At 40.2% G+C, this 72,089-nt stretch overlaps 1 protein-coding gene across 1 annotated transcript; it reads right to left on the bottom strand.

Moving 5' to 3' along the window:
* Window positions 1-37,497: 37,497 nt before the first annotated feature.
* Window positions 37,498-71,789, bottom strand: LOC126215139 (60S ribosome subunit biogenesis protein NIP7 homolog). Its single transcript, XM_049941801.1, has 4 exons — window positions 71,641-71,789; window positions 71,167-71,392; window positions 70,885-71,025; window positions 37,498-37,673 (listed from the first exon to the last, which is right to left on the bottom strand). The coding sequence occupies exons 1-4, from the start codon at window positions 71,694-71,696 to the stop codon at window positions 37,554-37,556; spliced, it is 543 nt and encodes a 180-aa protein (XP_049797758.1). The 5' UTR covers window positions 71,697-71,789; the 3' UTR covers window positions 37,498-37,553.
* Window positions 71,790-72,089: the final 300 nt, after the last annotated feature.

Here is a 72,089-nt window from a genome sequence, read left to right as displayed (position 1 = left end):
GACGCTCTACTGTAACTCGTCAACTGAAGAGGCCGACAGATGCATTCACAGTGTGAACAGGTCTGCCCTCTGACGTTGAAACTGAAGGCTCCAGTTGACTACATAGTAGTGTAAAGGTGGTCACTGTACATTTAGAACTGAAAATATTCACAGTTCAAAACTGATCGTGAGAAACGTGCTTCTGAAATTAAAAAGTAGTAAAAATTTACTTAACTACGGGTGAAGATAAAGGTAAATGTTGACTGGAAGGAGGATAGATGATGCCTGCCTGCAGATTTGAGCTATGAGTAGTACTTTACTTATCTGACACTTGTAAGTGCACACTAAATGGCCAGAATGAAAGAACTGACAAACTGAACTAGTATTAGACAAGTATGAACAAGCAGAAAAAGGAACACTAACGAAGAAAAAAGAAAAAAAAAAGAGAGAGGACATAATAACAGATCATAAAATTGCATTAAGATTTGTTATGTAGGACATCCACAGCTGAGAGATATGAAAATTAATTTAGAGAGATCTGCTTCAATTGTACCAGGCAGTTATAATTAAACTTTTCCTATTTAACATGTTATAACATGAAAAATAATTACTGTATGAGTACGAGGGGCATTTGAAAAGTCCTTGCAAAGTCCAAGAGATGGCACCACCGGCGCATATCGAGCTCATGTTCAGTTAGTAGCATCTTTGGAAAGAATGCACACCAAGTTTCAGCCATATTGGTCTATTTCTTTGTGGTTGGCATTCGTGTGAATCAAGGAAGTCAAGTGATTGTCAAAAAATGGATGAAAAAGAATTTCCTGTGGTGATTAAACATTACTTCATAAAAGGCAAAATGCCTCAGGAGACTAAAGAGAAGCTTGATAAACATTACAGTGACTTTGCGCCTTCGATTAGAACAGTTTATAAGTGGTTTCAAAATTTTCGGAGTGGCCATATGGGTGCAAGTGATGCTGAACGTTCTAGATGCCCTGTGGAGGTTACGACTCCAGAAATCATTGATAAAATTGATGATATGGTGATGGATGACAGAAGAGTTAAGTTGCATGAGATTGCTAGTGCTGTGGGCATCTCGAATGAACAGGTAAATAATATTTTGGATAAACATTTGGACATGAGAAAGTTATCCGCAACATGGGTTCCACAATTGCTCACACTTGACCAAAAATGGAATCGTGTGAAGTGTTGCAAGGATAGTTTGCAGCTGTTCAGTGTCTTTACGTCACTGTGGATGAAACATGGATACATTACTATACTCCTGACACCAAAGAACTATCTAAACAATGGGTGACCAAGAGAGAATCTGCACCAAAAAAGGCGAAGACCATTCCTTCGGCCGGAAAGGTTATGGTGATTGTCTTTTTGGATTCGCAAGGCATAATCCTCATCAACTATCTGGAAAAGGGTAAAACTATTACAGGTGCATATTATTCATCGTTATTGGACTGTTTGAAAACTGAGCTGCAGGAAAAACGCCAGCAATTGGACCACAAAAAAGTCCTTTTCCATCACAACAATGCACCAGCACACACCTCAGCAGTTGTGGTCACAAAATTAATGGAAATAGGATTCCAACTCATTTCACATCCCCCCTATTCTCCAGACTTGGCTCTCTCTGACTTCTGTTTGTTCCCCAATTTGAAGAAATGGCTGGCGAGACAAAGATTTTATTCAAATGAGGTGGTGATTGCAGCAACTAATAGCTATTTGGCAGACTTGGACAATTCCTATAATTTGGAAGGGATCAACAAATTACAACAGCGTTGGACGAAGTTTATAAGTCAAAAAGAGACTAAGTCGAAAAATAAAAAAGGTTTACCCCAAACATGTAAGTAGTTTTTATTTTTGAACAGACTTTTCAAACGCCCCTCATACCAAACATGGTAGCATTAATGTCCAGGATATGGGGTGCATGATTTCCATGTGTCAGAGCGCCTCCGTCCAGTTCCAACTATGGCCACCAGGTGCTGTGATCATTCATCGTGACTCATAGTCTCACACACCTGACCAGTTGCAGTGCGCTTGTTGACATGTCAACATGAGCTTGGACAAAAGGAACAGGGCATTATTGGTGAAGCTCTGTTATCAAAACAACAGTAATACTGCAGCTCCACTTCAAGAACATCACCAGCTGAAAGGATTATGTGAAGGTCCTCTTTCTCCACTTGCTGTGCAGAGCATGATGAAAAAGTTTGAATCAACTGGAGAACTGGGCGTCGCTCTGGGAAGAAGCCAATGACTGGTTGCACCACAGGAGGTTGATGAAATCGCTGCTGCTATGGCAAACAACGCTGCACGCAATTTCCAATGAACAGAATGTGCGTGTGGTGTGTCACGACAGTTGAACATATCATGGTCCGCTGTACGGAAGGTGCTTCGAACCATTCTCAAATGGTATCCATATCGTACAGCAGTTTGCACTACAAGATGCACAAGGACATGCTGATTTCACTCTCCTTTTCTTGCAAGGATTGAAGTTGATGAGGGCTGACCATGGACCACCCTATGGACAGACGAAGCTCATTTATCCCTGATGTGTGAGGCAAACACACAGAATTACTGAGTGTGGGGATCTTCACCTCCAGTCACTGTGCATGAAGTTCCTCTGTATGGTGAATGGTGTGGCTTCATGGCTACACTCATCATTGACCCATTCTTTTTTGAATAGGTTGATGCTCCAGGACCAAAGATGTGCAGTGTGACTGGCCAGCATTATTGTGATATACACTACTGGCCATTAAAACTGCTACAACACGAAGATGACGTGCTATAGATGCAAAATTTAACCAACAGGAAGAAGATGCTGTGATATGCAAATGATTAGCTTTTCAGAGCATTCACACAAGGTTGGCGACACCTAAAACGTGCTAACATGAGGAAAGCTTCCAACTAATTTCTCATATACAAACAGCAGTTGACCAGCACTGCCTGGTGAAATGTTGTTGTGATGCCTCGTGTAAGGAGGAGAAATGCGTACCATCACATTTCCGACTTTGATAAAGGTCGGATTGTAGCCTATTGCGATTGCGGTTTATTGTATCGTGACGTTGCTGCTCGCGTTGGTCGAGATCCAATGACTGTTAGCAGAATATGGAGTCGGTGGGTTCAGGAGGGTAATATGGAATGCTGTGCTGGATACCAATGGCGTCGTATCACTAGCAGTCGAGATGACAGGCACCTTATCCGGATGGCTGTAACGGATCGTGCAGCCACGTCTCGATCCCTGAGTCAAAAGATGGGGTCGTTTGCAAGACAACAACCATCTACATGAACAGTTCGATGACATTTGCAGCAGCATGGACTATCAGCTTGGAGACCATGGCTGCGGTTACCATTGATGCTGAATCACAGACAGGAGTGCCTGCGATGGTGTACTCAACGATGAACCTGGGTGCACAAATGGCAAAACTTCATGTTTGCGGATGAATCCAGGTTCTGTCTACAGCATCATGATGGTTGCATCCGTGTTTGGCGACATTGCATTGAACGCACATTGGAAGCGTGTATTCATCATTGCCATACAGGCGTATCACCCAGCGTGATGGTATGGGGTGCCATTGGTTACACATATCGGTCACCTCTTGTTCACAGTGATGGCACATTGAACAGTGGACGTTACATTTCAGATGTGTTACGACCCATGGCTCTACCCTTCATTCGATCCCTGCAAAACCCTACATTTCAGCAGGATAATGCACAACTGCACGTTGCAGGTCCTGTACGGGCATTTCTGGATACAGAAAACTCTACTGCTGCCCTGGCCAGCACATTCTCCAGATCTCAAATTGAAAACGTCTGGTCAATGGTGGCCAAGCAACTGGCTTGTCACAATACGCCAGTCACTACCCTTGATGAACTGAGGTATAGTGTTGAAGCTGCATGGACAGCTGTACCTGTACACGCCATCCAAGCTCTGTTTGACTCAATGCCCAGGCGTATCAAGGCCATTATTGTGGCCAGAGGTGGTTATTCTGGTTATTGATTTCTCAGGATCTATGCACCCAAATAGCATGCAAATGTAACCACGTGTCAGTTCTAGTATAATATACACTCCTGGAAATTGAAATAAGAACACCATGAATTCATTGTCCCAGGAAGGGGAAACTTTATTGACACATTCCTGGGGTCAGATACATCACATGATCACACTGACAGAACCAGAATGTCGGCACTAGTACAGTGTATATCCACCTTTCGCAGCAAGGCAGGCTGCTATTCTCCCATGGAGACGATCGTAGAGATGCTGGATGTAGTCCTGTGGAACGGCTTGCCATGCCATTTCCACCTGGCGCCTCAGTTGGACCAGCATTCGTGCTGGACGTGCAGACCGCGTGAGACGACGCTTCATCCAGTCCCAAACATGCTCAATGGGGGACAGATCCGGAGATCTTGCTGGCCAGGGTAGTTGACTTACACCTTCTAGAGCACGTTGGGTGGCACCGGATACATGCGGACGTGCATTGTCCTGTTGGAACAGCAAGTTCCCTTGCCGGTCTAGGAATGGTAGAACGATGGGTTCGATGACGGTTTGGATGTACCGTGCACTATTCAGTGTCCCCTCGACGATCACCAGTGGTGTACGGCCAGTGTAGGAGATCGCTCCCCACACCATGATGCCGGGTGTTGGCCCTGTGTGCCTCAGTCGTATGCAGTCCTGATTGTGGCGCTCACCTGCACGGCGCCAAACACGCATACGACCATCATTGGCACCAAGGCAGAAGCGACTCTCATCGCTGAAGACGACACGTCTCCATTCGTCCCTCCATTCACGCCTGTCGCGACACCACTGGAGGCGGGCTGCACGATGTTGAGGCGTGAGCGGAAGACGGCCTAACGGTGTGCGGGACCGTAGCCCAGCTTCATGGAGACGGTTGTGAATGGTCCTCGCCGATACCCCAGGAGCAACAGTGTCCCTAATTTGCTGGGAAGTGGCGGTGCGGTCCCCTACGGCACTGTGTAGGATCCTACGGTCTTGGCGTGCATCCGTGCGTTGCTGCGGTCCGGTCCCAGGTCGACGGGCACGTGCACCTTCCACCGACCACTGGCGACAACATCGATGTACTGTGGAGACCTCACGCCCCACGTGTTGAGCAATACGGCGGTACGTCCACCCGGCCTCCCGCATGCCCACTATACGCCCTCGCTCAAAGTCCGTCAACTGCACATACGGTTCACGTCCACGCTGTTGCGGCATGCTACCAGTGTTAAAGACTGCGATGGAGCTCCGTATGCCACGGCAAACTGGCTGACACTGACGGCGGCGGTGCACAAATGCTGCGCAGCTAGCGCCATTCGACGGCCAACACCGCGGTTCCTGGTGTGTCCGCTGTGCCGTGCGTGTGATCATTGCTTGTACAGCCCTCTCGCAGTGTCCGGAGCAAGTATGGTGGGTCTGACACACCGGTGTCAATGTGTTCTTTTTTCCATTTCCAGGAGTGTATTTGTCCAATGAATACCCATTTATCATCTGCATTTCTTCTTGGTGTAGCAATTTTAATGGCCAGTTGTGTACTTCACCAGTGTGTCATATCCACCCCACAGGAGAGAGACGCATTGAACTCAACAGTTTTCATGCAAGATGGTGCCCCACCGTCCATTGCTCGTGAAGTTCAGCTGCTTCTCTGAAACACATTTGGAAATGATTGACTTATCAGCCGATCATTTCCAAATGCTTGCCCGGCACGATCACCCGATCTCACTCCCTGTAATTTCTGGTTGTGAGGCTACCTGTAAGGACATGATTTACTAGGGGAACATTCACACATGCGCTGTTCTGAAGTGCAGTATATCAAGAGAGGTAGCCAGTATACCTACGGACACGCTTCGCTCTGCTGTGCAGAATGCAATCCTGTGCCTTCAGACTCTTCTGAACACTGATGGGTGCCATACTGAGCTCCTTTCGTAGCAGTAATGGTACCGGTATGTAGTGGTATGATGTATCATAGCACGACATTAAAAGTGTTTCAATTGAATTGATTCTGCACTATTTCTCTTCCCCATGTCCTTGACATTAATGCTACCAAATTAGGTCCTTGTATAGTAATTAGTTTCCATGTTATAACATATTAAAGAGGGAAAGTTTTATTATAACCACCCGTATTAGTATTAATTAAACCTTGACAGGTTTTGAGATTTTAAAATTCCATCTTCAGATGTATAAAATTGTAGTACCTGCTAATATATAACATGCAGTCAGTCCTGTCAGTGCAGGAATTTGCCGGCCGCGGTGGTCTCGCGGTTCTAGGCGCGCAGTCCGGAACCGTGCGACTGCTACGGTCGCAGGTTCGAATCCTGCCTCGGGCATGGATGTGTGTGATGTCCTTAGGTTAGTTAGGTTTAAGTAGTTCTAAGTTCTAGGGGACTGATGACCACAGCAGTTGAGTCCCATAGTGCTCAGAGCCATTTGAACCATTTTTTAGTGCAGGAATTCCGATCATTACATGTTGGCTGGAGAACTGCACAGTAGGAACATTCCTACTGTGCGTCTCTCCAGCAGCTGACATTTTCCGCAACGTGCAGTGATTGGAACTCTTGCACTGACTGGCCCGACCGCTGTTGTATGTTAGCAAGTGTTACAGGTTTATACAACTGAAGGTGTAATTTTAAAGTCTTGAAACTGGTTGTGGTTTAAATAAATATTAGTACAACTGAAGCAGATCTCTCTAAATTAATTATTACTAGAGCAGAAAACACTTTGAAAAGTCTTTGTTGTGGAAATAGTTTGTTTACCTAAAATTTATGCAGATATTTTTTTTATATTTTACTTTTTTATATTACTCTCTCAAATGTATCCAAATGGCATCCATTAGGAATTTAATGACACAAGCATCTTTTTTTCTCTGAATTATTAAAATGAGTTTTTCCCTAGGACGTATGATTCTTCTGCATAATAATCAGCTGTTGTTTGATGTTTGTTCCTAGGTGGAGTCTTCCTCTGCAGAAATTTACAGAGCACTTACACAGAGCTCAATGCCGCAAGTGAGCAGAGGATCTGAATGAATGTCTCATGTGGTGGTCAATTTTGGAAACAATTGCTGTACTTGGTGTTACTGATGACCAAGTGTTTATCCTCAAGAACTTCTTCATAGAGAAGAAAGTATCTTAGATGTTGCTTAATCACAAGTAATGGCCATACAGGACAATTGTGGCATCTGTTAAGCAACTGGAAAAAATGTTTCTTGTTTGCTTGAGCTCAGCTTGTGAAAGGCTGTTATGTGCCCACCATTTCATTTCATAATGTTAGGAGCATTTTGTTCTTAGGAATTTGTTGCTACTGAGCCTGGTGTGATTAGTAGTTGGGTGAAAAAAAAACAAGGGGGGAAAAAAAGAATGGAAAACTGCGTAGCAATATGTTATCTTACGAGAATCGTAGTCTATACATGTACAATAGACATAGTTGTTTTGTTTTGAGGGATGCACTGATTTCATGATGTGGATTTGTACTTTACATCTATCAGAGTCTGTGAATGCTTGGCAAAACATGCAGGCAGGAACATTTTCTAATCCTCCTTTATATTTTCTGTATGTGTAGCTAATGAATATTGGCTACTAAAGTATGCAACATCTTGTGTTTCTTTCTCACATCCATTCGGGAGTGTGTATTCTGTGCTAAAGTGAAGTTATGCATGTTAACAGTAACTCTCAGTTTCTTTCTTTTGGATTACTTTTCTTTTGTTTCTTTTTAACTCTGCAACTTACTTAAATATTTGTGGGTATGTAGTTTTGGGTGCCTTTCCATGATACAGCACATACTGAAATCATGATCTGTACTATTTTAATCATATTGTAAGTTATCAACTTTCCATAATCATTGCATTTGTTTAAAGCAGCTCCCATGATTACTTCACAGGCAAGTAGTATAGTACAGGACTGGGAATCTTAAGACAGTTAAACTGCAACTAAAATTTTGTTCTGAACTGCAATTTAAAGAGAGAAAGAAATCTGAAGTTCAGTGCATCTTAATTTTCATGTATAGTCTGCGAAATTCAGTTTTTGAGGGTTTATCCATTAGCAAAAAACTTAGATGATAGTGATATTGTCTCTTAAAACTATAGAGCATGATTTTATAAGCATGGAGGGTTCTGTTTAAATTAAAAAAGTTGTTGGGTATTTGCAAAAAATGGCCAATATGTACTCTGATATAGAACCACTAATTCACAAAAATTAAATTATGGGATAAACAATTGCATAAAGCAAAAGAAATCTTTTTATGGGATATGATATTGTGCTTATATGTTTGCAAGATTGTGTGCAGAAAGGTGGTAAAGGGATGATGATGTGTTTTGGATGCAGATCTTGTGATTGGGATTACTTCTACTTCTGGCAATTGAAGAAGTTTTATGACACCTTATTTTATACAATACATTTAATCTTTGTGTAGCTATACAAATAAGGAATCACTTAATGACAATTTCATAGCTGGACTCTTGTACACTCATTTTGCCTTATCCACAGTTTGAGCATCTTTTCAAAGACTAGATTTACCAAGATTTTGGAGCACATCTACAAGATAACTTTTGCCTTCTGTACCTTTTGTTTTCTGCCCCATACACAGTTTTCAGGAAGATGTAAGCATAAGTGAACTACCACAGTGTTTGTTTCATAAAGTATATCCACCAGTCACTGACAGTACAAAACAGATCTCCACAGGCACTTAATCAGAAAAGCCTGTTGAAGTCCAGTGAAGTTCTCCCAACATAATATATTACTTCACGTACTACATTAATTTTTGTAACATGATTTTTATGCTGTGTAAGCTTAGCATGTTTTTAATTTTGATTGAACTAGAATAGTGCAGTGTCATATCAGATTAACAGAATGGAACAAGTCATATTTCATTTTCTTATATCCATTGACCCCTCTTCTTTGGCTCATACCAATATAATGTACATGTTTGTGCAATAAGTTATGGTTGTGTGCAGAATTAAGTTGCTTATGTAGTACATGCTCGCAGCAGTATATGTAGACATCCAATTCTTATGGAGGAAAGGAACCCTTCCATTGAAATAATTTTTCCATTGTGACAAACAATAATTATCAAAAAGAAAGAATTGGGAGGTGATCAGCAAGAAGTCAGGCACTGAGGTGATATAATGGTATTAGTAAAATGCACTATAATTTGGGATTTCGAAAGAGAGAGAGAAAGGGGTTCTGTGCCTCAAAAACAGAATTTTATACAAACACTTTAAACATAATTACAGTTATGAGCTAGTATAGCACATCATTCGATATTTAGTAATGATAACCTGTAGCTAAGTAATAGCAAGAAGATGGTTGCAGTAGCCATGTCATGTGGATTTTGCTTCATCTTGAGTTAGAGGTTCCTATATGTTTTCCTCCACGACATCCTTCTCAGATTTCAGAAGGATAAAAAACACTAGAGAAATATGCTACCTTCTCATCATTTGAAGGAACTATTATCCAGATATTCCTGATCTTTGGGTTGATTTATGTTCTTAACACAGCCCAACATTGCAAAAGATTACATTTTTGGGTGTCTGTTTGCAAACACTTTGTAGTGATGGCATGTAAAGATAGAGAACTGTTTTTATAAATGTCTATCTCACTTTGTTGACTAATAATCTGGGTAGCAGATGGTACTTCACTTTGACCATTTCTGTTTTCTTTCATTTCACTGCCAAAAAGATTACGGAGTGAGGATAACTGTGACCAAGAGAACAAAAACCATTAAATAGATATCTGTGTAGGTGTGTGGCATGAACCTCTTATTCAGTATTTCAAAAAATGTTAATAAAAATTACTAAATTGTTACATTTCTCCTTGTTTTGCATTTTTTTGTGTTATTGATATGCAATGAATTTGTTGGATTTGGCTGTTTGGGGAAGGAGACCAGACAGCGAGGGTGTCGGTCTCATCGGATTGGGGAAGGATGGGGAAGGAAGTCAGCCGTGCCCTTTCAAAGGAACCATCCAGGCATTTGCCTGAAGTGATTTAGAGAAATCACGGAAAACTTAAATCAGGATGGCCAGATGTGCAATTGAACCATCGTCCTCCCGAACGCGAGTCCAGTGTGCTAGCCACTGCACAATGAATTTGTCAAACGGTGGAAGTTGTAAGTCTGATCAGCACTTTGTGATGCTGTACCAATAATTTAGACTACTTTCAATGGTATTTAACTATATTTCATGTGTGTGTGAATTTATGCAGCTTTGCTATAAATACTTTTTTTTCAATGGGGACAGTGCTGATTTAGTGAAGACTGAGCGATGTGGAAAGTGCACACACATTCCTAACAAACCACATTAGTTAACCAGTCACCATGCAAACATATCTTGTAACAAATTTGTCTTATCATTTTTGTCTGAAATAAGACACAGTTGTCAATCTGGGTTGTTTTATCAGATCAGGATACCATTTTGTCTCTTTTTTGTTGTAGGGTTGAGTTACTAAAATGTCATAGCATGTTGTCCTGCAATAGTTGAATATGTGGCTGTGTCATAGCTATTTTGGACTGCTGCAGAGGAATAATATAGATACAAGTGTGTGAAGAGATTCTTTTATTGTTAAGTATGACTTCATGCTGTAAAGCGTAGAATAAAACATACTTCTTTCGAGACATATGTATTTATTCTTAACGTGTTTTATTACATATCCTTTAGCTTTTGGTACCACTTACTCATTTAACAGATGCAAATGTTCTGTAAACATTTACAGTTACAAATACAAAAGCACAAATTAACTGTGAACTGTCATGTTAATAAATATTCAAATCATATTTATCCAGTCTATTCTTCGAAAATGAGGCATCTTTGTTATGTTACATTGTTACTTTTAAAAGTCCCTTTCTCAGGTTTCTTCCATTTTGTGTTGTCAACTGCCAATTATGTCATCAGCTTGTGGCATAGTTGTGGGATAAAGCACTTCTGCAAATTTAAATTTCATTTTTGAATTTTATGTGGTTGTTTTTAACACTTGGGGGAGCTTGACCATGGTGAAAATTACTGCTGATTTCTTAACTTCTACAGAGGTGATTACAATTTTGTTTCCTCCTCCACTTATGTAAGCCAGAAAGGACAGAAGCATCAAATTAACTATAGATTGGACTGTCATAAAATTCATAATGGTTCATGTTTACACTACGGCTAGAGTGATGAACAATAGCGTTCTTTCAGTTTCAGTTTGTGTGAGTGAAAGATGTTTTCCATAAGAGCGTTTTACTTTGCTTTCCATTTTTGACATCAGTATTGTCAATACTGTGAGGAGTAATCTTTGTCACCTATGTGTAAGTGTTATCTGCCAAGATGTGGGTGTAGCTGGTGAACTTACTTGTTCTAAATTCTTGTGGTGTCTGAAGAAAGCTTGTGCTGTTTGAAATACTTTAAATAAAAGGATGTCAGATTTGTCTTCAAACTTTTGTGTTCCTAATTTTCCTAATGTTACTGTTTACGTAGACTGCCACATAACATGCATACTTAATTAAATTACAAATACAAATGTTTTATTCCACCATTCAACATATTTACATGCAATTTGTGTCATCATTGTTAACACAATAATAATAATAATAATAATAATAATAAAACCTGTGGAGAGCCGGGAAAAGAATAGGCCTCCGGTATGTTCTGCCAGTCGTAAAAGACGACGAAAAGAACAAACCACTAATAGGGCTAACCCCCCTTTTAGTGTCATTAGTTGGTTCAGGACAGAACTAATGAAGCCTCGGACAAGCGCTGTCATGGTCGGGGACGACGCTTGAACCCTATGCCCGTCCACAATGATAACGACACTGCTTGCCACACGGAAAATGATTTAAATCCAAATAGAGGTGTTTTGCAGGATATGCTTCCCGCAACCACTCTAGAAGGAAAACAAAGACAGAGGATGAGATGGTCAGATGAAGTTAACCGACACCTCATGTTCTGTTATTACCAAGCAACAAACATAGGAACAAACACAACTGGATACAGATCACAAGTATGCACAATATTTATTACCGGATACCCAGAATTAAAATTTTTAACAGAACAACGACTAGCTGATCAGATCTGTGTAATAATAAAAAATTACAGGATATCCCAGTCAGAATTAGAAAACATCAAACAACAAGTACAACAAATACTAGAACAAAATAATGTGCAATCAGAAGAAGAAGAAAATACAGTAATGGACTCAAACATCTCACAGCAAACAAACAAAGAACAACACGTATCAATTAAACAATCAGAGGAAAATGAAATCTTAAGACAGCCACCAGAACAAGCACAAATAGAACATGAAGTGACACACATGTTAGATATAGAAGAAAAATTTCAGCTGACATATATAGAATACAAAGACACAAATACAGATATTAGACCATTCTTGCATAGAGCACCAAATAACCCACAAGTCGAAACAACAATAACAACTATCAACACAATCATACACAACAAAATAAATGAAAATACAACTACGGAAGAGTTACATCTACTGATATATATATAGGAGCACTCACTACACTAAATATACACACTAGGCAGAGATCAGAACCAACCAAGACACAGAAGAAACCCACAAAACCAGCATGGCAACACAGGCTACAGATCAGAATAGAAAAACTGAGAAAAGACATCGGACAGCTAAAACAATTTATAAGAAATGAAATATCAGACAGAAAACAAAAAGGTTAGGTAAAATCTCAGAACAAGAAGCGATAGAGCAGTTAGATGAAAAGAAGCAGAAATTACAAGCATTGGCCAAACGACTTAGCAAAAAAAAAAAAAAAAAAAAAAAAAAAAAAAAAAAGGGAAGGAAGCAAAACCAAACATTCAACACAAACCAAAAGAAATGTTACCAGACAATAGATAACACACACATTAAAATAGACAATCCACCAAACATAACAGACATGGAACACTTCTGAAGCAACATTTGGTCAAACCCGGTACAACATAACAGGCATGCACGGTGGATACAAGCAGAAACAGACTCATACAAGATGATACCACAAATGCCTGAAGTGATAATTTTGCAACATGAAGTCACCCGAGCAACTAATTCTAAGCACAATTGGAAAGCCCCTGGAAAAGATAAAATAGCAAATTTCTGGCTAAAGAAGTTCACCTCAACACATTCACATCTAACTATTATTTAACATGAATATAATAGAGGGAAACATTCCACGTAGGCAAAATATATCTAAAAACAAAGATGATGTGACTTACCAAATGAAAGTGCTGGTAGGTCGACAGACACACAAACAAACACAAACATACACACAAAATTCTAGCTTTCGCAACCAACGGCTGCTTCGTCAGGAAAGAGGGAAGGAGAAGGAAAGATGAAAGGATGTGGGTTTTAAGGGAGGGGGTAAGGAGTCATTCCAATCCCGGGAGCGGAAAGACTTACCTTGGGGGAAAGAAAGGACAGGTATACACTCGCACACACACATATCCATCCGCACATACACAGACACAAGCAGACATGTCACACACACATATCCATCCGCACATACACAGACACAAGCAGACAGACATGTCTGCTTGTGTCTGTGTATGTGCGGATGGATATGTGTGTGTGCGAGTGTATACCTGTCCTTTTTTCTCCCAAGGTAAGTCTTTCCGCTCCCGGAATTGGAATGACCCCTTACCCTCTCCCTTAAAACCCACATCCTTTCATCTTTCCTTCTCCTTCCCTCTTTCCTGACGAAGCAGCCGTTGGTTGCGAAAGCTAGAATTTTGTGTGTATGTTTGTGTTTGTTTGTGTGTCTGTCGACCTACCAGCACTTTCATTTGGTAAGTCACATCATCTTTGTTTTTAGATATAAATTATTTAACAGTTACATTGCAGACCCATACACATTCCCTGATACACTTACACATGGAATAACTTATCTGAAACTTAAAGATCAAGCAGACACAGCAAACCCAGCTAAATATCGCCCCATAACATGCCTACCAACAATATACAAAATATTAACTTCAGTCATTACACAGAAATTAATGACACATACAACACAGAACAAAATTATCAATGAAGAACAAAAAGTCTGTTGCAAAGGAGCACAAGGATATAAAGAGCAACTGATAATAGATGCAGAGGTGACATATCAAGCTAAAACTAAACAAAGGTCGCTACACTACACATACATTGATTACCAAAAAGCTTTTGATAGTGTACCCCACTCGTGGTTACTACAGAGATTGGAAATATACAAAGTAGATCCTAAATTGATACAGTTCCTAAACATATTAATGAAAAATTGGAAAACCACACTTAATATCCAAACAAATTCAAATAATATCACATCACAGCCAATACAGATTAAGCGTGGAATATACCAAGGAGACTCATTAAGTCCTTTCTGGTTCTGCCTTGCTCTGAACCCACTATCCAACATGCTAAATAATACAAATTATGGATACAATATTACTGGAACATACCCACACAAAATCACACATTTGCTATACTTGGATGATCTAAAACTACTGGCAGCAACAAATCAACAACTCAACCAATCACTAAAGATAACAGAAGTATTCAGCAATGATATAAATATGGCTTTTGGAACAGACAAATGTAAGAAAAATAGCATAGTCAAGGGAAAACACACTAAACAAGAAGATTACATATTGGATAACCACAGCAACTGCATAGAAGTGATGGAAAAAACAGAGGCCTATAAATATCTAGGATACAGACAAAAAATAGGAACAGATAATACAAATATTAAAGAAGAACTAAAAGAAAAATATAGACAAAGACTAACAAAAATACTGAAAACAGAATTGACAGCAAGAAACAAGACAAAAGCTACAAATACTTATGCTATACCAATATTGACCTACTCATTTGGAGTAGTGAATGGAGTAACACAGACCTAGAAGCACACAATACACTTATACGATCACAATGCCACAAATATAGAATACATCACATACATTCAGCAACAGAAAGATTCACATTAAGCAGAAAGGAAGGAGGAAGGGGATTTATCGACATAAAAAACCTACATTATGGACAGGTAGACAATTTAAGAAAATTCTTTATAGAACGAGCAGAAACTAGCAAAATACACAAAGTAATCACTCGTATAAATACATCGGCTGCACCACTACAATTTCATAACCACCTCTACAACCCTTTAGATCACATAACATCAACAGATACGAAGAAAGTAAATTGGAAAAAAAAAACACTACATGGCAAGCACCAGTATCATCTAACACAGCCACACATCGATCAAGACGCATCCAACACATGGCTAAGAAAATGCAATATATACAGTGAGACGGAAGGATTCATGATTGCAATACAGGATCAAACAATAAACACCAGATATTACAGCAAGCATATTATTAAAGATCCCAATACCACAACAGATAAATGCAGACTTTGCAAACAACAAATAGAAACAGTAGATCACATCACAAGCGGATGCACAATACTAGCAAATACAGAATACCCCAGAAGACATGACAATGTAGCAAAAATAATACATCAAAAACTTACCATACAACATAAACTAATAAAACAACACGTTCCCACATACAAGTATGCTCCACAAAATGTACTGGAGAATGATGAATACAAATTATACTGGAACAGAACCATTATAACAGATAAAGCAACGCCACATAACAAACCTGACATCATACTCATGAATAAAAAGAAGAAATTAACACAACTAATCGAAATATCCATACCCAATACATCAAATATACAGAAGAAAACAGGAGAAAAAATTGAAAAATACATCCAACTGGCTGAGGAAGTCAAGGACATGTGGCATCAGGATAAAGTTGACATTATACCAATTATACTATCAACTACAGGAGTCATACCACACAATATCCACCAGTACATCAATGCAATACAGCTACATCCAAACTTATATCTACAACTACAGAAATCTGTAATTATTGATACTTGGTCAATTACCCGAAAGTTCCTAAATGCAATGTAACATATACCGTACAGTTAAAAGGAAGTCACACTTGATCAAGATCCGCGTCACTTTCCATTTTTAACCAGACATAATGTCTGAGAAAGAAAAGAAATAATAATAATATAAACTTTCAGATGACAAATGTTAACTATACAATATAATACATATTTGTGCAAATGTCAATAACAACAAGAAGTTTCCTAACAGATCAATTACTAGATAAATGAACTACATAGTTCAGTAAATAACAAATAAATAATCAAACAGATAATTAACAATAAGTACATGAAACAGTAATAAAGTAGTTGCACAGTGTGGCATATCTATAGTTTGCAGTTAATTTATAGTTCATTCCCATGTGGAAAGTGAGTCATTTGTCACATACTGAAGGAACTTTAGAGCAGAGTAAATTACTTTACTTTTCATCCACCTCAAAAGACTAGTTTTAAATTTATTTACTGGCACTGTGTAGGCATTTTCAGGTAATTTGTTGAAGTAGACAGGGCCAAGATATTTGTAACTGTTATGTGTCTTTGCAAGCCTAGCATATGGCATATTAATTATATGTCCACTTCTTATGTTATGGTCATGAACTGTTCTCCTTAAGTCAGAATTACTCAGATTCTCTTTTATGAAGACAACGCAGTTGTAAATATACAGGCCACACGTTGTCATTGATTCATATGGGCTAGGTCCTGCTATGCACCTTATGGCTTTGCCATTTAAACACTGATTTTGACCCTACGGAATTGTCCCATAAAAGTATTCCATAACTCAGTTGTGAATGGAAGAATCCAAATTATGCATATAACAGAAGTTCTTTACTGACATTGCTGCTCAGCTTGTACAGCTGATATATGACCTGTGCCAATTTGCCACATATCTTCCCTGTGTGGGTTTCCCAGCTGAGCTTTTGATCCATATCAAATCCTAATAATTTTACTATTTTGTTATTGTGACTAGGAGCATTCAGATTGAATAGAATAGCTTCAGTTTTATTATCATTCTTCTGCAATATATTTGCCGCAAACCAAGTAGTGCACCTCTCCATTGCCACTGCCATGCTGTGTTGAACATTTTCAAGACCAAACTCACCTATAGTGGATTGATGTGTGGAGCTCAGAAACATATAACAGGCAACAGCATTCATACTTCTGAGCACAGAAACACACACACACACACACACACACACACACACACACAAGGTGTACATAAAGTCTGGTAACACTTTTATTTATTTATTACACAAGAATCAAACACTGTACAGAAACCATACATATGTCATTTTGAAGAGAAACCCTGAAAGTTTCTTTTCCTGTTTACCGCCACAGCATAGTTTGGTAATTTGTCGATAGTCAGCGCTAGTCACAAACATGCAAGTTCAGGTGCAGAGCAAGCTGTTTCATGAAATGGCCTCCCCAATCACCGGATCTCACTCCGTGTAACTTTTTTATGTGGGGACACATTAAATATCTGTGTATGTACCGCCTCTACCACGTGATTTAGCAGAGCTCCGGGAGAGAATAAGGGAAGTGACTGCCACAGTCGACAATGCCATGATGTTGGGTTGGGTATGGCAAGAATTTGATTACCGTATTGAAGTCTGCCAGGTCACTCATGGTTTGCATATCAAATGTTTGTAAAAAAAACTTTCAGAGTTTCTCTTCAAAATGTGATATGTATGACATCTGCACAATGTTTATTTCTTGTGCATTAAATAATTGAAAGTGTGCTTGAACTTAATGTACACCCTGTGTGCGTTTGTTTGTTTGTTTGTGTGTGTGTGTGTGTGTGTGTGTGTGTGTGTGTGTGTGTGTGTGTGTGTAAGGAGGTTGTGTAAGGGCTTCTGCGGTGTACTCAAAACCACCTTGGCAACATGTGATTGCACCCACATTACCAAGGTTGTTTCCAGTATACTGCAGAAGTTTCACACCCTGCATACAATACGGACCTCTCTCCATGCAATATCCATAGTTTAAGGGCCCTGAAGAAAGAAATTCATAGAGGCTGATTTGCTTCAGACAAAGAGGCGCCCGTTTAGGTACAGTCATGACTCTGTAGGCATTCGCAAGCAATTTTCTATGAAAGCATTGACCGTCTTGCCTCACACAGACAAAAATGTATGAATAGTTACGGCAATTACTTTTGAAATAATAAACAGATTACTTACTTTTTTCCATCTCTCATTTTCATTTGCCTGCCCCTTATAATAAATGTGAGTTTACTTCTTTTGTTATTTTTGTCACTTAAAATTGGATTTTACATTTGCCTGATACTGATACATGGAAAAGGTCTTTATGTGCAAAGAAACAAAGAACAGAAGGGGAGGTACAAGCTCTGCTTGGAACAAAGTTGTGCATGGGAGTGAAACATAAGATATATGAAAGACAGAAATGAAGTATGTTACAGGATACTTGTGAAGCAACAAATGAAAATTTCTTGCTGCAAACTGACAAGAAAAAAAAAAGCCCAATAAAGAATCTGATGACTTGGTGAGAGGAGGAGGGCGAGGGAGGGGGGGGGGAGAGGTGGGGGGGGGGGGAGATTGGACAGGTGCTGTAAACCATAGTTGAAGGATGATGGAGAGAGTGAATTTCAGGAGAGGGGGGTGAGTATATCAGGCATATAGCTGATAATACAGGATGCAGCAGTTGAGTGAGGAGGATAATTGGCATGTGACATCAGGCCAACCTTAGGTTTGCTGACTGAAACAGTATTGTCACGTAAAGAATATTGCACAAAACGCACATAACATAATTGGTCTCAGCCCATGTACAGACTGAGCCCTATCACTATTGCAGCAAATATACAAATGTGTTTCTTTTGTATGCTTATGGGAGTATGTCTTACCATCTCTCTACACACCTGGCATCTAAAACTAGTTTCCTGTACTTCAGAAGAAGTTTTTCTTTGTTGCGAAATATAGCTTTTAACTGTTGTGAAATGTTTTATGTACCTTTCAGGCATCATGGGAAGTATAAAGACAACCAAATAAAATCATTTTAAAGGCCAGTGGGAAGCATGGTTACCACAAAAGCAATTTCTTCACGAGGCATGTGTGGTATACTTATCACAGAATTAATATTTCGTTTTGTGGACTGCAGGATCATACTTACCACCAACTCCATTGTTTCACTAAGCTCATGGGAATATGTTTTATCACCATTATAGGTTCTCGAAGGACCACTGGATATGCCTGACATGTTGTTGTATGCTGTACCAGGTGTATAAAAGCTGCAACAATAATCAGGTGCTATGTGTCATAAGATCACTACTTTCGTCACCTGTGAAGTCGGAACACATTGCTTCGTTTCTATAATATACACTATTATTACTTGTGTATCAGATCATTTCCTTATTGTGTGATAAACAAAGTTTCTAGGATTGTATTTGATATTACGGGAAGTAAAATAAAAGCACAAAAATTGTTATTTTTTATGTGTAATGGCAACTTGAAACAGCTCGCAAAAGGGCAGTACTTACCACCACAGTTTTTAGTCATAAATAATAAAACATTGCATATAATTAGTCTGATCATGCTACATTTTGTGGTTTCAACAGCACTAAGTGCTGATGACACATAGTTCCATTCATACAGTGCATTGTTTTGTGATATTGCAGTTTTGTTCTTACCATCCAAAGGATGAAAACAAGATCACCCCCAGAATAAAGCTGGCAGTTGTGTTGAAATCTTGTAATTGAATAGAGAGTCAGCTGTTTGGTGAGGATGTTGATGGTGGAAATGATCCATTTACTGGTGACATTGATGCAGATCTTGATTACATGCCGGGGAATACTTCACATACTGAAAATACTGGAAGTGTGGCTGATCATAATATTGCCACCAGTCAATCAAATGGCTTAGGTCCAACACTGATTAAAATTCTGATACCCTCATGTACCTGCCAGTGATCTAGTTTTAGATTTTATTGCTTTTTTATTTTATTACTAATAAAGGGTTAACTTATATTGAATTCCAATATTTTTTTGTTAGTTAACATACAAACAGTGGGAATTTCCTTTTTATTTTAAAACAATGCCACAACTGTTGCAAATGCAGCATGTTTCTGTTTATATACTTCCTATGTCTATCAATTACTTCTTAGTGTCTGTTCACTCTGGTTTTGCAGGAAATGGTTCATACAATAATACTTCAAGTAAATAAAATGTAAAGACAAACGATCTATTTTTAGATCACTTGGAGGAAACTGTATTGTCTGCTGACACAGCTATAATATAAGCAATATGAAAATAGCATTCAGCTCTATTAGTGGAGTTGATGAGTGAAGTTTACATTACTGAGTGTACCGCAATAAAATATAGAAAATGCAAGCAAACTATAATGTAGTGTATAAAGGCATTACAGTGGATGAAGTTTCAGACATTATAAATAATGATAATTTTGAAGGACTGATTGATGAAGACAATGAACATGTTGACATCGTTGTTGTTTCTTCAGATATTGATGGCTTTGACAGATCGATAGGAGGAAGGTGATGGCGCAACAGATACTGTGAATGTTCTGTATGTTCCTGGGTTGGTGATGGGTCATTTTCACTGTACTGAAAATACGTATTTGGGGACTGTGGATAATGAAGCAATTGGTGCTGAAGATAGAGTATACTCAAGAAAACAGAAAAAACTTTGTAGCTAACTGCCAACTTACAATAAAATGAAGCTAGTATATGCTGCAACTCGTGAAAGTGACATTTCAGCTGATGCAGCTCTAGAAGGAATGAAAAACAAAATACAGGATCTCATGCATTTGAAGTTTGAGAAAATATCTTGAATTTCAATAATGCATTTGATTATATTGTGAGAGAATCAGTGCTATATGCAAGTTGCTTTAAAAATGTATACGACTTCTCGTTTGATGCTGAAAACCTTTTGTCAGGGTATCACAGATTTCCACCAGAAACACATTATTGGTCTGAAGATGATGACTTAGGACTGGAAATCATCAAGAAAGCAATGTTGCAAAATAGATATAAGAAGACAAAATCTCTAATTCACTTCAGTGATAATGATCAAGCTTAAGACAGCAAACATGATAGATGGTTCAAGGTTAGGCCACTAATTACAAAGATGAATGAGTCCTTCCGGCAGTTTGGTATATTTCCGGAAAACTTGAAAATCAATGAAGTGATTGTAATTCAATTCAATTCATTGCTCGTAACATGTAATTTCACATGCATGTGCGTGTTCAACTAAGCATAAAGTTTTTACAATTACAGTTTTCTCAGTTTACATTATTTCATATTATATTGTAATTCATGATAAATTCAAGTTATAAAAACATTTTTGGATGAGCCACTACTTGACTCACTTTTTAAAAGTATCTCCTGTCAATATCTTAACTTTATTTGGTAATAAGTTATTAAAAACAGCTCCTTTGACGTAGGGGCTTTTCGCTGTTAATGTTAATCTTCTGTTAACCATATGAAAATCTTTTCTATGCCTTTTTCATACTTGTGAATATCAGTGTTTCTTGTTGTGATCTTATTTCACTAGCATTATAGTTTCTAGTACATACATGGCATAAACTGTGAGAATATTGTGCGTAATGAATTGGGGTTTGCAAGAAGTTTCTGGTTTTACTTTTGCTCTTTAATCTTCTGTTAACCATATGAGAATCTTTCCTATGCTTACACTTCAGCTCTCTGAGACTGCAGACGTGTGTGCAAGTTGTGTTTGTGTGAGTGAGTGTGTGCGTGTGTGTATGTATGTGTGTCTACTGCTGACAAAGGTCTTAATGGCTGAAAGCTATGATTGTGTGAATCTTTTTATTGTGCCTATCACGACTCAGCATCTCCGCTATATGGTGAGTAGCAACTTTCCCTCTCTGGTATTGTTACATTCCGTCCTGGATTTCCCATTGTTTGATATTTTGAATAATAATTTGAAAATATTTGGTAAAAGAACTAATTGTGTATAAAATTCTGTATGCATAAGATCAATATAAAATCTCTGAGCTGAGACTGTTTGTATTACCTCTATTCTTCTTGAGGTTATCAGTTGTTAAATAGCTGTCCACAATTAGTAGTTGGTCTGTTATGGCACAAGTATAGTCGGGGACATGCACGGATTCACTGCAGGTGATACAGTCAATCGGTGTTGTAAAGTACTTTTCAACATTTACAATACTGCTTTGAGCGACTAGTTAGACAACCAGCATACAATGTAAATATTTTAGACCTTGTAGTTACAAACAGGCCTGACCTTATCTGTAGTGTCAATACATAGACAGGGATTAGTGATCCGGTGTTGTAAAAGCGATGATGGTTACTAAAGTTCATAAACACATCAAGAAGACTAGGAGAGTATTTATGCCAGAAAAAGCAGGTAAACAGTTGTTACCACCCCTCTTAGACAATGACTGGACACCGTTTGTTTCCAATACGCCAGAAATAGAGGAATTATGCCCAAAGTTTAAACTGACTGAAAATAGTGCTCTGGAGACTTATGTGCCAAGTAAGTGGATTAAGGATGGAAAAGACACTCAGTGGTTTAATAATCAAATTCAGAAAATACTGAGGAAACAGAGATTGTTTCACCCTCGATTTAAAAAAGAGCGCACAAGTGTCAACAGGCACGAGTTAGTAGAAATTTGTTTGTGAGGAGATCAATGCACAAAGCGTACAACAATGTCCACCATCATACTTGTACATCGTGCTGAGAACCTGAAAAAAATTGTGTCATATGTAAAATCCCTAAAAGGATCAAAGGCTTTTATCCAATCACGCATCAACCAGTCTGGAGTGGCAACAGAAGACAGCAAAGGAGTGCTGAAGTTTCAAATTTCACTTTTAAGAAATCATTCATGCCGGAGGATCGTACAAATATGTCATTCTACTGTTGCAAAGACTACCACACAGAGGACATAGAAACACATACGCCTGGTGTAAAGAAGCAACTGAGAGAGGTGAAAACAAATAAGGCACCAGGTTCAGTTGGAATTCCATTTCTGTTTTGCATAGAGTACTCTGCAGCCCTTTACTTAGCTTGCATTTATCGCAAATCTCTCAATCAGTGGAATGTACTGTGCGACTGGAATAAAGTGCAGGTGACTCCTGTATATGTTGTTGTTGTTGTGGTCTTCAGTCCTGAGACTGGTTTGATGCAGCTCTCCATGCTACTCTATCCTGTGCAAGCTTCTTCATCTCCCAGTACCTACTGCAACCTACATCCTTCTGAATCTGCTTAGTGTATTGGTCTCCCTCTACGATTTTTACCTTCCACGCTGCCCTCCAATGCTAAAGTTGTGATCCCTTGATGCCTCAAAACATGTCCTACCAACCGATCCCTTCTTTTAGTCAAGTTGTGCCACAAACTTCTCTTCTCCCCAATCCTATTCAATACCTCCTCATTAGTTACGTGATCTACCCACCTTATCTTCAGCATTCTTCTGTAGCACCACACTCCTGTATATAAAAAAGGTAAAAGAACAGACCTGCACAATTACAGACCAATATCCTTACCACCAGTTTGCAGCAGAATTCTTGAACACATTCTGAAGTCTAGTACAATAAATTTCCTTGAGACAGAAAAGCTTCTGGATACCAATGAACACAGATTTAGACGGCATCACTCATCTGAAACTCAGTTTGTTCTTTTGTCACACGATATCCTACAAATTGTGAATGGAGGGCGACAGGCAGATTCTACACTATGTGATCAAAAGTATCAGGACACTCCCAAAAACATACATTTTTCATATTAGGTGCATTGTGCTGCCACCTACTGCTACGTACTCCATATCAGCGACCTCACTTGTCGTTAGATATCGTGAGAGAGCAGAATGGGGCGTTCCATGGAACTCACGGACATCGAATGTGGTCAGGTGTTTGGGTGTCACTTGTGTCATATATCTGTATGCAGGATTTCCACACTCCTAAACATCCCTAGGTCCACTGTTTCCGATGTTTAGGCAGGAGGTGAGAAAACTTGGATTTCACGGTAAAGCGGCTGCTCGTAAGCCACACATCACGCCGGTAAATGCCAAACGACGCCTCGCTTGGTGCAAGGAGCATAAACATTGGACAATTGAGCGGTGGTCAAATGTGTCGAGTGACGAATCGAGGTACACAATGTGGCGATCTGATGGCAGGGTGTGGGTATGGCGAATGCCTAGTGAATGTCATATGCCAGCTTATGTAGTGCCAACAGTAATATTCGGAGGTGGTGGTGTTATGGTGTGGTCGTGTTTTTTATGGAGGAGACTTGCACCCCTTGTTGTTTTGCATGGCACTATCACAGTACAGGCCAACATTGCACCTTCTTCCTTCCCACTGTTGAAGAGCAATTCGGGGACGGTGACTGAATCTTTCAACACGATCGAGAACCCGTTCATAATGCACGGCCTGTGGCGAAGTGGTTACACGACAATAACATCCTTGTAACGGTTTGGCCTGCACAGAGTCCTGACCTGAATCCTACAGAACACCTTTGGGATGTTTTGGAACGCCGACATCGTGCCAGGCCCCACCGATTGATATCGCTACCTCTCCTCAGCGCAGCACTCCGTGAAAAATGGGCTGCCATTCCCCAAGAAACCTTCCAGCACCTGACTGAATGCACGACTGCGAGAGTGGGAGCTGTTATCGAGGCTAACGGTGGGCCAACACCGTACTGAATTCCAGCTTTAGCGATGGAGAGTGCCAGGAACTTGTAAGTAATTTTCAGCCAGGTGTCTTGATACTTTTGATCACATAGTGTATATTCCTGGACTTCTGGGAAGCATTTGACATGGCACCCCACTTCAGACTGTTGACAATGGTCCAAGGATACGGATTAGGTTCCCAGATATGTGAGAGGCTCAAAGAGTTTTTAAGTAATAGAGTCCAGTACTTCATCAGGAGTGCATCGGAGAAGTGTGATAGAGCCAATATTATTCTCTATACACGTAAATGGTCTGCTGGACAGGGTGAACAGCAATTTATGGATCTTTGCTGAATGGCTGTGAAAGGAAACATGACAAACAGAATTTCTAGTGGGTGTGATGAATGGCATCTTTCTCTAAATATAGAAAAATGTAAGTTATTGAAGATAAGCATGAAAAACAGTCCTGTAACATTTGAATACAGCATTAGCAATGTGCTGTTTGACACAGTCACATCTATTAAATATCTTGGCATAATGTTGAAAAGCACAATGAAATCGAATGAGAATATCAGATTGGTACTAGGAAAGGTGAATACTTGACTTTTGTTTTATTGACAATGTTGACTGGAATACTCTCTTTCAAATTCTAAAGGTGGCAGGGGTAAAATACAGGGAGTGAAAGGCTATTTACAATTTGTACAGAAACCAGATTGCAGTTATAAGAGTCGAGGGACATGAAAGGGAAGCAGTGGTTGGGAAGGGAGTAAGACAGGGTTGTAGCCCCTCCCCGATGTTATTCAATCTGTATATTGAGCAAGCAATAAAGGAAACAAAAGAAAAATTCGGAGTAGGTATTAAAATCCATGGAGAAGAAATAAAAACTTTGAGGTTCGCCGATGACATTGTAATTCTGTCAGAGACAGCAAAGGACTTGGAAGAGCAGTTGAACGGAATGGATGGTGTCTTGAAGGGAGGATATAAGATGAACATCAACAAAAGCAAAATGAGGATAATGGAATGTAGTCGAATTAAATCGGGTGATGCTGAGGGGATTAGATGAGGAAATGAGACACTTAAAGTAGTAAAGGAGTTTTGCTATTTGGGGAGCAAAATAACTGATGATGGTCGAAGTAGAGAGGATATAAAATGTAGACTGGCAATGGCAAGGAAAGCATTTCTGAAGAAGAGAAATTTGTTAACATCGAGTATAGATTTAAGTGTCAGGAAGTCATTTCTGAAAGTATTTGTATGGAGTGTAGCCATGTATGGAAGTGAAACATGGACGGTAAATAGTTTGGACAAGAAGAGAATAGAAGCTTTCGAAATGTGGTGCTACAGAAGAATGCTGAAGATTAGATGGGTAGATCACATAACTAATGAGGAGGTACTGAATAGGATTGGGGAGAAGAGGAGTTTGTGGCACAACTTGACCAGAAGAAGGGATCGGTTGGTAGGACATGTTCTGAGGCATCAAAGGATCACCAATTTAGTATTGGAGGGCAGCGTGAAGGGTAAAAATCGTAGGGGGAGACCAAGAGATGAATACACTAAGCAGATTCAGAAGGATGTAGGTTGCAGTAGGTACTGGGAGATGAAGAAGCTTGCACAGGATAGAGTAGCATGGAGAGCTGCATCAAACCAGTCTCAGGACTGAAGACCGCAACAACAACATTGGTTAAGTGTAGCTCAACTACAAAGGATGTTGTTGTTGTTGTTGTTGTTGTTGTTGATGATGATGATGACGATGATGTTTGGTTTGTGGGGTGCTCAACTGCGCGGTTATCAGCACCCGTACAAATTTCCAACCTTTGCTCAGTCCAATCTCACCACTTTCATGAATGATGATGAAATGATGAGGACAACACAAAGACCCAGTCATCTCGAGGCAGGTGAAAACCCCTGATCCTGCCGGGAAATGAACCCGGGACCCCGTTCTCGGGAAGCGAGAATGCGACCGTGAGACAACTACAAAGAAGGCAGTGTCTAGAACACTAGTGTAGCCCATTCTTGGATACTGCTTTATTTGTGAGTGAAACAGGTAAGGAAATGACGAAGTGTTACATGTTGCCCTCTGCCATGCACCGTACAGTGGTTTGTGGAGATGTATGTAGATGTACATGTAGTTGTTGTTACAGAGTTGGTGTGAGTAGCAATTATTGAGAAGCTGATACACAGTTATGTTCAAATGAATAGATTGTACAGAATTGAAACTGATTTGTGAGATTACAGTAAAATATGAGATGAAGACAATAAAAGAAATGATGGTGAAATTGAATAATGCAGTGTCCAAATTGTTACACTGAAACAGGGTTCCACAAGTATACCCAAGTGAAATTCCCTGACGTTTCCCTAATTTCCAGACAAGTTTCAGCATTTTTCCGCGACAAATTTTGAGATCTCAAGGGTAAGTAAAGATGAAAGTTAAGATTCCGGCTTTGCAGCTATGGTACAAGAAATGATAGTGCCAAATGAGGAAATATCTAAATAAAACTTGCAAGCAGACAGCGTTTCCTAACGTGAGCAAAAATCTTAAGTACTAACACCAACATCTTTTGTAATGAACTATTTTTAGATGGAGACCATCAGTGATCATTAAGACCATTGATGTTATTTTATTTCTATAAAACAAAACACATTTAGTGACAAAAATATGCATTTCCTTGGAGTCACAAGTTGTTGTTGTTGTGGTCTTCAGTCCTGAGATTGGTTTGATGCAGCTCTCCATGCTACTCTATCCTATGCAAGCTTCTTCATCTCCCAGTACCTACTGCAGCCTACATCCTTCTGAATCTGCTTAGTGTATTCATCTCTTGGTCTCCCTCTACGATTTTTACCCTCCAATACTAAATTGGTGATCCCTTGATGTCTCAGAATATGTCCTACCAACCGATCCCTTCTTCTAGTCAAGTTGTGCCACAAATTTCTCTTCTCCCCAATTCTATTCAATATCTCCTCATTAGTTATGTGATCTACCCACCTTATCTTCAGCATTCTTCTGTAGCACCACATTTCGAAAGCTTCTATTCTCTTCTTGTCAAAACTATTTATCGTCCGCGTTTAACTTCCATACATGGCTACACTCCATACAAAAACTTTCAGAAACGAATTCCTGACATTTAAATCTATACTCGATGTTAACAAATTTCTCTTCTTCAGAAACGCTTTCCTTGCCATTGCCAGTCTACATTTTATATCCTCTCTACTTTGACCATCATCAGTTATTTTGCTCCCCAAATAGCAAAACTCCTTCACTACTTTAAGTGTCTCATTTCCTAATCTAATTCCCTCAGCATCACCCGACTTAATTTGACTACATTGCATTATCCTAGTTTTGCTTTTGTTGATGTTCATCTTATATCCTCCTTTCAAGACTGTCCATTCCCTTCAACTGCTCTTCCAAGTCCTTTGCTGTCTCTGACAGAATTACAATGTCATCGGCGAACCTCAAAGTTTTTATTTCTTCTCCATGAATTTTAATACCTACTCCGAATTTTTCTTTTGTTTCCTTTACTGCTTGCTCAATATACAGATTGAATAACATCGGGGAGAGGCTATAACCCTGTCTCACTCCTTTCCCAACCACTGCTTCCCTTTCATGCCCCTCGACTCTTATAACTGCCATCTGCTTTCTGTACAAATTGTAAATAGCCTTTCGCTCCCTATATTTTACCTCTGCAACCTTCAGAATTTGAAAGAGAGTATTCCAATCAACATTGTCAAAAGCTTTCTCTAAGTCTACAAATGCTAGAAATGTAGGTTTGCCTTTCCTTGATCTTTCTTCTAATATAAGTCGTAGGGTCAGTATTGCCTCACGTGTTCCAACATTTCAACGGAATCGAAACTGATCTTCCCCGAGGTCGGCTTCTATCAGTTTTTCCATTCACTGATTTCAGAAACAACCTCAGAAAAAAATAGGCGTCTTGAAAGAAGTGTATAAGGCAGGCAAGAGTTGTGTAAGCCAACAATATAGGTGACTGCTGATAAAATGTTGCTTCTACTACATTCATTATTGTCAATTGTTACCCACTGTGTTACACCTATTATTTTACACGTATTACGTGATTGTTCTTTCGAGAAATATTTGTGTACGTAGCGTACAAACCGCCAGCGACTGCCACAATTTTCTTCTTTTACTGTCCAAACTTTCTAATATATAAAATACTTTCAAAATGATACAGTGTACTAGAATAAATAAATGTCTCTAAACACCATACCTTGCAACATACTTGTGGTGAGACAGTAGCAATTTCTGAAATACATCGCCCATGGCCTCTGGCCTGCCGCGGAGCACTGCAGTCCTGGGTCCACAGATAAATCGAGAAAATCCTCTGCATTACACCACACACAAAGAGACATCGCCAGCAGGCAGGTCGGTGAGATTAGATCTGACGGGCAGGGCTCGAACATTAGCGGGAAACGAAGGGTTTCGGATCAGCAGTCCCAATCCGTTAGAGATACCCACAGAAATGGCACGCGGTTTTGACCTGTCACAAAAATCAGCTAGTGTGGCCAGCTATTCAGAAGCCACAGGCAGCATATTGATGAAATGGGACCGTAGTCATCAATCCATGCAACAGATAACTTGTACAAATACTTGTTGTTGTTGTTTTTGGGGGAAGAGACCAAGCAGCGAGGTCATCGGTCTCATCGGATTAGGAAAGGATGAGGAAGGAAGTCGGCCGTGCCCTTTCAGAGGAACCATCCCAGCATTTGCCTGGAGTGATTTAGGGAAATCACGGAAAACCTAAATCAGGATGGCCGGACGCGGGATTGAACCGTCGTCCTCCCGAATGCGAGTCCAGTGTGCTAACCACTGCGCCACCTCGCTCGGTGTACAAATACTCTGAGAATCAATAATAAAGAGAATAATTAGCAATTCACCATAAAGGTGATCTCTGAGCCACAGGCACGTAGAAAAGATAATCAGACTCTCACAACTAAATTCTCAGCCATAGCCTTTGTCAGAAAACGGGAGCACACACACACGTTCGCACAATCACTCAAATAAGACTCGTCCACACAGGACCGCCATCTCCGGCTGCTGCGTCTACAGGCTCTGAGAATCAGATCCGAACGACCCACTCTTCGTGCCTCCCTGCCTCTCTTCTGCAGCTGCCAGGCTAGTGGCAACAAGTGCTGGCACCACTGACTGCAAGCTGGGGGGAGTGTTAGGGAGAGGAGAAGCAGTAGTAATGACTGAGTACGGAAGCGACGCACGTACTCAGCTGCACTCGACCGGTGACGATGCATGGCATTTCAGTAAGCAAAGTATTTCATCTACTGAGATAAAAATGAGGGTTTTCCAGAGTTTGTTCCAAATTTCCCTGATATTTCCCTGACCCGTTTGAAATTCCTCGATTTCCGAAACCTGTGGCAACCCTGTTAAAATAACCTAACCAGTGCTCCAATATTGGATATAATGCAGCGAAAATTACTTATAACTGAAGCATGGGATACCACCTGTCTGCTTTTAGCCGTGACGTCACCCACATGTCGAACTCCAAAAAAAAATGGTATCTGACTCTTTGGTCGACTTAGCTCAAATGAAGCAGGCGATACCGAGAAACACCCAAACGTACAGAAGAATGTGGTATCGAACACTTCAGTTTACATCACCTCGAATGAAGCTCAGTTTGTTAGTTTTCTGTTCATCTCCCTCCTCCAACTTAACTTACAAGTTGCAACGAAAGACAGGACACACTAAAACTTCGCACAACCGACAAGAATGGAACAGCAAGTGCAAACGAGTAAAGAACAACAAAATAAAGATGGCAATGAAACGCAAAGGATCATGGGAGTGAGACCGTAGAGACATCTATCGGTACCTCGGCGTTTGAGCGTACGCATATCCGTTTAGCACTACCGTCTTCCACTATTAGCGGGCGAGGGCACTACACGCTTGTCGAACTGGCTGCCAGCGATTCAGTTGTCGAGAACGGTTGCCGCAGCTTCGAAATGCTTGAAACAGTCAATGACGTCGCTTTTCCCACCAAAAACTGCACTGGTATCATTTGTATTGCAATTAGCAACACAAAAAAATGAAATAAAAAATTTACGTCCGTGAAATAAATCTTTGGCACCCTTCCAAGTTCTCAACATTGTAAAAAACTTACTTTGTCGACGAAAAAGTTTTGGGGTAACCATTTCCCAGCATTCCCCCAGAAAAACAGCACTGAACCTAACCGTACCCCACAGACATAATTGTTTTCAGCGAGCCAGATTATCGATCAGGACCTCTAACTTCCTTCTCACTTAAAATGACTGCACTGACCTACTGCTACTCTATTTACAAAAAGTGCACATGAATAATTGATGGTTTTTAGAAGTAACAGGGAGCGGTTCATACATGATAACATGGATTTTCAATTTAAAGGGCATGTCTGAGAATTTCTTGTAAATAATATGATTGTTTTTCAATAGTTACATAACGGTGATAGGCAACGAAAACTTCTGCTTTGTTAAACTTTGCATGTGAAACAAAAACAGTTGCTTAACAATAAAATAAAGTGATACAGAAAGTTGCTATACATGTAACAGTATAGATGAAGCCTAGATATCAACAGACAGAGAAATCCAAGCACTTTCAAATCTGTCTTTGATTATGGAGTTAATGATTACCGGAATTACGAGTTTTCACAGACACACAGTTACCAGGTTTTCATTTCCTACCATTGATATGCAGGTTTATTAAATTAAGTACAATCACAATAATCCAAGTGTCTCCAAGGATTTCGACAGACAACTGAGCCCCACAAGCAGAAACTTATTTTGTGTATGAATACAGGATCCACAAAGGCATTAAAAACTCATATTCTTGGTAACAAAAGTGCTGTTGACCACTCTACTGGTCTGTATCTTGTCAGATTACAACCGACGCAATTGATATTTCATTGTGGTGTTCAGAACTCTTCAAACTGTAACACAGTTCTTCGACAACAATACAATGACCTGTCCACTAAACAGACTTTCATCATTTTACTGAAAGAAGTGTAATTGAATTGCATGTCCACTTTACTAAAATACAAATTTTTGGTTAGGTGATTAACATGAAGATGACCTCTTGCCTTCTTTTCAGGGCTATAATGGTCTCCGGATTTGGCTGTACATAGAAAGATACAATTTCCAGGTTTGTTAAGTTGGTGGTTTACCAGCTACCAAATGAAATAATTTCTTCATTAAATCTTCTGTATTCATAAATTTGTAGATGACTGTTTCCCAAAACATGTCTCACAAAAGAATCAACAAGACTCTGCTTTCAGCAACTACAAATGATTACTCCTTACAACAGTTTTTTAACCCTCCTTCTTATAATTCTTCCCACAACTTAGTACAATCACAGATATACAAGCAAACGTTTGAAATTCTTTTTTAAATAAATTGTTATTTTAATATTTATGTAAAAGACTTTACAAAATTACTATATTTTTAATGTTTTAATTAATTCAATTACACAACTGTTAAAATGTGTGTTCAATGCAATGATAATTCACAAGAAACTATAAAGACTAATGATTTTATACAAAGATATTATTTAAATTTATGTTAAAGATTAATACCTGCTGGTACTGAAGATTTCATAATTACATCACAAACTGCCGAAGCAAATTTTGCTGCAGTGTGGGATGTCTCATGAAATAGCATCACCACTTCTCTGATGCGGCTGCAGATTTCGCCCGCTATAAAATTGTGTCAGTGTTGGGAACACCTTACTTCACACTTAGGACTTAAAAAGTGTATTGAATTATGAAATGTCCTCACCCAAAGGCAAGGTTGTAATGTTTGCTAGTGATGCAAGTTGGCAAACTAATCTTGTTTTAAATATTTAGGACTGAGAAACACCTTTTGAGAGGAACATGGATCAAAATTTTGTGTTTCCTGCCTCAGAAAGAAACAAGTTACAGTACTTAACCCCAGGGACACAATCTGATACAAGTCCTTAGCCAGATTTCAACAACTCAGAAGCTGCAATAACAAACAATTGAGAATAAGTATTTGAGCATACTTTCCACCTGTAGATCAACTGGGAAAATGCAGAACAACTTAGTATGTCACACCACAAATACACTATGTGATCAAAAGTATCTGGACACCCCAAAAAACATACATTTTTCATATTAGGTGCATTCTGCTGCCACCTTCTGCCAGGTGCTCCATATCAGCAATCTCAATAGTCATTAGACACCGTGGGAGAGCAGAATGGGGTGCCCCACGAAACTCACAGACTTTGAACGTGGTCTGGTGATTGGGTGTCACTTAAGTCATATGTCTGTACACGAGATTTCCACACTCCTAAACATCCCTAGGTCCACTGTTTCCGATGTGATAGTGAAGTGGAAATGTGAGGGGACATGTACAGCACAAAAGCGTACAGACCGACCTCGTCTGTTGACTAACACAGACCGCTGACAGTTTAAGAGGATCGTAATGTGTAATAGTCAGACATCTATACAGACCATCACACAGGAATTCCAAACTGCATCAGGATCCACTGCAAGTACTGTAACAGTTAGGCGAGAGTTGAGAAAACTTGGATTTCATGTTCGAGCAGCTGCTCATAAGTGACATATCACACCGGTAATTGCCAAATGACACCTTACTTGGTGTAAGGAGCGTAAAAATTGGACAACTGAACTGTGGAAAAATGTGTGGAGTGACGAATCATGGTACACAATGTGGCAATTCAATGGCAGGGTGTGGGTGTAGCAAATGGCCAGAGAACGCCATCTACCAGCGTGTGTAGTGCCAACAGTAAAATTCAGAGAAGGTGGTGTTATGGAGGGGGCTTGCAAACCCTTGTTGTTTTGCGTGGCACTATCACAGCACAGGCCTACATTGATGTTTTAAGCACCTTCTCGCTTCCCGCTATTGAAGAGCAATTCGGGGTGGCAACTGCATCTTTCAACATGATTGAGCATCTGTTCATAATGCACGGCCTTGGTGGAGTGGTTACACGACAATAACACCCCTGTAATTAACTGGCCTTCACAGAGTCCTGACCTGAATACTACAGAACACCTTTGGAATGTTTTGGAACACTTACTTCGTGCCAGGCCACACTGACCGACATCGATACCTCACCTCAGTGCAGCACTCCATGAAGAATGGACTGCCATTCCCCAAGAAACTTTCCAGCATCTGATTGAACGTATGCCTGTGAGTGTGGAAGCTGTCATCAATGCTAAGGGTGGGCCAACACCATATTGAATTTCAGCATTACCTACAAAGGGCGCCAAGAACTTGTAAGTCATTTTCAGCTAGGTGCCAGATAGTTTCGATCACATAGTGTACAACTTGAAATGCATATTAAACTACTGTTTAAATAATGGAAGAAGCAAATTATTGCCTTCAAGGACACCCTCTATTGCAACTGTAGTTATAGGCGCTGACTACAGGCATGATCAGCCGCTCAAGCAGACCCCAAAATTTGAGTGGTTATGCACAGTGTACCTCCCTGAAAACTGTAGTGTTATTTTTTCCTTACATGACTTAATAATAATGTTTTCATTATACACAACTGCACTATATGTAAAGGTTTGCTTCTTGAGCGTAATTAAAATCAACTCATTCATCACATTGACGGGCAGCTGACTTTTGTAATACATCACTGTAAAAATGTTATCTTAAAACAAACGGCTAACTGAATTTGTAAGAATTTAAATCCACATTGACATGTAAGTGAAGTGTGCATTTTCTAAAAAGTCCGAATATTAAGGGAATGTTGCTTGTTGGGGCAATAATGTAAACTGAAGGTGGTAATTTTAATTATTATTATTATTGTATTAAATGACTAGAAATGAAGCCAGCTGGGTATGATACAATGGAAACATTTATACTACAAAGTTTCTTTTAAGATAGCCTTTTGACACAATCACATACATTACAGTGAACGAACATACCTGCTGCGAAGAGTGCCCCATCCGCCCTAGCTAAAATTTTCAGTAAATGGACAGTATTTATAACAACTTGGCAAAGTTCTTTGTGACTTAATAGACAGATCTGCAACAATTATGAAATGCAACAGCCAGCAAGAGAATTTTTCTGTGGAAATCATGTTGGATATACTGTAATCTATACTGAATTTGAATTTCCAGACTTCAAAAATTGAATGAACAATGAAGTAGTCAGAACATGTAGACCGCTAGATGTTAGTCTGGTATTCTGTTTGACCTGCATCTCCAAGTATTGTGTGCCAAAATCGTTAAAATGGCTAAGTATATAGTGAAATCCAAACAAATTTGACTGATAAGCATGATGATGATGATGATATCAAATTGACAACGTATAGCAGTAGAAGTGATCCATCTTCAGCAGCTTGTGACAATGAAATCCCTGTTACTGTTTCTGGTAATTCCATGAAAAATGATACTGGTAATGAAAGTGGCAGCTGCAGCAGCAGGACTTTTCAAAAACACTGCATAAAATCATATACATGGATCCAGTATGACGAAAAAGATGACAGAGAGTATTGTTTTTGTGTAGGCCTATATATGAAAACAAGAGATTGCTGCCAAAAACTGTTACTGTGAACAAGAATTCCTATAATGGATTCATTAAGTACAGCTTTAAGAACTAGTCTGTTGCTCTAAAATGATTCAAATCTCATGAAAAAATTGCATATATTTTCAGTTAGCACAAATAATTCTATGAAAAGAGGAATAAATATTGTCATGTTTGTTATTCCAAAGCAAAAGCAGCAATGTAACTAACTACTGTTTGTTTAAGGAAAATTTTTATTTCAATATTGTTCTTGGTTTGCCAGGGATTGGCCTCATGTGGTCATGTTGACGAGTCTTCAAATTTGGCCAATCTTCTGAAATTACGTTCTGAGGCTGTACCTGAACTGAAACTATGGCTTAATCAGACTAGTTACAGGTGGATGTCTCATGACATAATTGATGAAATTATAACATCGATAAGCATGTCTCTTCAAAGAATTTTGATTCAGCAAATAAAAGAATATGTTTTATATGCATTAATGTTGGACGAGACATCTGGTATATCAGTTAGAGAGCAAATGTCTGTTCATTTCCATGCTGTTGACTAAAATTTTGCTGTTCATGAGCTGTTTTGTGGTTTTTATGAGCTCCCATTAACTGATTCAGATACCCCGTTTAAATATGCGAAGGATATATTATTAAGATATTCTATTTCTGTCAACAATTGTTGTGGGCAATGCTATGATGGCGCAACAAATGTTAGTGGTTGTCAGAATGGATTACAGTAACGGATAAAAGAGATTGAACACAGGGCTATTTACTTTCACTGCTTCGTTCATTCCCTAAATCTAGTTGTTCACGACTCATTTAATAACATTCCAATATTAAGAGATATTCTGTCAATTCTCAAAGATTTGATTTCATTTATTTGTGGTTCACCCAAAATGTTAGGAAAATTCGAAAATCTTAAACAATTGCTTTTAATTTCTCATGACATGGAAGCAGGTCAAGGTTTAAGAGTGTTCTGTCCAACACATGATGCACGCGTGTTGTGTATCTGTTGTGCGTAGATAATAATTATGAAGTTCTTTTGCAACTCTTTAATGGCATGCAAGATGAAAGAAATGATGCTGGCACAAAAGCTAAAAGATTTCTAAAATGTCTGCAAAAATCTGAAACTGTTTCACGTCAAGATGCTAATTGTTTGTATTCCAAACAATATAACAACTTAATGCAGTACTTCATAAAGTTTCATTGAATTTCTGCCTTGCTTGTAATTCTGTAGATGATGCTTTGTCTTCAATGGGAGGAGCCAGAAATACAGATATATTTTTATCACTTTGGGAAGATGCTAAAGAAAAGTGTGATGCACTGCAATTGAGTCTCCTCACTGTTCCATGCCCTATAAAACTACCATTAAAATTAGGAGTTGATGACAAGCATAATTCATCAGATATTCAAGAAAAGCTACAAAATTTATTTTATTTTATTTTATTTTATTTTTTTTTAAGGTAGTGGATCAAACAGGAAGTAGCTTTAAAAGCAGATTTCTGCCTGAAACAGTGTCACAGCTTGTCAAAATAGAACAGCTTTTATTACGCAAAGAAGACAGTAGTTACATTACTTCTTTTTACAGTGACAGTTTCGATTGTGAACGACAGATTCTTCATAGAGATATTTTGTTGGATGTGGTAAAACAGTATAACGTTGCACTAGATATCTTTGAAAGTGTAGTGCAATACTTGAGTAGGGCAGAGGATGACAAGTGTGTAGCTCTGAAGAACAAGATAATAGAATATGTAAAATTATTGCGACTTCTTTTAATGATACTTGTATCCACATGTACTGCAGAATGTTTGTTTTCTGTACTTTGAAGATTCAAAACTTACACCAGACCAGTTGTGAACATGAACACCCATTCTGATCTCACAATGGAACTGAACCTGTAACCTCTAATCAATGAATTTATCACCAAAGCAACTGTCGGGAGGAGCACATTGCAGTCTCTCCCTATTTAGATGAGTGATCAGGTATTTTAAATTACTTTTGTAGCATTTACATTAACTATAATTATACATGGGGTGATTATGAGTTTTAAAGTGTAACATGATGAGTATGCCCAAGATTTTCAAAAGTCAATGCCCGTGGCTGTGATAACATTTCTTTGGGGATGCCAATAGCGTACTTTCTGCACACAGACGGTAAATGATTCAAAAACTAATTTGTGTTTCTTTTGCACCCTGCAATAATGTGTATGTGATACCAAAAGTGTTTCTTTGTGTATGTTTTATCACTTTATAATAGTGCTGATGTTCTTTAACACTAAAACTAGTCAGATATTTTTGTACTGAAGCTGTTTTGTCAAATCCAACAAAAATAAATACTGAAATTCTGGAGGACAGGTTTTGAAACTTAAACTGTCTTCCAGTTGCCACACTTTCTATGATTACATGTGTGAAATTCATGTTGTTTCTAATTGTTTTTTGATATCCAGGATATTTTTAAGTGGTACATTCATTGCACTGGTTAGTCTACTCTCTACATGAAAGAAGAACAAGTAATTATTTTGTATATTTATTTAAAAAAATATAAGTGAAATAACAGTATGTACAAACAGGTTCCACTAGATTCCATCAGATAAGAGTGTCCTCTGAACGTATGTACTCTCCAATGTCTGCCTGGTGGAAGCATACAACTGCCATGGGGTCTGCATGTTTACACTCTGCTGTAGCCTTTGCTGCTGCTCCAAAACCCTGTGAACAATCAAATTTATGTCCATTTACTATCTGCAGATACTATGTAAGGCAGGAGAACAGAGGGTTACTTTATAAAATTATATGTAAAACATGTATCCCATATTCTGATGGTACAGAGTTAAAAATATAATATCTGGATGGACAAAACCATCACAGTATGTCCAAGATACAGAATCCACATTGTTATTTTAACGATTCCTCACCTACACGATCTTCCGATCACATAACAGGTGCAGTTAATTGTCACAGCTTCATTTTCCACTTTGAAAATTCTCTGAGTGTCATTTCATAGTTCTCAAAATTACTAGATTAATGTATGCCAAATTCTGTGAATCAGAGAGTGCGTATAGTTGAAGCTTACATCTGCACTGAGGACATCTGTAAGACGACTTGTAAAATTTCTCATAAACAATTCCTGAACTCTAGTATTAATGTAAAATGTAGTGTTTACAAGTTAATAACAAAATGTCAAAAATCTTGCAGACTTGGTGCAGCACAGCTTATAAGTATTTGTTAAAATACATCTCGTTTTACACTGTGAGCAGAACATATAGGTGGTGTTTGTTTTAAACTGAGACAGTTAAATACCTCAAAAATGACGTGTTGTATGACAAAAATGTTCTAGGTGAAAAGTTAATACTAGTAAAGGGGACATTTGTCTCTGCTATAACTTACCACCTCCTCACCACCCCTCTACATCTATATCTATGCTTTGCAAACCACCATGAGGTGCATGGCAGAGGGTATGTCCCATTGTACCAGTTATTAGGGTTTCTTCCTTTTTCCATCCACATACGGAGCACGGGAAGAATGACTGTTTGAATGCCTCTGTGCATGCAGTAATTATTCTAGTCTTATCCTCACAATCACTATGTGAGCAATACTTACAGGGTTGCAGTATGTCGATCGGGATAGTTTACATCTGTCTTAAAGAGTCTACTGTTTCAGTTCCTTCAGTATCTTTGTGACACTCTCTCACAGATTAAACAAACCTGTGACCATTCCTGCTGCCCTTCTCTGTATATGATCTATATCTCCTTTTAGTCCTATCTGGTACAGGTCTCACCCATTTGAGCAATATTCTAGGATGGATCACACAAGTGATTTGTAAGCAATCTCTTTTGTAGACTGATTGCACTTCTCTGTATTCTACCAATAAACCAAAGGGTACCAGCTGTTTTACCCATGACTGAACCTATGTGATCACTCCATTTCATACCCATACAAAGTGTCACATCCAGGTACTTGTAAGAGTTGGCCGATTCCAACAGTGATCCATTGATATTATAATCATAGGAGGCTGTGTTTCTTTGTTTTGTGAAGTGCAAAATTTTACATTTACGAACATTACGAGCAATCTCTGAACCAAGTTGAAATCTTATCAATAACTGAATATTTATGCACTTTCTCTCTGGTCAACAGCTTGTGGTCTTGCGGTAGTGTTCTCGCTTCCTGCGCAGTGCACGGGGTTCCGGGTTCGATTCCTGGCGGGGTCAGGGATTTTTCCTGCTTCGAGATGACTGGGTGTTGTTGTGTCATCTTCATCTTCATCATCATCATCATCATCATCATCATCATCATCATCATCATCATCATCATTCATCCCCATTACGGTCGGAGGAAGGCAATGGCAAACTACCTCCACTACGACCTTGCCTAGAACGTCAGCACGTGTCTCCCGCATGGTCCCCTATGCTCCTCAGAGTATGGGACCTCATCATCATCTCAGATAGTACCTCATTATTAATAACTTCATCATCAGCAAAAAGTCTGAGGGCACTATTAATATTATCTCAAAGGTCATTAATATACAAAATGAACAGTAAGTGTCCCAACATGATTCCCTGGGGCATACCCGAAGTTACTTCTACATATGACAATAACTCTCAATCCAAGATAACATGACGTGTTCTCCCTATCACTAAGTCCTCAGTCCAATCACAAATTTCACTTGATACTCTGTACGATCGTACTTTTGACAATAAGCGTAGGCACAGTACTGAGTCCAATGGTTTTCAGAAGTCAAGGAACACTGCATCTACCTGGTTACTTTGATCCAAAGCTTTCCATATGTTGTGGGAAAAGTGCAAGTTGGGTTTCACATGACAGAAGTTTTGAAATCCATGCTGATTGGCACTGAGGAGGCCATTCTGTTCAAAATTCCTCATTATGTTTTAGCTCAGAATATGTTCTAGGATTCTCCAACAAATAGATGTCAAGGATATTGGACGGTAGTTTTGCAGATCACTTCTACTACCCTTCTTGTAGATGGGTGTGACCTGTGTCTCTTTCCAAGAACTGGGCACGGTTCATTGATCGCGGGATCTATGATAGTTTACAGTTACAAGAGGGGCTAACTCAGCCACAAATTTGGTATAGAACCTGACAGGGATTCCACCAAGTCTGGAACCTTGTTCATTTTTAATGATTTCAGCTGTTTCTCAACACCACTGGCACTGATACTTATTTCATTCATCTTTTCTGAAATACGGGTATTAAATTGGGGCAATACTCCTGGCTTTTCCTTTGTAAAGGAACCTTTTGAAAACACAGTTAAGCATTTTGGCTTTTGCTTTGCTACCCTAGATTTCAGCCACTGTCTCATTCGCTAGGGACTGGACACTAACTTTGATGCCACTAACAGCTTTTACATACGACCAAAATTTCTTTGGATTTTGTGGAGCGTCATTTGACAATACTCTGTTACTGTAGTCACTGAAGGCATCATGTGTTGCTCTCTTGACAGCCAAATGCATTTTATTTAGGATCCCTCTATCTATAGTCCTGCTATGTGGGTGGGGTCAACATTGCATTTTCAAATAGAAACCCCGCAATTTTACTGCATATTCAGATTCTACACCAAAATATATGTACGGTTTATTAAAACTATTGTTTCCCATTTGTTTTACATGGTGCTCTGATCAACAAATTTCATGTTTGCCTGTTTTTGCAATTAAGAATCAATGAATTTGATTTTACATTTCATTTACGATGTTAAGAGTGTTTTGTTTTCTAACAGCAGATGGAATAACATTAAGTATATGTTATGACCCTATCTCATTCCTGTGTTTTTATAAATGTTTATTGATTCGGTGTATAACACCAAAATTGAGCAGAGGGTTCATATTCAACATTCTTGAGGAGTGCATTTTAATTTCTCACACTCTCCACTGTTCATTAACAGGATGGAATATTACAACAGCAGAACTTTATGCAACAGGACACAAATAAGCTAACTGAGAAAGCACTCCAAGAAAGATCACTTGAAATATAAAGTGCGTGAACAATTAGATACAAAGAAAAAACATGTGGGTATCATTATGTGTTGTATCTCATTGCGCATGACACCCTTACAAAGAAAAATTAGTAACATTCAGGAGCAGCACTGGATTATTACATAAGTGAATATCTTTAATAGTTATTTACAATACAATAGCACAGTCCTACAGAAAACGAAAGATGATAAATACATAGTGCTTGTCAACAGATTCTTTGTTTCTGATTTTTAATCATCTTTACGGTCTATTTAATTCACTGAGAACATCACAGTGTGGATGATTTTAGATGTTGTCATACACACTTATGATTTTTACAAAAATTGCAGCCTATATCAAATGTTTTGAATATCTGTCCATTACTGATATACACTCATGCTCATAAATTAAGGATAATTGCAGATGTGGTGCCACACAACATGGCACTACACAAAACTGGCCCTAATAGCATAGGCACATAGGGAACAAATACGACATAGATCTGAAAGTCCACTGTATTAACCCAGATAGTCCTGAATTATTATTTTTTTTTTTTTTCAAAATTGATTTATATCTTATCTACATTCATTCACAAGGTTGTAAGGAAGAAATTAAAAACAATTTTGAGTATCTATTTTTATTTAGTATTTCCAAAAATGGGCGTCCTTCCAGAAGGACGTTAGGACAATAAGGGAACATGTTTTTAAAGTATATGACATTGCACAATTAACCTGTTCCGGTTTTTATACTTTCAAATAAACATAAATAAATTTGAATTATAGGCTAAAACAGCTAATAAATACAAAAAAAAAAGAAAATAACCTATACACATATTTTATGCGCTAGTATGATAAGACAAAAAGCAACAAACATGAAGTGGTTCGTCACATTTTACGCACATAGAAGAAGTTTTTTTGTGGCTACTTCGACATTTCAGCTGCTTCTTCTTTTTTGTTACCTCATCCATTGGTAGTTCAGCAACATAATGTTCTCTTCCATCAAATCTAGAATCTAGTTTTGCCCTCATACTAGGACGTCCTCTGCTGGTAGTGACTCTTTTGTGACTTTCAAGAATTGCAGTGACAATTCGACGACGAAATGTCAGATGATCTATGGGTTCTTCGTTGTGCTTGTAAAGATCCCAGGCATTTTGCTCTGCAATGTCTATAAAATGTGCAACGATCGGGAAATACCACTTTTTCCCTTTTATAGAGCATCTATATAGGGATACATTTTAGTCAGCTCAATCTATGCCTCCCATTTGAGTATTGTAGGAGTGTAGTAAGTTAGGTTGAGGCACACTAATCCTTTTCTTTTGTTCCCTGGAAAATCTTGCTACAGAGTGTAGTGGTTGCACTCTGTCAAAGTTGGTGGCTACAGTAACAACATTGTTATCATTCCAACGTACAATGGAAATCCCGGATGCTGAGTCAGAACAAACTTCATATGATCCTCTATTTTCTTTTATCGTTTTTTCTACAGGTGATAGAGTAGAATTCTTAATTCTGTTTCCTCTTATTGTTCCTGTTGCTTCCACGCCCCTCTCTTTTAGGTCATGTAGTAGTTCAACGCTGGTGAAGAGGTTATCAAAGTATATTCGATATGGAACATGTGGAAGAAACTGGTTAACATAAGTCATTACCACACCGTACCCCATACCTTTTGTTTCATAATCCTTACTACACGTGCCAGCTCCTTGGTACGGTTTGAGCCAAATAATATATCCACCACTTGTGCCTCCACACCAAAATTTGAATCTGCATCGGATTGGTTTCCCTTTTATGAACTGTTTGCACCCGTGACTTCCGAAGTATGGGACCATCGATTCATCGACAGAATGATGCCGCACGTAAGGCGCAAATTGTTTGAATCTATCATTCAGAATACACAATAATGGGCGGATTTTCCCAAAACGGTCTGATCTATCTAAATTGTCATTGTTGCATACATGCAAATTGGAAAAGATGAAGTCAAATCGATCTCTGCACATGGCATTTGTTACGAGGTCGTTGTGACTGTCTTTATCTGATTGCCAGTACATCTTTCTGCATGACACTGTTACATATCCACTTAGCAGAAGTATAGCAATAAACACCAACATCTCATCTTCTGAACAATCACCTAGCCTATTTCTCTTGGCTGCGTACTGATTTGTGTAAGTGGCCATCATTAGAAGCACTTCGTTATCAAAAAACTGTTGGAAATATTCAAGCGGTGTTCGCCCTTCTTCATTCCAACTGTGAACATTAGAGGCCATACAGGTGTTGGATTAACTATTTCACCACTTTTCCAGTTATATTTCTTGAGGTTTAGAACTTTATTCTTCGATAGCCTTGCTGGTTTGTTTGTGGTTGTTGTTGTTATTGTTGCTGTTTTTATACTGCTGGAGGGTCCTGGAACAACATCAGAAGTGAAGGATTGTTTCCTTGTTGCATTCACAGCATTACCATTGGTAAAAATGGCCAAATCACAAAGCGCAGTAGCATTGAGCTGACTTGCTAGTAATTTATCTACACTTGGATTTTCTTCAGCACCCGAATCTTCATCTGTTACGTCATCAGTTGAATTTAGATGAGGGTGTAATGTTACATTCACACCAGTATTAGGTATTTCTTCATCTTTTGATTCTAACATGTCCAAAAGTTCCATCAGTGTACATCGTTTTCTGTGAATACAAAATGACAACATTTTACCCTGACGTCCTTCTGGAAGGACGGCTGAAAACATTATTGAATTACAACTGATGAAAACTTTCAATCATAATATGAACCCATAAATATTATAGGTTAATTCTTTAAGATATTATATGACAAGTTTCAGAATTATTGACGCAATATGAAAGAAAATATACATACCCATCGATGACAAGGTCAGTCAGTTCGTCCACAGTAAAATCGGCCCTATTTTCAAGACACAGTTTCTCACTCAGTATGAACAACACAGTCACACTGACTGTCGCAGCGCGCAACTGACTCTGCCTACTTCATATAACAATGCGTCACAGTCCGTTGCAACAATGCATTATTCGCAAAAATAAATAATTTCAACAGTGAGTGACGTCGTCCTTCCAGAAGGACGTCAGGGTTATCTGGGTTAATGATAAGTTGAGAAAACCATCCCGAAACACATGTGCTACAAAACGCCACTGTTTCCTGCGCATGTACCCCGACATCAATATGGCATATGATCACCATGCACACGTACACAGGCCGCACAACGGGTTGGCATACTCTGAATCAGGTGGTCGAGCAGCTGCTGGGGTATAGCCTCTCATTCTTGCACCACTGCCTGTCAGAGCTCCTGAAGTGTCGTAGGGGTTTGAAGACGTGCAGCGATACGTCGGCCGAGAGCATCCCAGATGTGCTCGATGGGGTTTAGGTCTGGAGAACAGGCACGCCACTCCATTCGCCTGTTATCTTCTGTTTCAAGATACTCCTTCATGATGGCAGCTCGGTGGGGCCGTGCATTATCTTCCATCACGAGGAAGGTGGGACCCACTGCACCCCTGAAAAGGCAGACATACTGGTGCAAAATGACGTCCCGATACACCTGACCTGTTACAGTTCCTCTTTCAAAGACATGCAGGGGTGTACGTGCACCAACCATAATCCCACCCTACACCATCAAACCACCACCTCCATACAGGTCCCTTTGAAGGACGTTAAGGAGTTGGTATCTGATTCCTGGTTCACGCCAGATCAAAACCCGGCAAAAATCACTGTTCAGACTATACCTGGACTTGTCTGTGAATATAACCTGGGACCACTATTCCAATGACCATGTACTGTGTTCCTGACACCAGGCTTTAGAGGGTCTTCTGTGACCAGGGGTCATTGGAATGCACCTTGCAGGTCTCCGGGCAAATAAACCGTGTCTGTTCAGTCGTCTGTAGGCTGTGTGTCTGGAAACAACTGTTCCAGTGGCTGCAGTAAGGTCCCGAGCAAGGCTACCTGCAGTACTCCGTGGCCGTCTGCGGGCACTGATGGTGAGATATCGGTCTTCTGGTGGTGTTGTACACTGTGGAAGTCCCGTACTGTAGTGCCTGGACACGTTTCCTGTCTGCTGGAATCATTGCCATGATCTTGAGATCACACTTTGTGGCACACGGAGGGCCCGTGCTACGACCTGCTGTGTTTCACCGGCATCCAGTCACTCTAGTATTCTATCCCTCATAACATCATCAATGGGTTCTTTGAGCCATTTTCAACAGACAGTCATTAGCACGTCTGAAAGCATCTGCAGACTTACTCGCTGCACCGTACTCTGACATGCACCAACACACCTCTGCGTATGTGGACTGCTGCCAGCGCCACCGTGCGACGACCGCAGGTCAGATGCACCACATGGTCATACCCCGAGGTGATTTAAAGCCGCAAACCACCCACCAGAGCGTTGTTTCACTATCTATCAGCATTATCCTCAATTTATGAGCATGAGTGTAGAATTACTTGTATATCAACAAAGAATGCTCGCACACCTTAATTTTTTGCCTCTATAGAAATACTGTATTGTGCTTATGCACACATGCAACACAGTGGAACACTTACAGTAATTATTCTGACAAAAGACAACTTGGTGTTGACAGCCGTCCAGGACAACATCAATGTTTGCAATTTAATCCTCAATTAAGCCTACGATCTTTCTTCCGTTCCTTCTAGCGATGCAATGAGATGACAAAAGTCATGGGATACATCCTAATATCATGTCGAACCTCCTTTTGCCGGGCTTATTGCAGCAACTCGATGTGGCATGGACTCAACAGGTTGTTGGAAGTCCCCTGAAGAAATATTGAGCAGCTGCCCATAATTGTGAGTGTTGCCAGTGCAGAATTTTATGTACAAACTGAACTCTCGATTACATCCCACAAAAGTTTGACGTGATTCATGTCAGGTGATCTTGATAGCGAAAACATTCCCTTGAATTGTCCATAATGTTCTTCACACCAACTGCAAACTACTGTGGTCCAGTAATATGGCAGATTGTCATCCATAAAAATTCCATCATTGTTTGGGGACATGAAATCCATCAATGGCTCCAAATGGTCTCCAGATAGTTCAAACAACCCGGCCTGTCCCCTTGAAACACAGCCCACACCATTATGGAGCCACTACCAGCTTGCACAGTGCCTTGTTGACAACTTCAGTCCATGGCTTTGTGGGGTCTGTGCTACACTCACAACCCTACCATCAATTCTTACGAACTGAAATATGATCTCATCTGACCAGGCCACAGTTTTCCAGTCATCTAGGGTCCAACTCATGTGGTCAAAAGCCCAGGAGAGGCGATGTAATTTTAGCAAAGGCACTCATGTCGGCCATCTGCTGCTATGGCTCATTAACGCCAAATTTCGTCACACTGTCCCACATTTATTTCTGCTGTTATTTCAAGCAGTGTTGCTTGTCTGGCACCACTGACAATTCCTATACAAATGCTTCTGTTCTCGCTCGTTAAATGAAGCCTGTCAGCCACTGCATAGTCCGCAGTGAGAAGTAATGCCTGAAATTTGGTATTCTCAGCACAATCTTGATACTGTGGATCTTGAAACATTGAATTCCCTAACAATTTCCAAAACAGAATGTCCCACGCATGTAGCTCCAATTACAGGGTTGCCACAAGTTTCCCCAAAAGAAATTCCCTGATATTTGCCTGATTTCCAGACAAGTTATAGCATTTTTCGCTGACAAATTTTGAGATCTCTGGGATAAGAAAGACATAAGTTAATAATAGTACAGCCTCCCCCAGGACTCATATGAAATGTCCAATACCACCTTTTTTTATATGCATCCAGATAGTTATCAGACAATTCAGTGCTTCCTAAGGCCTTGTATATGTGTCTTATATATAGCATTCTGTCCTATTTGATAAAAAAACTTGATATTCATTGCAAAAGCATGTGGAATGTTCTGGAAGGACGTGCAATGTCATAATTACTGGTGGATTGTTGTCACTGATAAAATTATGTACATATACTAAATTAAGTAACTAATCAAGAAATTGAAGTAATAAGTCCTTAGCAATAAATAACTAGAGACTGCACAGACGTTAGCATGAAAAATCAATGCTCCTAATTAACAAAATGGTAATCTAAAAAGCCAGTAACAGAAGACAGCTTTAAAGTTATTACCATGCGATATTTTCATTTGTTATTCATTTTTATGTCTTCCTCTGTAATTAAAATTCTTTGTAATTACATTTCTAATTAACTCTCCAATTGTTTACATCTCACAGTTTACCAATTTCCAGAATCTGAGGCCTTATTTGTGCATTTTATGTATGTAATCGGATAAAGCACAAGCTCTGTACTACCATTGAATGTTGGTAACCAAATCCAAACTGTAATTAATTACGTAACTAAAATAATACAAGAGACATTATTGTGATTCAAGTTCAGAATGATTTTCTTATGGAAAGCTAAAGATATTACTATAAAAGATTGTCATTCAATATTGTATTTTATACTTTTTTCAGCTGTAACATCAGTTTCTTTACGTTTTGTAAATTTTAATTGTAACATCAAAATTGTACAAAATTAAAAAATGGTTCAAATGGCTCTGAGCACTATGCGACTTAACTGCTGAGGTCATCAGTCGCCTAGAACTTAGAACTACTTAAACGTAACTAACCTAAGGACATCACACACATCCAAGCCCGAGGCAGGATTCGAACCTGCGACCGTAGCGGTCACTCGGTACCAGACTGTAGCGCCTAGAACCGCTCGGCCACTCTGGCCAGCTGTACAAAATTAATAATGCTTTATTTTGGAAGCTATTGTTAAAATTGTATATACAGTGAGGCAGAGATGCTGCGACAAGTCAGTTTTGAAGTTACTTTTGGTAGTCAAAGAGATCAGTGAAGTCTGTCTGTGTTTTGTTTACATGATGAGTGTGCAGTTCAGATGTCAATTAACATGAATAAATTTTGTGAAGCATGAAAATTTCGCATTCATTCATCAATGGACCAGGCGGAAGAAACTTAAGTAAGATTCAGCATGAATCGTTACAAGTTGACAAAAAAAAGGGGGGCGGGGGGGGCTTCTGCATTTCTCCCCCATGTAAGCAAAAATCTTAAGTGCTAACATCAACATAATCTGTAATGAAACGATTTTAGATGGAGAAAGTAAGCCCAAAGGTATGTGTGTTTCATTAAGACCACTGCTATTATAATGAAATACATATGGTAACAAAAATACGCATTTTCTTGGAGTCGCAAGACAGATTTAAAATACCTTCACTGATTTCAGCAATAACCTTAGAAAAAAGTAGGCCTCTTGAAAGAAGTGTAGAAGGCAGGGAAGAGGTGTGTAAACCAAGGGACTATAGGTGACCGCCACTAAAATGTTGGTTCTACTATATTCATTATTGTCAGTTATTACTCACTGTGTTATGTCTATTATTTTGCAGGTATCATGTGATTTTTCTTTCGAGGAATATATGAGTACGTAGTGTACAAACCACCAGTGACTGCCACAATTTTCTTCGTATCATCAATACTTTCTAATATATAAATTACTTTCAAAGTGCCAAAATGTACAAGGATAAATAAAATGTCTGTAAAACGCCACACTGTAGAATATACTTGCGGTGAGAGAGTCACAATTCCTAAAGTCGACGCCCACGATCTCTGGCCTGCCGAGGAGCACCACAGCCCTGGGTCCTCGGATAAACCACAAAAATCTGCTGCGTTATGCCTTGCACAAACAGACCCGGTCTATGGGCAGAGCGGTAAGACTTGATCCGACAGGCAGGGCTTGCACAATAGTGGGAAACAATCGGCTTCAGATCGGTAGGCCCGATCCGTTAGAGATACCCGCAGAAATTGCCTGCAGTTTTGGCCTGTACACGGAAGTTCACCTGGTGGCCAGCTATTCACATGTCACAGGCACCATGTTGGGAAACCGTAAAGAGGTTGTTGAGCAGCAGACAGGCACATAGAAAAGAAAATCACACTCTCACAACTAAATTTTCAGCAACAGCCTTTCGTCAGAAAATGAGAGCACACACACAATCACTCGGGCGCAGCTCGTGCGTGATGGCTCTCGATCTTCCAACATAATCGAGTCCGTCAACATGAGGTGGCAAATATGAGGTAGCCAAGGAGGTGGAAACGTGGGCTTTACTATGCCGAGACTGCTTGGTAGCTACAACAGGAAAACGCAATTAATTAGCAGGAGTACAAAATAAGAAAGTATTTATTACTTGACTTTGCTGTAGTCCACGATCAGTCGGTTGCCAATTATAGAAGATGAGACTGGACTAAGCATCTGTAGAATGACATAATTTACAAGTCACAAATCTTGCAGTGACGAATTAATCCCTCGTAATCTTGAATGTCGAATCTGGTGAATTCGAAGACTAACTTGGAACTGGGCTACGAAGACTCGATGACTGCAATGACTGAGCTGCAGACGACGACTAACATCGCGGGCTGACCACTGAGTGCGGCTACGAACTGTAGACTGGCACAACTGCACTACACTCCCGCTACACGTGAAGTGATCTGGTGACGCCTTGCAGTGAGCACAAGTACTGCGACTGGCTGTGTACTCTTTGGCTAACACAGCCGTTCTTCTGTTCCGTTTAACGAGAGAATCACATCCGGCGGATCGATCTCTCAGGCGGCGGTGTGGTCAAACGACTGGTGACATCGCAGTGCACACATGACCGCCGTCTCTGGCAGCTGCGTCAACAATCTCTTAGAATCACATCCAAAGAAACCACTCCTAATGTCTCCCTGCCTCTCGTCGGCAACTGCCACACTAGTGGCAAGAGTGGTGACAGCACTGACTGCAAGCTGAGGGGAGTGGTAGGAAGAGGAGAAGCAATAAGAGTGAGGAAGTAGGGAAGTGGCACATGTACTCAGCTGCACCCAGCCAGCGACAATGCACGACATCTCAGTAAACAAATCATTTCATCTAATGAGACAAAAAAAAGATTTTTCCAGTGCTTTTTTGAATTTCCCTGATATTTCCATAACACGTTTCAAAGTCCCTGATATTTCCCCGATTCCCAGAACTTGTGGCAACCCTGAATTACCATTCTGCACCCAGGTCTGCTAATTCCCGTAGTGTGGCCATAATCACATCATAAACCTATTCACATGAATTACCCAAGTACAAATGACAGCTCTGTCAATATACTGCCTGTTGTGTACATAGTTCCGCGTAGTCAGCACGTACACAACTTTCCCACTAGAGCGCACCCCGCTAAGCACAACAGCGCAGGCCTGTCCGTCTCCGCACTACGAGATGGCGCTGCCATAGAGATGGACCAAATTCTGCTTCCGCCAATCCGCGTTTTAATATGTAACATAGCCAATGAGACTGCTGCTAACGTAGAACTTTTTCTCCTCGCGGATCACACTCGCACAGTGATACATGGACGCGCGAGGTATTATAACGAGTGTACAGACCTCCGATTAGTCAGTCTGCATTTGTCTGCACCATTCTGTATTAGTCTGTACCAGTCTATAGTCAAGTTTCAGTCTGCGCCTAATAAGATTACCATATTCCTGTACATAGCCATACATACATACATACATACATACATTTATAGACACTTTTGTCAAGTATCAGAGATATATGTGAGAATAAGATTAACGTACCAATACCAAAGGAACTTCAGATTGTCAATTGTAAATAGCATCCAGAACCAAGTTAAGTAATTTAAATGCTTGTTATTATTTTAATAAATGTGTGTGAAAATTAATCAAGTTCTGTATAAAGTTGGTCACCGTCAATCTGCTGCTCTAAGCGTGCAAGTGGCATTTCTATCGTCTGACCTAACGGCAGAAGATAAACACGCCACGATAAGACCACGAGACATATTGCTGACACTCGCCTACTTAGATAGAGCTACAAGTCAAATAATCTGATGGTGTGTGTACTGGAGGTCTTACAGTACGCACACCACACTGCCCTTTTGTACCTTGAGTACGTGATACTAATGCCATCTGTACATGTACATACATTATTCCAGGATTTTGTCACCTCTGTGTAATTGGTGTGAGTGGAAACTGTGAAGCTGCTTTTGGAGACCATGTTAAACTGTAAGCCCCATGATAAAAGGCTGGGTAAGAAAGGTCAAAGGAAACCAATAGTATAGCAGCTCCAATCGGACAATCTCTTAACTTTACATAGGTCCGTCCACCCATTGTGTTGGTTTACAGTGTAATGCAGGTGCTGACAATGTGTCTCTGTATGAAGTTCGAGGCAACCAATGGGAGTACAATTTGACGTAGTTAGTGAACAGCTAGTAACTAGGTGTGTCTTTATCCCACTAACAGACACATTTCACATGCACAAACTTTGTTCACAAGTTGACAAAGCGAACAAATGTCAAAGTGAAATGATGGCTGTGGTGATGTACTGATCTGCAGAGTCGCCAAAAAGAGAAAAATGAACACTCAATGCTAAATTTTTACTGTGTTTTGTGTGTATGTGTTTCTCCAAATTAAGTGTTTTCCCTCAAAATCACAATTTGATTGCACTGTATCCCTAGTATTTGAGGTTTTGTAACATTAAACACTTAATATTTTTCCCGCGATCAAAACAAAAACACTGTTGCATCACTGGCTATACAAATCAGATACTCTGGCATCATAGCTTCCACAATTCTGCAATAACAGGTCCCAGTATTATCCTCTCAGACCGACAAAAGATGGTTGGGGGCCTTGAAAAGGTATTTTAGTAGCTATTAAGTAGCATGCTGCATACTGTGCACACATTGTTTTCAATTTGTGTGCAGATACGAAGGGAGAAATGTGAGTACAGCACGTTAACAAAACACACTGATGAGCAAGTGGTTTTATTGGGTAGGTACATTGTGTTTTTCCACACGTTTAATAAACACAACAAATATACGTAACAGAGACTTTAGTCATCAATAATGTATTCTCACTTATTATTTAAATCAGTCTGCCAATGATGTGGCAACTTTTTGATTCTGCGACTGTACAAATCACCTGGATTTGAGGCGAAGACTCATTGAGCCACTTTCGGAATGCATTTTAATCTGAAAAGGAAGTTACTTGAAAGTTGTTCAGTAGAGAGCTGAAAAGGTGAAAATCTGAGGGCGTAAGATCAGATGCATACGGTGGGTGCAGAATGACTTCCCAACCCAACTCCTGTATAGCGTTTTTTGTCAATCTATCAGAATGCAGGTGGCATTACTGTAGGGTAGCATCACTTTACACACTCTTCCTGGTTGCTGTACTTGAATTGCATCTGCAAGATGTCTCAATTGTTAACAAATGTTAGTAGTGATGGTTACACCTCACAGAAGCAATTTGTGGCACACCAAACTATCGTTGTTCCACTAGATGCATAACATTATCTTTTGTGGAAGTGTGCAGGTCTTTGTACATGGAGTTGCTGCCTAGCTTGAACTCAATCATTCCTTTCTTTTCCTCACGTTAACAAAAGACCCCATTTCTCCTCACCAGTAACGATACAAGGTAGGAATGGTCGGTGTTGTTGACAAGTCGACTGATAACAAGCGACCACATACATCTGATTTTCTAACCTTCCTCACTGCGTGCAAATGTCACACAATGGTGGAATGATCACAGTTCGTCACATTTGCCAGTTCTCCAGTGCATTGTCGTGGATCACTGTGGGTTAAAGCATGTAAACAATCTCCATCAAACCCCAAAGATCCTCCTAGAGGGCAGAGTCACTAATGTCAAAATGATCCTCCTCAAAATGAGAAAACCATTTTCTTGCTGTGCTCTGCTCAATGGCATTATCCCCAAAAATGGTGCAAATGTTTCTGGCTGCTTCCGCTGCTGCCACCTCTCTACTAGAACTCGAGGAGAAGAATATGTCAGAAATGTTCCCCACTTGGCACTCCATTTTCTAGCATCTACAGCTCTATTCAGTATCTCCAAATGATAAACTGACAATACATAAACTCAAATAGCAACAGTGAACTAGAAACAAAAAATTACAACCAATAAATAAACCCATAGCAACAAGAATAAAAAAAAGAAACCTCCTCCCGAACAGGCCACGAAGGCCCAACGGTACCGACCGGCCGCCGCGTCATCCTTAGCCCACAGGCGTCACCGGATGCGGATATGGAGGGGCACGTGGTCAGCACACCACTCTCCCGGCCGTATGTCAGTTTAAGAGACCGGAGCCGCTACTTCTCACTCAAGTAGCTCCTCAGTTTGCCTCACAAGGGCCGAGTGCACCCCGCTTGCCAACAGCGCTCAGCAGTCCAGATGGCCACCCATCCAAGTGCTAGTCCAGCCCGACAGCACTTAACTTCAGTGATCTGTTGGAAACCGGTGTCAGATCTGCAGTAAGGCCATTGGCATAGCAACCAGACTACCAACATGAGGAAAAAAAAAAAAAAAAAAAAAAAAAAAAAAAAAAAAAAAAAAAAAAAAAAAAGCAAATGCTATGTGTGGTGTCACCGCTAGACACCACACTTGCTAGGTGGTAGCTTAAATCGGCCGCGGTCCATTAGTACATGTCGGACCCGCGTGTCGCCACTGTGTGATCACAGACCGAGCGCCACCACACGGCAGGTCTAGAGAGACGGACTAGCACTCGTCCCAGTTGTACGACGACGTTGCTAGCGACTACACGGACGAAGCCTTTCTCTCATTTGCCGAGAGACAGTTAGAATAGCCTTCAGCTAAGTTAATGGCTACGACCTAGCCAGGCGTCAATTATACCATTGCATGTATCTTAATGAGTCTCACTTGTATCATCAAGATTGCTGTATACCAAAGGATGCCATAAAAGTTAAGTGTTCTAGTAGCTACGTTCTTTTCTTTATCACATTCATAACTTATCCTGTTCCAGACTTCACGCCAGACTGCGTGAGTTGACGCGTGCCCTTTCGGCTACTTCACTGTGGACTGGCTGCCTTGTCAGCCCACTACATTGATCCCATCCTCGTCGCCAATGTAGTGGGCTGACAAGGCAGCCAGTCCACAGTGAAGTAGCCGAAAGGGCACGCGTCAACTCACGCTGTCTGGCGTGAAGTCTGGAACAGGATAAGTTATGAATGTGATAAAGAAAAGAACGTAGCTACTAGAACACTTAACTTTTATGGCATCCTTTGGTATACAGCAATCTTGATGATACAAGTGAGACTCATTAAGATACATGCAATGGTACAATTGGCGCCTGGCTAGGTCGTAGCCATTAACTTAGCTGAAGGCTATTCTAACTGTCTCTAGGCAAATGAGAGAAAGGCTTCGTCCGTGTAGTCGCTAGCAACGTCGTCGTACAACTGGGACGAGTGCTAGTCCGTCTCTCTAGACCTGCCGTGTGGTGGCGCTCGGTCTGCGATCACACAGTGGCGACACGCAGGTCCGACATGTACTAATGGACCGCGGCCGATTTAAGCTACCACCTAGCAAGTGTGGTGTCTAGCGGTGACACCACACTATGAGCTTACGCACTAACCTAATTCTCAAAATGGAGAAGCTATTTACGCTTTACCATCACGGCTTCGGGACACAATGGACTCCAGAGGAGAAGAGGGCCAAACAATAATACGAGGGTAATCCCAAAAGTAAGGTCTCCTATTTTTTTATAAGTACATAGGCCTGTTTATTTCTACAATGGTTTACATTAGTTTACAGCTTGAACATTTAGCTATTTTTTGACATAATCACCATTTCTGTCGATGCATTTTTGTAGACACTGTGGCAGTTTTTATATGCCCAAGTCATACCAGATCGCCGCCATTCTGTTCAACAAGTTATGAACCTCTTCTTTCACCTCATAGTCGGAGCTGAATCGCTGGGACCACAATTAAAGCTGACAGGTACTGTGACACTCTGAAAAAACTCAAACGGGCAATTCAGAACCTGAGGAGAGGAATGTTGAGCACAGGCGTACACATTCTCCATGACAACGCTCGCCCACACATCGCTCGGCAAACCTTTGCCTTCCTGCAACTGTTTCAGTGGAACATAATCACCCACCCACCCTGTAGTCCTGACTTGGCGCCCAGTGACTATCACCTGTTCCCTAGGTGTTCCCTAGGTTGGCCGGAAAGTGATTCAGCTCCGACGACGAGTTGAAAGAAGAGGTTCGTAACTTTCTGTACAGCATGGCGGCAAGCTGGTATGACATGGGCATATAAAAACTGCCACAGCGTCTACAAAAATGCATCGAAAGAAATGGTGATTATGTCGAAAAATAGCTAAGTGTTCAAGCTGTAAACTGATGTAAACCATTGTAGAAATAAACAGGTCTATGTACTTATGTAAAAAAAATAGGAGACCTTACTTTTGAGATTACCCTCGTAGTTTTGCACAAGAATGAAACCAGCTTGTTAAAAAAGCTTTTGGAGTTACTTATGGACTCACATATCTATACTATCTATATGCCATACAAAGAAGTATCATGTAGACACTAACTATGAGCACATTGTAATAATTGATCTATTCACTCTATGTTGTAAACAGTTGAATAGTTAAATGCAGAAGAGTTCTTTAAATCGTGGTTACATGATTTTGTGCTAAGTTATCATAAAGTATGAGCTCTCTTACAGTCCTCGACCCTCTGCAGACGAAGTTCAGCAGTCAAGTTAGTGGCACTGCTTAGCAGGACCACAGCATTAAGAAAATATATGAAGACAACTGTCGAGACTGAATAAGGTAATTATTTTTTCCAAACAGCATCAGAGTGATGGATCCATGCATGAAGCTGTCAGTCCAGCACAAGAGCTCTCTAGTAAAACACTTCAACACACTGTACAAGTAGTGGGATGAGGTGATCACAACTCTATAAAAGACATCATATTTACACCAGCGACTGTAACACTGTTTATTTCATGACTGCAATTTTGGCCTTAGGCCATTATCAAGTGCAGATTTTTGTGGCTTTAAGCCATGTCAACTTAAAATGAGCTGACACATTTATACGAGAGTCACTCCAGAAGAAATGCACACTATTTTTGTAAAAGTTTTCATTCTGCTTGTGTGAAAGTTTTACAGTACGTCGATACATCCTTCCCTCTTGTTTTCAAACTTAGCTCAACCTGTTCCCGTGAGTGGTGCCATCACAGCATGTCTTCCAAGATGGCTGCTACACTTGACGTTTGTCAGAAGCAATGTGCTGTCGTGTGCTGTGAAAACAAGACAGTGGAAAACATCCACAAGAGGTTGAAAAAGGTGTACAGAGATGCTGCTGTCGATTGCAGTACAGTTAGTCAGTGGGCAAGCAGGTTACATGATGAAAGTGGGCACGGCAATATTGAGGATTGTCCCCGCAGTGGCAGGCCTCGTACTGCACTCACTCCAGACAATGTGCAGAGAGTTAACGAATTGGTGACTGCTGACAGACGCATCACAGTGAATGAATTATCTCGCTACGTTGGGGTAGGGGCAGGAAATGTTTGCAGAATACTGAAAGTGTTGGCGATAAAAAAGGTTTGTGTCAGGTGGGTTCCCAGGATGTTGACAGGGGCTCACAAAGCAACAAGAAAAACGGTATAGCGAACTTTTGGAACAGTACGAGAATGGTGGAGATGAATTTCTTGGAAGAATTGTGACAGGTGATGAAACATGGCTCCATCACTTTTCACCAGAGACTAAGAGGCAATCAGTGGAGTGGCATCATGCAAATTCACACAAGAAAAAAATTCAAAACCACACCTTCTGCTTGAAAAGTTATGGCTACGGTGTTTTTCGATTCTGAAGGACTCTTGCTTGTGGACATCGTGCCAAGTGGAACCACCATCAATTCTGATGCATATGGGACGACACTGAAGAAACTTCAAGCTCGACTGAGTCGTGTTCGACCACATCGGCAAAAGCAGGATGTTTTGCTGTTGCACGACAATGCACGGCCACTTGTCAGTCAAAAAACCATGGAAGCAGTTACAAAACTTGGATGGACAACACTGAAACACCCGCCTTACAGTCCTGACCTGGCTCCATGTGACTATCATCTCTTTGGGAAACTGAAAGACTCTCTTTGTGGAACAAGGTTTGAAGATGATGACTCCCTTGTGCACGCTGCCAAACAGTGCCTCCAACAGGTTGGTCCAGAATTTTACCATGCGGGTATACAGGTGCTAGTTCCAAGATGGCGTAAGGGAGTTGAGAGGGATGGAAATTATGTGGAGAAATGAAAATATTGTTCCTAAAGGATGTAACTAAAAACAACATATGAATATGTGTGTTCGCAATATGTAACAGAGTCACGAATGTATTTAATAGTAATGACAATGACATGTAAATGTGTCAGCTCATTTTAAGTTGACATGGCTTAAAGCCACAAAAATCTGCACCTGATAATGGCCTGAGGCTGAAATTGCAATTGTAAAATAAAAGAAAGTGTTACAGTCACTGGCGTAAATATGATGTCTTTTATAAAGTTCTAATATGACTGTGAATCCCAGGTATAAAAAGTTAATTGATGACAACTCAGTGCTCAAAATAGCATTTAGGAAGCACACCTACAACTAAGAGTTAAGTGCCTTGCAGGATCTTATCTTCAGATCTCTTAGATGTAGTCGTGAAGAAAGCTTACAGTGAAACAAGAGGTCAAGGAACTTTACTGAATCGTGCATCTTGAGAAGTGTCTAATGACTAGCGTTGTCAATGTTGTGACCACAATGTCACCCATTACACCTGCTAACAAATGTCAACAACACAAGAAGTATTTAATTCTAGCAATAAAATGAAACTGTGGGAAGTATGCTGTTTTGGGTGGGGCAAACTGAATACATGACAGAAACAACCACAACACCATTCCAATCAAATATTCACCCAAAAATGACATACAGAAATCATCAACAATCAACCCAAATAGAAAAAACAAGAAACACACCATGGCCATCGTTCATTACACCTGACCTATATAGCTCAAACAAAGACAGCAATACCACGAACACCCACACCACTTGAAAGTCCTGTACCACAAATTTCCTACATAGCTAAAATGAAGCCCACAGTACCAACAACCGAAACTATCGGAACTAAGTATTACCAAAACCTATTGATATCAAAATAGCTACAACACACTCCACAATACCCCGCACTTTAACCTACTAAATATGAACTTCAATGAACAACACAGCATAACAATCCCATAACATTCGAATACAGCATTACTAGGTGCATCCTGACACAGTCTCATCAATTAAATATCAAGGTGTAATGTTACAAGGCACAATAAAATGTAATAAGCACATAAGGTTCATAGCAGGGAAGGAGAATGCTTGACTTCATTTCATTGGGAGAATGCTGGGACAGTGTAGCTCATCCGTAAAGGAGATGGCGTATAGAATACTTGTGCGGAGCATTCCGGAGCCTTAAGTGTTTGGGATGCCCACCAGGTCTGATTAAAGCAGGACATTGAAGCAACTCACGGGTCATCCTGCTAGATTTGTTACCGGTAGGTTCAATCAGCAGGCAAGTATTATGGAGATGCTTCGTGAACTCGAGTGGCAATCCTCGGAGGAAAGACAACGCTCTTTTCACGAGGCACTATTGGAAATTGAGAGAAGCTGCATTTAGCGCTAACTGCAGAATGATTCTTCTGCCACGTGAGTAGAACAGAAAATGATATGACTAGTAGTGGTACAATATACCCTCCGCCATGCAATTTTTATTCAAGTTAAGTTGGTGACACTAGTCACCTTACTTCTACACATCTCTCCCAACACTGCTGCCACTGCTGGAAGCATCTCCAGAAAGCCTCTTTTGGTATGGTGCACAACTGTTCCATCGAATTCTGATTGTCTTCCCTATTCTGAAATATGGTTACTTTCAAAGCCTTTTTCAGTTTCTGGAAACCCAGAAGTCACTCAGTGCTACATAATGATAATAGGGAGGTTGACAAATCACGATATCTAATGACTACTGTGGTCGTTAATACGGAGTACCTGGCAGCACAATGCACTTAATATGAAAAAAACGTATGTTTTTGGGAGAGCCTGGACACTTTTGATCACATAGTGTAGCCCTTGGTTGGCCCCCTCCTTCTGGTGGAACACAATCTGCCTTTCATTATTCACCTGGCATCCTGTCTTCCCCACATGTCCTAACCAGTGGATTCTTTGAAATTGAAGAAATTTCACTATATTTTTCCCTGATATAAGATCTTGCATTTCACTGTTGTACCTTACTCTCCAACCCACTGCCTGCCTCGCAGGGCCATAAATTTTTTGCAGGGTTTTTCTTTCAAATGCTGTTAGGCTGTTCATATCTGCTTCTGTCACTGTCCTCATTTCTGACCCATATGTACCACCAGTCAAACAAGGCAACAGCATACTCTTAACCCTAGGACGACTAAGGGGAGGGGGGGAGGGTCGTTGAACCCACAATTTTTTTTATGTCCCCTTCTTTTTCCCCAAGTAACTTTCATACTACATATTCCCTTTGAGTTATTGTTTGTTGGCTATTTTATGAAACGTTAGTGTCAATATATTTTATAGAAAATTCCTGATTTGAAAGAAAAAATAAATGAACTTATTATGGGTCCAACAACCCCCCCCCCTCCCCCCCAGGCTTCCATGCTATAGAAAATTTCCTTTAGTAGGATTTCGTATTTCTCATTTCTACAACAATGCAAGTTAGTTTCTTGTTGGTTGGTATTCTTGATATTCACAACAATCGGTTTACTTTCAGAGGAAGTGACTGTTGATGTCAGTCAGCTGTTATTTACCTTGTAAACTTAGTGCAGTTCCCTACTGTTCACACCCAGACTTAGAAATGACTAAAAGAATGCGTGATTCGTCTTTAGAAAGAGTTCTGAATGAAATTTAGATGAAGATTCTGACTCGGGGAGTGAAAGTGAATATGAGGATGGTGTTATGGAGTATGATTCAGATCGGGAAAGTGATGTAGATGTTAGAGAAGATGAAGATAGCGCAGCTTCAGGCAGTGACCATCAGGATGTTATTGCGGCCAAGTCTGGAAGAAGGTACGTAACCACACAGCCTAGAATTCCTCGGAGGTCTGTTGCTAATATAGTAAGAGAGCAGGCAGGAGTAGCTGCAGCTGGTGTTTGCCATTCACCTGGAGAAGCCTTGAAGTTACTTCTTACGCCTGACATCATGAATGTTATAGTAAAACATTCAAATGAAGAGGCAGTTCGGCGAAATGTTACTTTGACTAATGAGAAAGAATTGTATGCCTTTATAGGAATCCTGATGCTTTTGGGGCAAATAAGTGCAATTCTGTCAGTGTACACGATCTTTGGTCAGACCTAATGGGTCGGCCAGTTTACAAGGGTATTATGGCAAGAGAAAGTTTCAAGGAACTTATTTCAGTCATAAGGTTTGATGACAAAAGTACCCACCACCTAAGAAGGGAAGCAGACAAGTTCACAGCAATTCGTGATGTTTTCAACAAAGTGAATGATAGGTTTCCACTACTGTATAGACCAGGGGTCCGCCTCACCATTGATGAGATGCTCAGCTTGTTTAGAGGGCGCTGCCCCTTCAAAGTATTTATGAAGGATAAACCAGCAAGTATGGCATCCTTATACGCATGATGTCCGATGCAGTTGACAGATACGTCTTGAATATGGAACCCTATGCAGGTAATGTTCAGAATTTGTCGAAAGAACGGGGTTCAGCAGCTGTCATCAAACGTCTGGTAGCACCTGTGAAAAATACTGGTCGAAATATTACTACAGACCGATACTACACATCGGTGGATTTGGCAGAAGAGTTATACCAACACTACAGAGTTACTACAGTAGGAACTCTACAGTCAAACAGAAAGCATATTCCAGACATAATGAAGAACACATCAAATTGAGAGCTATATTCATCAATGTCCTTTTTCACAGACCCATCAAACGGTAGGCCTCCAGTAACTTTGGTGTCCTACATAGCAAAAACGAAACCAAGTAAAAACTTACTGTTGTTGTCAACAATGCACCAAGATAAAGACACTGTTGGAGGAGAGAAGAATAAAAACCGAGATAAATGCATATTATAATTCCACTAAAGGTGGAATTGATACCATTGATCAAATGGCGCGTATGTACACCTGCAAGAGGGGAACAAAGAGATGGCCTCTACCTGTATTTTACTCTCTCATCGACATTTGTGCTATCAATACAACCACCGTATTCATCTAGCAACATCCAAGATGGAATGAAAAGAAACACAACAAACGGAAACTTTATCTTCTGAAAGCTGGGATGGAACTAGTGATATTGCAGGTAGAAGTAAGAAGTGCCAATGCAAGAGGGTTATTGTGGTGTGCGTACTGTAAGACCTCCAGTACACACACCATCAGATTATTTGACTTGTCGCTCTAAGTAGACGAGTGTCAGCAATATGTCTCGTGGTCTTATTGTGGCGTGTTTATCTTCTGCCATTAGGTCAGACGATAGAAATGCCACTTGCACGCTTAGAGTAGCAGATCGACGGTGACCAACTTTAGACAGAACTTGATTAATTTTCACACACATTTATTAAAATAATAAAAAGGCATAGATATTACGTAACTTGGTTCTGGATGCTGTTTACAATGGACAATCTGAAGTTCCTTTAGTCTTGGTACGTTAATCTTATTCACACATCTCTGATACTTGACAAAGTGTCTATACATTTCTCTTCATGGCTATGTACAGGAATATGGTAATCTTATTAGGCGCAGACTGAAACTTGACTATAGACTGGTACAGACAAATGCAGACTGGTGCAGACTGACTAATCGGAGGTCTGTACACTCGTTATAATACCTCGAGCATTCAGGTATCACTGTGCGAGTGTGATCCGCGAGGAGGAAAGGTTCTACGTTAGCAGCAGTCTCATTGGCTGCGTTACATATTAATACGCGGATCGGCGGAAGCAGAATTTGGTCCGTCTTTATGGCAGTGCCATCTCGTAGATCGGAGACGGACGAGCGCTGCGCCTGCGCTGTTGTGCATAGCGGGGCGCACTCTAGTGGGAAAGTTGTGTACGTGCTGACTACGCGGAACTATGTACGCAACAGTTATCTAATCAAATTGTTCAATCAATGGAGACTATTCTACAAAAGAAAGTCAAAGAAGTGACAACAGAAGCACGTCAGCCTCCTGCAGGGAAAAGTCGGTGCCATATTTGTGTAAGAGAAGCTAAAACAAAGAAGCAGAAGTACAAGTATCTAAGTAAACCAAAGCAGTATTGTGGACAGTGTCATAAACATTTGTGTAACACACATTCAGAAAAAATTGTGAAGTGTGTCTCTTGCCTTGAAGTTGAGGACTCAGGGTAGTCTATTGTATATGAACACATCTGTATTTTGTATTGTAATATGTCAATATTTTATTCACTCAATCCAATGTTTATAACAATTAACAACATTTATAAACCGATGCCTTAGTTAAAATACATAAACCATTTTGAACGTTGTAATTTTTCATCAGCAAACTTATTTAATACCTGTGGGCTCGCCGAACCCCCCCCCCCCCCCCTCCAAATAGGCATCCAAGTTAGAAAAAAAGGCTTGGGCATCCTAGGGTTAACTTGGTTGATCTTGTAACTAGAGAATTCTTAAATACTTGTATGTTTGCGTAATATACTTTGTTTCCTGCTGGTATTCTTTTTGTGCTATATTGTCTCATATTATTATCGATCATTAGCAGGACACCTAAATAATGGAAGCAGCTGACAAGCTTTAAAAAATATTATTAAGGCATAAAATAATGCTGTAGGCAAAATTTATGTAAGTATGTAGTGTACAGGACTATTATACTCCATATAATATTTACTAAGTCAGTGTACAAAGAAAAAAAAGAGTACAATAATTCCTTTCTAATCCCCAAGTAGATCACCTGAAGATGCACCTAAACTGGTGTGGAAGCAGTAGTGGTTTAATAAAAACTTTCTACGGCCAGAGTGGTGTTTTTTGCCTTCTTATAAAAATGTTCTTTTATTCCTGCTTCTGTTTCAGCAAGCAAGCAAGCAAACGTCACGCACACACGACCGTTAACTCCAGCATCTCGTGCCGGAATGCAACATCATGTGCAATGCAAACAGCCATCTGGATGGGGTGGGGAAAGGGAAGGAATAGTAGTGGGGAGAGAGACAAACTCTTTTGTTGTTATCAACCCTGTTCCATGTTGACCTGTTCTCCTTTAGAGTACACTGCACAGCAGATAATACTGAGGCATATCTATCTGTCCTTGCAATCTCACTTATTGTAGTGTCACAGTATTTTACTAAAACTTCATGTCCTCTTTGGCTATTTCTCTCATTGTATATTCCAGATAATTTTGCCCCCTTTCTTTGTTGAAGGTGTATTCTATATGTGCCATCCATTATCCGAGCCTCTTGTGGTTCAGTAATATGACTTTTTTACAGTGTAGAGTGATTGGCCCCACCCTGGAGGACTTGAACTTATTTAGGGTTTACTCGCCTAGGAACATTGGCTTCTCCGTGCCTTTTGAGTCATCCCTGCCCTATGCTGCAGGAGACACTTTGCCTGGTTCCTCTGTCGTGACCCGTCCAGCTTACAAGGGAACCTCCCCATCACACACCCCTCAGATTTAGTTATAAGTTGGCACAGTGGATAGGCCTTGAAAAACTGAACACACATCAATTGAGAAAACAGGAAGAAGTTGTGTGGAACTGTGAAAAAATAAGCAAAATATATAAACTGAGTAGTTCATGGGAAGATAGGCAACATCAAGGACACTAGGAACACAGGAGCGCCGTGATCTCGTGGTAACGTGAGCAGCTGCGGAACGAGAGGTCCTTGGTTCAAATCTTCCATCGACTGAAAAATTTAATTTTTCTATTTTCAGTTTATGTGACAAACTCTTATGTTTTCATCACTTTTTTGGGAGTGATTATCACATCCACAAGAAAACCTAAATCGGGCAAGGTAAAGGAATCTTTTTACTCATTCGCCAAGTGTACAAGTTAGGTGGGTCGACAACATATTCCTGTCATGTGACGCACATGCCGTTACCAGTGTCGTATAGAATATATCAGATGTGTTTTCCTGTGGAGGAATCGGTTGACCTATGACCTTGCGATCAAATGTTTTCGGTTCCCATTGGAGAGGCACATCCTTTCGTCTACTAATCGCACGGTTTTGCGATGCGGTCGCAAAACACAGACACTAAACTTATTACAGTGAAGAGAGACGTCAATGAACGAACGGACAGATAATAACTATGCAAAAATAAAGAAAGTAAAATTCTCGCTAGAGGGAAGACTTGAACCAAGGACCTCTCGTTCCGCAGCTGTTCACGCTACCACGAGACCACGGCGCTCCTGAGTTCACATTGTCCATGATGTTGCCTATGTGGCCCATGGACTACCCAGTTTGTATATTTTGCTTATTTTTTCACAGTTCCACACAACTTCTTCCTGTTTTCTCAATTGATCTGTGTTCAGTTTATCAAGGCGTATCCACTGTGCCAACTTATAACTAAATCTGAAGGGGGTGCGATGGGGAGGTTCCCTTGTTAGTATGCTCTGGTGGTAGCTATGCTACTGCCAGCATGGATCTCAGCTTCTTTGACGTACACGAACCTCGCCTCTCTACAATGAAGGCGTCTTTAATAAGGCGGTGTCTCACGGATATGAGGAACTAACACCTTCAAAACCAAAAATATGTCAGTAGCCAATAACTGAGGACATTAAAATTTAACTCACTGACAAGGCAACAAAAACAATCCTCCAAAACACCAAGTAATGCACAGCAAAAAGTCCACTGCTGCACTAACATCACTCCGAAACAATTTCGAAACATAAACATCGTACAACAGAGTGTGCCAACGGTTATTGCAATATGCTTCTGCAAATGCAATTCATTTCAGACATTTCATCCCTCAATAACATCACACAACACAGTGATCTCACTAGACAAAGCTGATGGGCACTATCCCAGCCTTTGGTTGACCCCAAATTTGAAATTCATGTGTTGTCTTCACTCCTCCAGTTTTCCGATGTTCTACTGCAACTGGTTTGTTAAATTTGCAAAGTTGTCAGAGAATCAAAATGCTGCAAAATCATTCACAAGTTGGGATGCTTATGAATGATGAACACCACTACTCACTGTAATAACAAGTATATAAATTCTTAGGATGCTCTCATATTGGAAACTGTGCCCTGTATTTAACTTGTCCATAAGTACTTTCCAACCCAATATCTGAAACAGGGAAGTGAGAAGAATATTATAAAGATGAGAAAATCTCCCTGGAAGCCACATCGATGGATGTGTCTGACGATGTTCTGCCTATTGCCTCCAACTGCTCCTGTAGGCTTTCTCAAGACTAAAAAAGCCTGCAGTATCACCACCACCAACGGGGTCAGATTTCCAGAGGTGGAATGACATCTGCTTAAGTCAAACTGGAGGCAGCAAAGGAGCTGCTCTGATCTCCAAGGTCTTAATAGCCTACTGTATGTCACTGGTTGTGGGTGAGATATTGGTTCCACTTCCCTTCAGGAGCTGGAGAAGTACGCTGTATACTGGGTTGTACAGGGTGGAGCAGAGGAAATGCATGTTTTTTGAACTGCTAGTACGCAGCAATGAGAGGGAGCATTGACCTTGAATGAATGTCGGCAGACTGTCCATACGACGCAGTTTAAGTCGTTATGGAGTGTTGGAGCGTAGAGCATCATGTGTTCGTTGTCGAGCAATACGAGGGCAGTTCAATAAGTAATGCAACACATTTTTTTTCTCGGCCAATTTTGGTTGAAAAAAACCGGAAATTTCTTGTGGAATATTTTCAAACATTCCCGCTTCATCTCGTATAGTTTCATTGACTTCCGACAGGTGGCAGCGCTGTACGGAGCTGTTAAAATCGCGTCTGTAACGGATGTGCATTGCAAACAACGGGCAGTGATCGAGTTTCTTTTGGCGGAAAACCAGGGCATCTCAGATATTCATAGGCGCTTGCAGAATGTCTACGCTGATCTGGCAGTGGACAAAAGCACGGTGAGTCATTGGGCAAAGCGTGTGTCATCATCGCCGCAAGGTCAAGCAAGACTGTCTGATCTCCCGCGTGCGGGCCGGCCGTGCACAGCTGTGACTCCTGCAATGGCGGAGCGTGCGAACACACTCGTTCGAGATGATCGACGGATCACCATCAAACAACTCAGTGCTCAACTTGACATCTCTGTTGGTAGTGCTGTCACATTTGTTCACCAGTTGGGATATTCAAAGGTTTGTTCCCGCTGGGTCCCTCGTTGTCTAACCAAACACCATAAAGAGCAAAGGAGAACCATCTGTGCGAAATTGCTTGCTCGTCATGTGACTGAGGGTGACAATTTCTTGTCAAAGATTGTTACAGGCGATGAAACATGGGTTCATCACTTCGAACCTGAAACAAAACGGCAATCAATGGAGTGGCGGCACACCCACTCCCCTACCAAGAAAAAGTTTAAAGCCATACCCTCAGCCGGTAAAGTCATGGTTACAGTCTTCTGGGACGCTGAAGGGGTTATTCTGTTCGATGTCCTTCCCCATGGTCAAACGGTCAACTCTGAAGTGTATTGTGCTACTCTTCAGAAATTGAAGAAACGACTTCAGCGTGTTCGTAGGCACAAAAATCTGAACGAACTTCTCCTTCTTCATGACAACGCAAGACCTCACACTAGTCTTCGTACCCGAGAGGAGCTCACAAAACTTCAGTGGACTGTTCTTCCTCATGCACCCTACAGCCCCGATCTCGCACCGTCAGATTTCCATATGTTTGGCCCAATGAAGGACGCAATCCGTGGGAGGCACTACACGGATGATGAAGAAGTTATTGATGCAGTACGACGTTGCCTCCGACATCGACCAGTGGAATGGTACCGTGCAGGCATACAGGCCCTCATTTCAAGGTGGCGTAAGGCCGTAGCACTGAATGGAGATTACGTTGAAAAATAGTGTTGTGTAGCTAAAAGATTGGGGAATAACCTGGTGTATTTCAATGCTGAATAAAACAACCCCTGTTTCAGAAAAAAAATGTGTTGCATTACTTATTGAACTGCCCTCGTACTTTAGAAACAATGATTCTGTAGTCACAGTGCAGCATCTTTTCCGTCAAAATTTTAGAGTCGGACATCGAGGGGCAGTGCCCGACCGAAATACTGTACTCCGATAGGTTGCAGTGTTTATAAGTACTGGATCTGTGATGGAAAAGAAGCCACCTGGTCTTCCCCATTCAGTTCGAACTCCGGAAAATGTAGACCGAGTGAGAATGGTAGTGCTTGCTAGTCTGAAACGATCGGCTAGACGACAGGCTGTAGCACTGCATCTTACATGATGATCTTAAGTTTCACCCGTACAAGATAATGATCCTCCAGCAGCTTAGTGAAGGGGATTTTGTGCAGGGTATAGAGTTTTGTCACGTAATGGATGAAATTTTTACGGAAGATGCAGCTGCTACAGTTTTTATGAGTGATGAAGTACACTTTCATGTAGACAGTTATGTCTATGTTCAAAATTATTGGTACTGGGCACCAGAGAACCCACTTGAATTACACTCTCTACAGTTTAAAAGTAACAGTGTGGTGTTGCATTTCAAAATTGGGGATTGTTGGACTCTCTCTCTCTCTCTCCCTTTTTTTTTTTTTTTTTTTTTTTTTTGAAGAGGAAGGAACTGCAGTTACTGTGACATCAGCATGCTGTGTTAACTTTCTTCGTCCAGAACTTGAAAGGCATCAAGTGAATAAGAGAGAAATATGTTTTCAGCAGGAGGGTGCCACAGCTCACAAGGCGAGAGCATCAATGGAAGTGGTGCGACAAATGTTTCCGGGACATGTTATTTCGAGATATGGTGATTTTTACTGGCCCCCTCGCACACCCGATTTGTCGATATGCGACTTATTTTTGTGGGGATATTTAAAATCAAAAGTCTAGATGAACAAGCCTTGCACAATCAATGACTTGAAGAATTCCATTTGTCAGGAAATTGAAGCTGTGCCGAATGAAATGTTGGAGAGAGCCATGCGTAACTTTCTGGAGAGGATCCAAATTTGTATCCAGCAAGAAGAACGTCATCTCCAAGACATTATTTTTCGAACCTAATCAAAGTATGCATATTTCAAAACTGCATTAAAAAATCTATCAGTTAATGCTTGTTTTTATTATTTTTATCAAACCCTGTCCCAGTCATTCAATAGTGAAAATCACGAGTTTCTTCTGCTCCACCCCGTATAATGAAAGTGCACCTACACACAGAGAGCCAGTGTGGGCTTTAATTATTGTATGGCAGTGAAAGTTATTAGATATGCCAATGCGTTAATGTAGGACCTATGCTGAAAAAAAAAAGGTCCAGTTTTGGTCACCAGGTACAAATCTGGCACTGTACACTGTTTGTAAGTCAGCATGACACCCACACCACCATCTGACAAACAATAATGTGAGTGAAGAGTATGGCTATTAAGAAGACAGACTGTGTGCTGTTAACAAAACTATTTTATGTGAATAGCAGCAATTACAGTGGTGCGCTGAGAGAGTATTGCCGACTGAAAGGTCAGAGGAGAGGCCTGACGTCATTAAATGGCTTACCGAAGATGATGATGAAATTCAAAAACACGAGTGAGCTCAGTACAGAACCTGGAAGAGGAAGGCATGCCATCTCAGCCATTGTCTATCCCACAGTCAACTGTACAGAAAGTATGGCAGTCTATTTCACACTGGAACCTGTACAAGATCCACACAGTGCGGCAACTGAAATCTCATGATCCACAGCACTGTTCTGAATTTGCTGTCCAATTTCTGGCACAGATCAAAATGTATTCTACAGAGTGGCAAGGTACATTTTACATTACAGGGTGCGGTGAATACACAGAATTGACGAATTTGGGATGCTGCTCGACTGTGAGTTGTGCACGAAGAGCCACTGCACATGCTATATGTGACTGTATGGTGTGGATTCACAAGCACCTTTATTCTCTGTCTGCTCTCCTTTGAAATGATTACACCTAGAATGCCTGTCAGGTGTACCGTGACGTGGGTACATTATTGAGATTTCCTTGTACAGCATGTGATTCCTGTTTTGGAAGAGTGCACCTACGTGGAAACCATGTTTTCATGCAAGATAGGGCAACACCTCATGTCGCTCACCCAGTGGAAGATATGCTGAATGCAATTTTCTGCAAACATGATATCTCCAGAGGTTCTCTAGATAAATGACTTGCAAGATATCTGTATCTGAATCCATGTAACTTTTAGCTCTTGGGATATCTACCCGATCTGAAACACAGTGCTCTAATTCCACCAGAACTGCTGTGAGCAGCTGCTGATCATGTCATTTTATAAATGCAAGATCTTGTCCACACTTCCAGTACTCATACTGAAAAAACTCAATAAACAGACGTTAATAATAAAATGAACATTACACCTTTCTCACTCGTTTGCCTTTTCTGCTCATGTCCCGTTTCGAAACTATTACATATGGAAACATTTCTATACATCTTCCTTGCATTCACAGCACCATATTTATACTTGGTAACACACATAGGAACTAATTTCTTTCCAGCATAAACTGGTTCCGCATTGACACACTAGAACACCTACCAAGTATCACTGCCATACATTAGTTACTGCCCAAACTTGACTTCTGTGAATAGCTGCACTTTAAATACAACCACCCACCATTAGGTACATTGGACATAACAACAAAAATTTCTTATGCAGTGACACAAAAAGAAATGAGTACTTGATGTCGAATAACATGCTAAAGTGTGGAGGAGGGACACCTATAATGTTCTGTGTTACTGGAGAAGTCCTAACTGCCTTCCACTCAGCAAAAGTTGTGTGCAATTAAGAACTCGCAGCCTCACCCATAAATCCATCCAAAGGTCCCTGGTCGCTGTCCCACAGTGGATCTTGTGGAACAACTGATGGTAATCAGACAGTTATGCTATAACCTCTTCTTACTAAACATAATAATTTCACTGGATTGCTAACTAAAAGACTGTCAAGTTGCAGGAAAGCAGTAACAGAGCAAGGGCAGAGCCACATGTCTTTTCTATGCCCAAACCAATACTGCATCATCATAGCCACCATAATGATGAGAAAGAGCCAGTAGTCTTTACATAACCTGGTCAATCTTGATACACATCAGTTCTGGTGGCTCCTTCCTGGGCACTACTATACATCGTAGATGAAACCATTGAGTTTCTATGTAATATCTTTGGGCAACAGAGCAATTATTTCCAATACAATGTTTTCCTAAACCAAATTGAATTTTGTGGTTTGGCAGTTTTTGAGAAACCTACTGTTTAAATATGGCTCTACTGTTGGTACACCTGGATCAATTTGTATTGACAGTACGCCTGTCATAGCCATGAACGTAGCACAGACTACAGTACAACTGATCAGCTCGGAATAGTATTGCCATCAACAATGCAAGCATTCACCTTTACTGTGTAAGCACAAAGGCAATTATGGTGTCATACTATCGCATGTATTTTAACTACCAAATTATTGTGACTCCAGTGGAGAATGTGGGGGTTTTGGAGAGGGATATTACCATGAAGAACTTCAGACATATTAAAATCTGGAAAATAAAAGACCACTGTGGGAAAAATATGGGTTTTCAGTACGGTCTTAATATTAAAATGTCACGAAAATAATAATGGGCTAATAATAATGTCAGGAGACACTCACTGGCTTCATGAACTCACAGCCAGGCTACGACCTTCCAATTTAATCTAGACCTTTGTCTAAACTACAGAATAGACTGTGACTAAAATCATCATTTAAAAAAGGAGTGTCAACAGAAATGTCTATGGCCAAAGAAGAACGTGAGTATTGGGAACACCCAGGAGGCATTCAGAAGCACCACAGATGATCTTCCTGGATCATTTCCTTTCACAGTAGCTTTCTCACAGAGCCTACTGTGTGTGACACAGGCAAATAGTGTTCCACAACTTAAAACTGTTATGCAGATTCATCAATTAAAGTTTCTCATTATCTCACTTTTTATCAAACAATATATCAAGACCCCACACACTAGCCGGGTACGAAACAGTTTTTCTTATAAGATATTATGTATATAATAATAATAATAATAAAAAGCTGGAGATACTCACAAGTGGCATGTCGTTCATCGAAAGTACAACAACTCCTTGGTACTTTGGGGTATTTTCTGTAATTCTCCCCAATCCAGATTTCAGGACATTATGTCCATACAGAAACTGTTGCTCTCCTGACGGTTTCAACCAGATCTTGTACTGAAACAGTTAAAAAATTTTTCAATATGCACATGACACAAAAAGTCACTCAATCCCCAGGACCGCATCCTCTTTAAAATAAAGTAATTCGCCTAAAACGAAAACTTTAACTCAAATTGTAGTGTAGTAGTAATTCGTTACCTGTGCGTATGGTGCGAGGTAATGTAGTGCTGTAATATGGAGACGAAACTTCCCAGATTTCGTGAATTTACCGAAACACGTTCCAACACTGATTAGATGGTCAGGAGCGACATTCGACGCCAAACTTAAAACTCTCTCCGAAACGTAGTACACTCGGTCTTTCTGCTCCCTGAACACATATGTGCCATCTGGCCTGTCTATCAGGAGTTTCACATTAGCACCGATACTGCGGCGGAAAGAAAAGTGTTATTAGATCACACTCTTCAAAAGTGCTGGGTTGTCAAGCTGTCACTGATACGTTAACTGTAGGAGAAGTATTAAGTCAAAATCTAAGTAAGTAAAAGAAACAAATGCTTGCTAGTCGTGATCCAAACACAGACTTTAAGTTCCTGTACATATTTGGAGTTCAACATGCTCGAAACAAATGGCAGGTAACATCTAAAGGAAATGAAGTGCTATTTAGCCAATACTCACTATTTTGCTAATTTTTCGAAAACCAGTTTCATTCGATCGTCACTTAAATGCTTCATTTCTTCAGGTTTACAACAAACAAATCACACCACGTGAATCCGTTTACATTTATCTGTGTGGTGTGTACACGGCATAACAACACTGCCGGACCAAAGCACAGATCGCTAAAGATATCACATTAGGTCAAGATACTTGATCGGTGATAACGGAAAGTATGTGTTTTTATAATGAACAAACATCCTTGTTTCTACGAAAGGATTTGTATTTATTTGATTTTAGGCAAAGATTTAAAATTTCATAGAATGGCTAACACGAGTTACAGCATTCCTTACGAGGCCAACGTAAACTGGGCCGCTATTTCCACGGTGGTGAGAAGCGCCAACGAGTAAAAATTTGGATCCTCAGTTCCCGATTTTAATAAGTCTATAGACAGCAACAAATCTTGATATTTC

The sequence above is a fragment of the Schistocerca nitens genome, chromosome 12, assembly GCF_023898315.1.
Source record: "Schistocerca nitens isolate TAMUIC-IGC-003100 chromosome 12, iqSchNite1.1, whole genome shotgun sequence".
In the NCBI taxonomy this organism is placed as follows: Eukaryota; Metazoa; Arthropoda; class Insecta; order Orthoptera; family Acrididae; genus Schistocerca; species Schistocerca nitens.
Note: the sequence above shows the minus strand (reverse complement) of the source record. Positions and strands in the feature narration are given on the sequence as shown.

Bases quoted from the DNA above. Each gene is read 5' to 3' on its own strand.
- LOC126215139 (XM_049941801.1), bottom strand. From the start codon at position 71,696: ATGAAGCATTTAAGTGACGATCGAATGAAACTGGTTTTCGAAAAATTA. The intron at 71,393-71,640 runs GTGAGTATTGGC...TTTCCGCCGCAG, and splicing joins TTCGAAAAATTAGCAAAATA to TATCGGTGCTAATGTGAAAC. The intron at 37,674-70,884 runs GTGAGTATCTCC...GATTGTTCACAG, and splicing joins CGATGAACGACATGCCACTT to GGTTTTGGAGCAGCAGCAAA.